Source organism: Amblyomma americanum, chromosome 6, assembly GCF_052857255.1.
Source record: "Amblyomma americanum isolate KBUSLIRL-KWMA chromosome 6, ASM5285725v1, whole genome shotgun sequence".
NCBI classification, from domain to species: Eukaryota; Metazoa; Arthropoda; class Arachnida; order Ixodida; family Ixodidae; genus Amblyomma; species Amblyomma americanum.
Window position 1 is genome coordinate 17,834,017 of NC_135502.1, and position 64,195 is coordinate 17,898,211.

Genomic DNA, 64,195 nt, shown 5'->3' on the forward strand with positions numbered 1-64,195 from the left:
TCAAAACAACTGCCGTCAAATTAATGTGAACAGTTTCTTTTTTTAAACATTATGGGGCGACATGATCTATACCTTCGCAGTTATCTAGTGAACAGTTGTATCCTTAGGCTTTGTTTTGAAAGCTTTCTAGAGGAGAAAAGATAACACTCTTCGAAGAACTTAGAGTTTCATCTTGTCTTCAAGCCGTGAGATCTAGAGAAAATGGCATGAAATGAAGTCTGATATAATATTCTTGTGTCACCATACAGATTTTTTTAATTTATTTATTTGTTCCTCAAAGGTCCACGAGGGACATTACATGAGGGGTGGGCTGAGAAGACAATTAGCATGAATACAGATGATGCTCGAGGGCTGTTTTGAATCTGCTGTTGTCGATGATGGTTGCCACTTCGGATGGAAGGTCATTCCAGTCTCGGGCTGTTTTTAGGAAAAAATACTGGTGATACGTTTCGGTGCGGGCTTTCACAGGGTAGACTGCGTTAGGGTGACAATTACGGGAAATATGGTGAGCACGTGCGATGGGAATAACTTCTTGATTAAAGGTATAGCAAAATTTATGATAGAAGGAAATACGGGCGACCTTGCGATGACAGGCCCGTTTGGAGAGATTAAGCTGAAACTTTAGTGCGGAAACGCTAGTGTGGTATGAAATATTAGAACAAACGCATCTTGAAGCACGATTCTGGACTGATTCGAGCGTGTCAATCAGGCTAGCGAAGTTAGGATCATAGGCGGCGCATGCAAACTCCAATTTCGACCGTACAAATGTTAAGTAAACAGGCAATAGTATTCAAATTAATAACATATCTGCTTTAAGAATTTATCATGAGTAAATAAAATATTTCGCCGTTGAAAACTAGTTCTTAATGGCCGAAGAGCTCGATTTAACGCTAAATTTCGCTTCACTTTCTATACCGAATAAAAATACATTTTTCAAAGTCTCGCTTTTGCAGATGTGAAGCTTCTAGAAGCAGAGAAAAGTTGATCAGCGACCTGAGCTTTCGTCCTCCTTTCTATTGTTGAATGTCTTGCATCAGCTAGCTGTGCAACGTTAAAAAATATACAAGAGAGACTCCGCCTCTGAGCGAAAGGATCTGAGTGAAGCTCACATCTTCAACTTTAAATCCACGTTTCACGACCAATTGAGATATATCGATATCTTCAAGGCTATACCTTTGTCCTGTTTATAGCCTGCTGTGGTAGCTCAGTAGCTAAGAAGCTAAGCAGCTGAATAGGAGTTATAGCGTAAGTTTAATGTTCGGGGTGACTGCATTCAGATGCAGGTGAAATGCTAAAAATTAAGACTGTGATTTACCTTTGGAATCGTGTTGTAGAGCCCAAGGAGGGTAAGACCAATCAAGAACCTTCCAATGTGACGTCAAACTTCAGGTGTGCATTCGATGCCAACGTGCGCTTGATTCTGGTCACATGTCATATTCGTTGCACAAAGAACTCCTACTTGTATCTTGTAACATAAGCGCATCATGGACAAGCCTGACCACCTATAGGTTAGTAATCAATATGCCTACCTCATCAATCTCATGGAAGCCGACTGCTTCTTTGTTGCTGTCTGTTAGGGTCTGCCTGTTATCGAGACACTTTGCACCTCGTGCTGCTCATGTCACAACCGCTACAACCGCTACGACGGTGCCCATAGCAGCCAGGATACGCTTGCTGCTGGACAGAGGCTTCCCTCATTCATCTCCCATTAGTCCTGTTAAGCGCCAGCCACGACTGCCCTATTTCAACTAATTTCGTAATCTTATCTCGAAGAGCGACTCTTTGCGGTCCCTGGCCGTTTTCATTCGTTTAGAATTTCTTCCGATTGTATCTACGAATACACATGTCGTCCCAATCTATGTCTTTCCTTTTATTTCCGTCAGGATATCTTGTACTCTACTTTGCTCTTTAATCTACGCCGCTCAGATGTTGTCTTTAAAAGGAGTACTCGTACACCAAAATTTTGTTCGCGTGTTTTAGTTTTCGGAATGGTGCACAAAATAAGTGATAATTTTATTCTTATAGTCTGGATGAGCGTTAGCTACATGGCTTGGCAAAGGTACTTCCTTAATATTTCCAGTTAATGTTCGTTGTCTACAGTACACTTAAAGTAAAGGTCACCGTGAAATTTCACTTGGCCGAACTTTATAGTGAGGTGCTACATTTTTTTTTGTCTTCCGCACAATTTTCTTGGAAGCGCTTTCGATATGCTAATGAACGTGCCCTTTAACTTTCTGTCTGCATGAAGCAAGTGCGTTTTTCTTCGCACTTTGCGAATTACGCAATTATTAGACCTTCACTTTGCGGATGAGTGTTTCAAAAGAGGTTCGTGCTTTTTATTCCAAGGTTGGCTAGTTCCGACAAGAGAGAAATAGAAATGGCAAAAGCTTTTAACTGAAACGTTTCGTGGCGTGCGTTCGCATACATTTTACTTTGTGGAAGAAGTGGAGGCTAGAGAGGTGGAATATCCCTTTAATATAAACAGGACAAAAATAAGTACAGAAGAAATGACACACTGGTAACCTAGCTTCATTTCCGTTAAAGGTTACATTTTTTTGTTTGGCTGCTACTATCATAAAATGATTAAAATCTATTGATTACGCGAACGTAACCATGAAGCCAGATCCCCCTGCACGATCGCAGAATGCCGCATGAACGGCACCAAAAACGGCAACAAGTAGCCACGATGTATGGGCCTGTGGTGGAGAACTTATGATACTGGGGCACGGTCCAGCTTTGCGTCTAGGGAGAAAAGAAGAGACAAGAAAAACCTCAATGACCTTCCTTCTTCCCAGTTGGTACAAACGCCATTCAGCTAGAGGCACTAATTATCCCAGCGTTTTCCCCCGCCGCGTTTAGCCTCGAAAGAGCGCTAATGCGGGTTCATGGAGTCACGCCTGTAGACGATGGAGGTTCATATTAAGGGATCAAGGCAAAATGAGACAAACGATAGCACGTATAGGCCAAACACTATCCAACCAAATGAACGGATGCACGGTCAACACGACTGCAATTAGCTCCGGGCACCGGCTGGCGAAGCCGCTTTCGTCGTCTTTCGTTTTCGCAATTTCTCCGGCCAACTGGTAACGCTGGCTGGCGCTGCGCCCCCTGCGGCAAACAATGCCTCTATTCATGCAGAACGGCTTTGCAGAGGGGAGATCCAGGGTCACCCCCGGTGATCTCCCAGCACACGTCTTTTGTCGACCGCCTTTTGTCGACAAGAAAAGCGTGCGTCACTAGTGAGGGCAGACTCCCGGGAAAAGGTTACTAACCTTCCGTAGGCCCTTTGCAATCTGGGTTGAAGGAGGGCTAAACATAAAGTAACTGACTGGGTGGACGCCCCCAACGGGGAGCGGGGATCCTACCCCTCCATTTCGCGTCTCGACCGTGCCATGCGAGGCGGGTGCAGTCGCACGTGAAGAGCCCTTCGGCACTCTGAAGGCGTCAGTCTGCGCGCATCGCTTTCAGCATGACAGCAGCACTCACGCCACGCAGGATTATGGGACTGCTGCTGATGTTTTTCGCCTCAGGTGAGTGAAACCTGAACGAATTCGAGCGCTCTGCCCCATGCGGTGCATTTGGATATACCGAGGGAAACGGTACGGCGTAAAGAAGTCTTGTCTGTACTCGTCATATGAGCAAACAAGTTGAGCAATGCTTTCTTTCCTAATTAGTAAGATTGATAGCCACAAAGCATGAAAATATTGAACAGATGCTGCGGAACCTGTGCTGTGAAGGTATTAAAAGAATTTTTTGAGGTGTTTGCTGCCATAACGGCACCGACGAAAACTGGATAGGAATGGCAGCTATCTTTTCATGGATGTGAAGACAAGATTTTGAAGACAACTTATGAATTCAGCAGTCTTTGAGAAGTCTTGATTAACATCAGGTTCGGGATGCAAGCACGTGCTTCAAGTAAACGTAAACTTAATTCATATATTAAATTGCTCCTACGATAATACCTTTATAAATCGAACATCACAAAAGATTACAGAGCTTTAATCTAAGGGCAGTAATTTTGTTATGTTATGATTTCTGATGAAATGATTTAAACACATAAATTCTTATTTTCTTCAATGAGCCTGGGTTATCTTTATGCCAGGAACGAACCTTAAGCAAAATATTGTAGTTTTGTTGAAACATAATGTACCTCGCAGTAAATTCATGTGAACGGTGCGGAACGCGAGCGAGGGGCTCTAGGATGTGACCAATAGAACGCCCTGAACCGTTTGCTGCTAGACCACGCCACTTGTTTCTTCCCTTCCTACGATGCACAATGGTTGAACTGCAACGTCACCAGCGATGTTACGGGTTTGAAGCAGAGTAACGGGAAAAGATCTCCATCTGACAGCAAATTTCAAAATAATAAAATTGTTTTATATACAAAGCAGACGGCAATATAACAACGAAAAGGACTACTTCACTTAGAACAGGAGCCTCAGAGAATTGCCTTCAGCGTCCTTTCCATTTGATTTTGGATGCGGAAAAACTTTCAAAGACAAAACAAAGATTCCTGAGCTCGGTTTCTTGGGACGTAATCGCTGCCTACATACTAACCATGTGCCCACATATACGTTGCCCGAGCGCTGAACGCCAGAGATGTGCCATTAACACTCCTCTATGCGCTTAAATAATTTTGTCTATGATTAATTTATTGAGCCAAATAGAGGACTGCATTGTCTTCGAAATCTCATGCTCGTCTGAGTTAGGGAGTTGACAGAGCTGTCTGCTTGAGTGGTCATGACTGAAAGTGGTTTCCCTGCCGCATATTTTTCAAATGAAAAGTATAAGTGTTTCTGTATGCCACCATCAGCCGACAAGAACGCAGCTGCAGACTGTCCCGACAATTCAGGTGCGGGTAAGATATAGCTGCATCTCACCCCTCGCGGCTATCTGTGCATGCGCTGTTGGCGGCTGGCGGAAGCAGTAAACGCTAGCTGCATATACAGGGTGTTTCACCGAAGAATTTATACAATTTTCAAAAGTAGGCTTTTTGAGTTAGAAGGGCGCTTTTTTCGGAAAAGAATTATCAGAGGTGTAGTTAACGGGATACGGCTAAAACGCGCTAACTAGCAGGCTAGTTAACTAATACTGAATATTAACTTCTAAACTATTACTTTTAGGCTAGTTAGTATAATGCGAGGCGTGTTGCCCACCGTAAGTAATATCGGTACCACTTTTTAGAATTTCGAAAACGCGGTAACCCTCGGCGGTGCGGCAAAGCAAATTTTGGCTACATTGAGCCAAAATACATGCGATTTTGAGGAGCTTGCAGGCAAAAAAACCTTCTCCAGTGCACGCAGCTAATCTAAATAGCCAAAATTTGTTGGAACACAGCGTCGTGGCTAACCGAGTTTTCGGTATTCTAAAACCTGATATTGATATTATTTACGGTGGGCTAGACGAATGTCAATAATGTCAATAATTAACGAGTCTTAGGATAATAGTTAAGAAGTTAACTTTTCAATATTAGTTAAACAGCTTGCTAGTTAGCACGTCTTAGTCGTAATCTGATGTACTACACCGCTGAAAATGCTATGCCGAAAAAAGCGCTCTTTTAACTTAAGAAGCATACTTTTAAAAATTGCGAAAAATAATAGGCGAAACACCCTGCATATGGCGGCACAGTCACAATAACGCTGTGATAGAGCAATATATATACTTTAGTTATGAGGCGCGGAATATACTGCAGCCGGAGCCGCGCCGGCCTCCTCGGAGTGGCGACTGCGTGCAGCTCTGGGAGCCAGGGACCCGGACTCCTGCGCACTCGAGCCCGAGCGCGGGCTGTGCTACGCGGCCTTCACACTCTACTATTTCGACGCGGCGACGGGCACGTGCGAGGAATTCCTGTACGGCGGCTGCGGCGGCAACGACAACCGATTCGGCTCGCTCGCCGAGTGCCTCGCCACGTGCGCTTCGAGCGCCACCAAGACTACGAGCGCCGCGCGCGACAGTTAGGAGGAGCGACTCCTCCGAGCGCCGCCGCCGCCACGCATGCAAATGGCGGAGGCATCGCCGCCTGGCCCGTCATCAAGATCGCGGGCAACGTCAAAGTGCCGCGGCGTAGACCATAAACCATCGAGAAGAATGAACGTCGCACGACGCCCCTTTTATTGCCTCGAGTTTTTTTACGAGAGTAATAGACGCCGACAACCATTACCCCGGTTTGGGCATAGCGTAGTTATGAAAGAGTGATAAACGAGACTACAAAACCAGTGTGATTGTCCAGGAGATTCGCCAAACTCGGAAGAAAATATGGTTTTTGGTTATGAAATAAAATGACGGCCTGAATCACTTCAAGTACGGAGTTTCGCTCGCCGCGAGAACAAGTCTCAGGTAGACGCAATAAACACGCGGAAGATTCCCGGCACGCCTGCTGTCTCTGTAACATTCCCGGAGCCGTGCTTCGCAACAGCATTTTTTCCTGATTCATTGTACCAATGCTATACGGGGAAAACATAGTAGCGGCGCATTGGTAGTTGCAACTTGTGACATTAGGATTAAGTTAAAGAAGCAGCATCATTCGCCGGCTCCGGTATCGGAGGCGGCTGACCGAGAGAATGAATTACGTGCGAACCATCACAAAATACGGCTCCTGATTTATTGCCGGTGGGAATGACTGTGGCAACGAGGATAACATTGCGGGCCGGTACAGGCCGGCAGGTGTAGTAAGAAGGCCGAACAGAGGCGCTTGGAACGCGATGACTTCAAAGGGTGAAGTGACGTCCAGAGGGTGGAGCCTCTTTGTGATCGTAGCATGTCAAGGGGAGGTAAATGCAGCGGAAAGAGCAAAACGAAGGAGGCAAAAACCAGATAAAGACGCGAGTTGACTACTGAAGCATATGTGCTTACTTCATCACTTTTTAATTTGCGCTGCACAAATGTAGCATGCCACTTTAGATAAAAGGCTCTAAAAATAAAATGACTAAAACAATAAACACATCCGCACAATGTGTTAAACCTGGCGAACTTGAGACTATTTTAAATTTGTTGATGAAGAAAGTGAGGGCCTTATTTCCGTGAAAACTACTGTTAACAGGAACAATTGCGCTGGTACCCTCACTGAATTTGGAAATACGGTAATGTTCCAAACGCCATTTACCATTTAGGAGGCTTTTAGTAGTGTTTGTTACGTGGTCGCTTGAAGCCATTACACCATATAAGGAATCAGTTATTCAACAAACCTAAGCGATGCCAGCAATGAGTTGGAAACTATTTTTATGCGTACACAAAGCTGCGTTTAGTGAGCACAGCCTAGGGTATCTAAACTACAACGCCAACCTAAAGCGATAAGTATACGGCCTGCCAGGGCCCGCCTGGATAAACGATCTGAACTACAAATTCGCTTTTTTAACTTTCAAAACTGCTTTTTCCCTGTTGAGATACTGACGGTTAGAACACTTATCAGGCAAGCTACTAAACCGGAGCGAAATGCCTTATCGCGCTGTGTTCTTTGTGCACGTAGTTTGTCGGAGCTCGTAAATATTTTTACGTGTGCGGCACCTGATGAATACTTAAGTGAATTTAGAATAGCCTCGCTTCCTTTTTCTTTGCTTGTAGATGCACGGATTTGCAAAAACTGATCACCGCCCTTTGGTGGAACTGCAGATTAACGTATCATAATTGCGGCATAATTAAGGTTTTGTTCCGGGCCTGAGATTCGGAACCAATGGTTTTCTGCCCCTGTTTGACTAGTCAAGCAAGTAAAGATACTGTAAATTTTGTTTTGCTCTAAGAAGTAGACAAAAGTTGCTACGTTCAGAGAATGTCCAATCGAATGCAGTAAATAAAAACAAAAAAATAGCCACCAGGTATCTGAATACAAAGAACAAAGTGCTGAATGATTACTTATCGAAAAAAAAGCAAGCTTACTTTTAGTGCCACATCCAGCTGCTTATACCAACACTTGCACATTGAAAACAAGAAAAAGAAAAGACTTAAAATTAACGTGAGAAAGAAAACAGCTTCAGAGTCCGCGGTGTGCAAGCAGCGCAGCTTCGTAGAGTCTTCTTCTCAAGGACGCCATGTTTCCATCATTTTGTGGTGCCATGGTGAATAACGAATGGATAGTTGAGGCGTGATTCGCATAAATGGCGCTGAAGCACGCTCACACGCGATACTAGTTTGGGCGCGCGACGTGGAAGCGCCGAGCGATGCGAAGTCGTCGGGAGCGTGTCTCGCATTTTATCCGGCGGCGCGGGATTGTCAATAGGCGCCAGGAACACCGACGCATAGACTGCGCTTCAAATGACCATGTGCCGTCGCGATGTCCGTCGTGCACAGCCGCAGGAGGATCACCGAGGATCACGACACCACGAGCATGAAGGCGACGCGCGTGCTGGGACACCAGATTGCTCTTGTTTGCAGAGTAAACAGCCTCATTCGAGGACTGCGCATCAGAGTGCGGGACAGTAAATAAGGCGTAAAAGCCAATCTCTCCGTGTGGTTCTAATTTTTTTCATACTCTTTCTTTTTACATCACTCACTACGATATCCACTGCGGTGGATGAGTGGTAATGGCATTTGTCGTGCAGTACATGAGGCCGTGTGTTTAAAGATTGCCCGTGGCCGCCGCACATTAGCGTTAGAAAAGTTACATTAGTATTCATGCCAATGCAAATTACAGAAGTCCAGGCGCAGGATAAAAAGGACTCTACATGAACCCCACAAATGCGGGTCGAATCGGCATGCCGGCTCATATACTCGAATTTTCCTCCGGTTGGTGCAAGCGGTACGTATCAGTCGGGTTCAGCCAGCCCTGCTGTTTATGGGGTTTATTTGACTCAGCCCAATCCGATAAGTAAATGTAAACGCTGCCGAGTGGAGGATTGGGTGAACGGGAGGTCACAGAATAAAGAGGAACCAGCTATTGTGCAGGCGCCGTTGTTTCTACGGGATCGCCGAGGAGCGCCGCATCGCGCTGCCACCTTGGCCGGCTCGTAATCCCCATTTCGAAGTTCGCGCCGTCGCTTTGACGTGCGTTATAGACAAGTGCGACAAAAGTAGTGTTTATTTCTTTAAAAGTATGTTATGCGCGTCTACTTCTTCAAAGCGGATCCTATCGCGTCACTTTCCAAGAACTCCAGTGCTGTCATATTCCTCTCGCTGAGACCCTTGTTGCCAACAGTCTTCTTTTGGGACACGATATACTCGTAACTAATCGCGGGTGCAGATCGGCTTCCTTGAAGAGATCCCTGGCGGTCGGAGACTACTAGTACTTTTCATACGATGATTTCGTCAGAGCACGTCTCCACGATGGCGGCGTGCGTGCGTACCAACGAAGTCATCTCAGGTGACATCCGACTAACTCTGCATCGACACAAATCACAAATCACTAATCGAAACCAATCAACGTGCGTCTGATTCCTTGGGTCTCCGACAATGTCATCTGTCGTTAATGATCCCATGCAGCGACGAAGGTAGCGCAGCAAGCGTGTGCACAGAACATATCATCAGTCTGCTCGCTGTATGCTCACGGTAGCACATGAAAGGTGGTCGAAAGGCGACGCACAATCCATGAGCAGCAGTGCCCGCAAAGCGTTCAAACTTCTCAGATCACTGTCATTGGTTTATCCCCGATCATAGGCAGCAACTTCGATTTCACCGCAGCCATTTTCTCGGGCGAACCGCGCTTCTCCTTCAACTGTAGACGCTTTGCACAGCCGTCACACATGCTTACAGTGATTGGCCTTGTACAGGCCATCGGTGTGCGCTTGGCCGGCGGTTATCTAGAGTTACAATGCCGCCTTTTTATTGTCTTTTTGGTCCGCAATGTTCTTTCTGGGATGGTGCAACGGGGGTTTAAGGACGCTATTCGGGCTCTGAGCTTGCTGGACGACTCCGGGTGCGAGCTTACGGCACCTGTTCGTTCGCTATAACCAAGTAATGAAAACAGCGCGACGAACGAGGACAAAAGTAGAGCGCAAACGAAAGGACCAGCGCCACTCGGACTTGAGTACTTTGCATACGCGCCTGACATGTCCTGAAGATTGCTCCAAAATGCCTTTGATAGACTGTGCTTCCAGCGGCACCAGTTTTCTTCTCAAGCGATACGACACCACTCGAGACGGCAATCACGTTAACACACAAAATGGCAGAATCGGTGCGGAAACTTCGATGAACTTTGCTTTGTTAGCCGTTTGTGTCCTGAAAATTCAGTCATTCATGGCGGATCACATCTTAACCAAAAGGCTGAAAAAATAAGGGGGATTTCTTAAGTAGCGGAGCCAGAAGTTATTAGGGGGTAGAAGAAAGTACCACCGAGTGCCTTGGAAAAGCTCCAGCTGGCTGCTAAGTTGCCTAACGTGTTATTGTAATTTCTCCCATTTGCATCGAAGTGGGTGCACGCTGCTCGAAGTGGCGCAAGAAACCCTGAATCATTCATTATCAGTGTGCAAAAAAAAACAATAAAAATAGATTGTGAAGAGGTCCGGATTCCATACAGCTCACCGTCTTCAGGATGAAGCACAGGTTCCCCGAGAAGACTAGGAGAATTACTTTTATGCCGCTGTAAGAAGAACCAGGCATGTGGAGAAGGTTAATACATGTGTGCTGATCGGTAGCGGTTGTTAGAAAACCTGGAAAGTGAGAGTAGCGCAAAACGGGACAAAGGGACAGAGAAAGACAGACACAACACAGGCGCTTTGCGCTACTCTCACTTTCCATGGATCACCGTTACCGACTCGCCCAAGTTTCTACCTTTGTGAGTTAGAAAACCTGTCTGCTTTGGAATGATGAATTGAGGTAGGCTTCTTTTATTTGAAACTTGCTGGAAATCATTGGGTAAAATGGAGTTACTGATTTCCTTGATTGTTGTTCGACTTAGTAGCACCAAAAACGTGCACTGATCTTGCATCCACGGGCTGTCAGGCGTGCAACAGGCTGGCTGATAGAAATCATAAGATTCGACCATGCTCGCAGAATATCGTATACGAGGTATGCATGTCTACCGCGTATGCTTAAAACCAATGAGCCAGCTGGCTTCGTCAGATCGGCACTTTTGTGTATGTGTTCCAGATGTGCACATCTACTTCACTAATTTGCCCTTTAGTAGCTCTGTATGTCGGTATATGAGGTTTGATATCCCGAAGAGACCGCGGTGGAGGACTGCGGAATAATATAAACGCCCTGGGTTTGTTAATGTGCCCTCACATCGCATAGCACAAGGGCGTTTTTGCATGTAGCCTCCATCGAAATGTGGCCGCCGGGGCACTGATTAGAGTCGGCGACCTTGAGATCAGCATCCAAACACCGCAGCGGGTGAGGGCCCTATAATAACTTTGACTGCCAAATGGCGATTTGATGATGTACAGACGACCGAGGATTGAAGGGGTTTGAAGTGCTATTCGAGACCGGAGATCTGTGGATCTTTGCGCGGTGTAATTTTCAGACTAGAGGAGAAAGCCTAACGACAAAGAAAAAGCTGCTTTGAAGAAAAATATTACGTTTCTTTTGCAATATACAGCCAAAATGTGTGACTCATAAAAAGAAAGTATGTGTGCTGCTTCTGAGAGCACACTGTGCACATCGCTTGTTTCGGTCTTTTAGAATATGCGACCAATAACTTTCTTTTTTGACATTTTAGTGCATCTGCCATTCCACCCAACTTAACCTCTCACCCACCGGTTGCGAAGTCACGGAGCAGAAATTTTGCTAAATGTAATTATACATTATAATTACCAATGTTTTATACTTATAATTATAAGCATTTTCTTAATTTCAATGATAAAAAAGATAGATAAAGAGGAGGAGGGAAAGACAGGGATGTTATAATTTCAATGAAAATTGGAATCGGAATGTGGTAAGGACTTCACGTGACTGCGGATAAAGTCGATTCTAGATTTGGCCGGATTCCGCTAAGTTATGCTGAACTTCACTGATATCTGTTTGACTGCGGATCATATACTTCAAAAGCTACTGACAAAGGACGAATAAAATGTTCGTTAGTATTATGAGCAATAAGAAAACACTCGTGTCTGTGCGTATAGCAGCTACAATCCAAGATATCGCCTAAATTTGTGGTAAGCCTTCTTTAACCTTCGCGCTTTTCAACGAAGCCAGTAGATGACAACAAAACAAACGCTACTAAGCGGCCGTTCGACTGAGTGCCAAGGTCGAGGTTTGGATGTCAATGCGCCCGTTCCTTATCAAGGAGACCTCTGCCCTCTCGGGCCTAAGCAAAGACAGCTCACCTTGGCTGCTGCCGCCGAGCTTCCCATTCAAAACAAAACCGAAAGAACGCACCGAGAGAAGAACCTGTTCGGAAACGTCGCAACAGCAGTACGTCGCTGCAGTGGGAAATGAAAAAGAAACAATGTCGAAACACTGCGGTTAGAAAAAAAAATGCAGAGCTTGAGTCGCAACGTCACTAAGGTGCATCGACAGAAACGAAGACGAGCGCGGAAAGTGCGTAGCAGGGACTCGAGGAAGACGCGTCAACCGTGTGTTTACGACGTACATCAAGGATGGGGTACGGTTCAGGTTTGGCCGGAATGAGGCGGCGAGGGCATTGCGCAGAGCTGGCGTGGGCATGCACGTGCCGTCTGGACTTTGTTTGGCTTCCGTCCGCGCGGCTATAAGACGCCCGCGGGTCTGGCGTTTGTTGCACACCAGCGAAAGCCAAAAGGGACGGACAGCCGCTTCGCTGAGGTGAGGATGCTTCTCGCACCAATGCGCATCGAGTTGCCTGTCGGCGCTGTGTTGCTTTAGGCAGCGCGGCAGACAGGAGGCAAGAGAGTTGTGCGGCACTAGGGTATGCTTCCGTCGTGTCGTGGTGTTTGTATAAATTTTTGTTTATTTTTTGCATCAAAGAGGAAAACTGAGGCATTCATGTTGCTCCAAAACCAGAAAACCATGCCTTCACGCATCGTACTTTAACTTGTTAGGCTGCGAGGCTGTTTTCAGTGACAGCCAAGGGAACACAAAGGAAAAGTATATGCGCAGTCTGGCATTGATTATTTTGAAAATCTTTTTAGATAATAAATAAAGCCTAGTATATGTGGTGCATTTTTTGTTGTTGCACTGAAAGGAATTAGGAACTGCTAGACTGTAGAAGGCAGGCATCCCGCTTGCAGAGGTTAACTGCTGTTGAAAATAAAATGAACCAGCCGCTATCAATGCATCTATTACAAGCATACAGTTGTGTACTTGCGAGTTCACGTGCCCTATGCGGACATATTCATTCTTTTTTAATGCCTCTTTTTGCCACAGCGGTAGGTTACCGAAAAAGTGAAGGAGATTTCTTCCAACGCCACGTGTGCTGCTGCAGCTATTTTCGATTTATTGTCGGCCTACTGCATACTAATACTGTCTGTTGACTAGAATAAGCCTAGAATGTTCGTTGGCTGACCTCGCATTCCTTTAAGTTACCGTGTTTTGTGTTGAGAACAAATTAAGTCGAATAGCTGAGCGAGTCCCGTGTGCGATATTGGTATTACTGGGCATATCTTGTAGGGCTGCTTTATTTATTCTCTGTTTGTGGGTGAACTAGAAGGCATTTCCAAAATAATCATTGTGAGACTGCGAATATCGTATTCACTTGCATATGTCGTGCATTTTTTGTTGTTGGATTGAAAGGAATTAGGAACTGTTAGACTATAGAAGGCAGGCATTTCATTTGCACAGGTTAACCGCTGTTGAAAGTAAAATGAAAAAGCCGCTGTCAATGCAACTTTTATACAAGCAGACAATTGTGCACTTGCGAGTTTAGGTGCCCTGTGCGGACAAATTCACTCTTTTCTATCAGCATCAATCGAAACAGCTTTGGGAATAATATGGTCTATTGTTCAGAAAAAAATATCATTCTAGTTAAAAACAATGAATGCGACATTAAAGAGAGGTCTGAACAAGCCATTTTGTTTCAGGAAATGTTTTGCTTTGAACAGTTTTGGCATTAGGACTTAAAAGCGGTAAGAAGAGGCAGTAAGAGTACTTTCTTTGATTAATTTTAGGACAATGAGTACCTAACAAATATCAAGGTTTACTGACTAGTGTGTGCAAACGTCAGCCCTGAAAGCCATGTGCTCGCAGGGGATTGTCATTGGTTGGTCCTATCCATTAGCTTCGATGATGACCAAGAAAAGAGCAATCTTGCTGTGGATTTTGACGCTGCCTTTAGGACAACACCCTAAACTTGCTTGGGCGAAGTGTTTCTGATGCAAGGAGTAACGCAAACGCGCCTTATCACGGTCGATGTAGAGGGCGTGTTGTGCGTGATACGAGCTGCTAATGCAGAAATAACAGTGTGTCTGGTCTTGGACAGAGACAGAGTTAAAAACAACCTCGCTAAATTTTGCGGGCGGGGAAAAAAAAGAAACAAGGGCAGGAACAAAGGCACGTAGTACATTAAGCGTTTCATGCTTCCTTTTTTTGTGCTCTCCCTTTTGTTCTGTAGTTCGTAAAGTCAGCGGAGCTGTTCATGCTTCTCCGCAGTAGTTATTCTGTTCAATTTTCTACTAAAAGGCCAGAGACTGTTTGCGGCTTCCTGGAAGTGACGTAGCAGGCATATATGAAAAGTCCTTTGTATCTGACACTCAGCTAATCTGTAGAGATTTGTGACAGACACATACGGAGTTAATGTACTCTCAATGTCCCCAGCCTGCTGCGCGGACAAAACACATGACCGGGGAAACTATCATTTGGGTTAACTTCACAAAGGAGACCAAGCTTGTGCCGCGAACACATAGGAAGCCACTTTGAACATAAAATCAAATGACCCTGTTGGTTTAGCCTTTGAAAGACCAGCTTCGTTTCTGCTTCGTTTTTAATATTTTCCGGCTTTGTTGTTAATCAGTATTTCGGCATGTGACAACGGCGAGATGGGCAGATATTTTGAAAAGTCACTTTCTTTCTGGTCGACACCAAGGACAATGTTTTGTTTTCTTCTTGTTTTCCCGAGACATCAAAAGCATTAAAAGGAAAGGTTGACAATTTACAATATGCATGGCAGACTGATTGAACAGCTCCAAAAAGCCCTGACTTATCTAATTTGAAGCGCACCCTGAGTAACGTGCTTTCGTTATCTGAAAACAAAATATCCCTAGCAAGAAATATACCTTCAACCATTTGTGAAAAGCGAAAATTTAGGCTAAGCCTTTCGTTAGAAGGAAACGTTAGTCAGGTAGGCGCGGTAGTCACCTGTGAGACACAATATCTGATTCGGCAGGAAATATTTACACGGGGTTCACAACCCACAGTGACAGTAGGCGCCCCCGCGGATATCCTTGGTCAGCGCGATGTATTCAGTGCACATCCCACAGCGGCTGTCGTCTGCGGTGCCGTACTCGTTGTGCACCACCGCCGTTAGTGTTACGCGGTGGCGTACTAACGCCCGCTACTTTTCTCGGCCTGTCTCCCGCAGGAATCACAATGAGGACCGCTCTTCTCTTTGTCTTGGTTGTCCTGGTGGTATCCGCGTGGTAAGTTCTTGCGCCCGCTCATGTTCGCTGCGCCGGCGCTATTCCGCGCACCAGATGTTACGACGACACGGCGTGTTTCTGAGCATTGTCTGCCGTCAGTTCCACGAAAGTGTGCAGTGGTATAGAAGCTGGAGGCTGCGTCAGCTAATCTGCAGTCAAAGTTAGTCATTGTAGCCGTATTGTAGGCTACTTTGACAAGCAAGTGCACGAATTTCGGCTTATCGTAAATGTTCGCTTTGTGTGGGCAGCTTTTTGAAATTAGGCTTTTCCGACTAACGCGCACTGGAGGAGTTTCTTTCCCTTCGTGGTTTAGAATGAGCATGTATGTTCGCACGATGCAGCCAAATTTTGTCGAGCCACAGCTGCGAGGGTAATCACGTTTCGAAATCCTAAAATCTTATATGGCTATTACTAAAAACCGGCTACAAATCTCATATTGCAACTAGGTGCCAAACTCTACTAATTAAAAAACTCATTATTAAAAATTAGTTAACCAGCCTACTCTTTACGGTGATCCACCTGTTTTATTTGTCTGCCAACACTGGTAACACTATGCCACAAAAGCCATATTTTTTAACGCCAAAAAGCCTATTTTTGAAACATTTTGAAAGTGTTCAATATATATATATATATATATATATATATATATATATATATATATATATATATATATATATATATATATATATATATATATATATATATATATATATATATATATATATATATATATATATATATATATATATATATATATATATATATATATATATATATATATATATATATATATATATATATATATATATATATATATATATACCTAAAGTTGAAAGTACAATTTTTTTGCTCCTTTTACTTGAATGATTATTCGAGATAAATTAATTATTTTTTAAACATAGCTTGAAACGTTCAGGCGTCAATAGGAGTGTTGTGGAGCTCCATAAATAATGCCGAACCCAGGCACTTCCAACGAGATAGTCTTAGCGTGGCCGTTTTTATTCGGGAAAAACGAAAGCCCGCGGAGTTCAAAAAATACCACGTGACAGCGCGCTCCGTGCGCCAGAATGTGCCGCGATTACAGCGCTCTCATCCGTGATTTGTAAAAAAAAAAAACATTTCCAGAGCCTTCTCTTCACTTACGACAATCTTTGCTCGGCTGTGACGTTACCGGCGGCGGCTAGCGACGCATTGTGAAATCTGCTAGCGTGAGAGCGCAATTATCGCCCCAGAAACGGGAGCCGCCTTTCTTTCAACTGCCGCCCGAACCCACTGGCGCTTATCTTGGAACCAAGCACAACGCGAAGCTCTGTCGTATGCAGCATGAAAGGCGCGAAGCGAGCGATGTTTTTTACAAAGCACGAATGAGAGCGCTGTAATCGCGGAGCGTTCGAGCGCGCGTAGCGCGCTGACACCTGGCATTTCTTAAACTCTGCGGGCTTTCGTATTTCCCGAATTAAAACGCCCACGCTAAGTCTATCTCGTAGGAAATTTTCGGGTTGGACAATATTTGTGGAGCTCCGCAAACTTTTCTTTGACGCTTGAACGTTTCAAGCTATATTTAAAAAGTTAATTTATGTCGACTAATTATTTACGTAGGACGATAAAAAAATGGATGGTACTATAACTTTAGATAAGCCTTAACATCATATATATATATATATATATATATATATATATATATATATATATATATATATATATATATATATATATATATATATATATATATATATATATATATATATATATATATATATATATATATATATATATATATATGAAACACCGGCCGCTTGAAGCAGTCATAGTTCACTGCTACCACTGGGGGAAGAAAAACTCGGGCGGGAGAGTCTCGAGACAGTTTAAAACCCTAGTCATAAAAGAAAAAAGGGCGAAATTCTTGTTTCTCCGTCCCATCAGACAGCGCGATGCTCGTTTTATTACTCAGATCATGGTGGCCTCAGCGCTCACGTGGAGCCGACTTTGTTCAGAGAGCGAAAGGCGAGAAGGGAAGGTTTCAAGAGCCCTCGGCTTGTGAAGCCAGGCCGTATAATGTAACGTCCCATTTTAACAAAAATATTGATTTAACGCGATTAAAGGTCCCGTTGTGCAGAACTCCGCTGTCGGCATCGGCGTTATGGGCGAAAATCACGGGCTCATGGGAGGACACGAACATTTGAAGTAACTATTATTCACAAATAATATAACAAGTCTTTTAAAGTTGTATTCTGCCAAATAGATTGCATATGCATGTTGACAAAACGTGGTCTTGCACCTTTGCGTTTTTAAAAGGACTAAAGAGCGGGCTTGTTGGTAACACATCTTTTCAGAACAGTGCGGCAGAAACACGGACAAAGAAAGAGTACGATGAAACGTGTACGTGATGAAACGTGAATTGATGAAACGTGTACGCAAACTCGGTGCACCGCGACCCGTTGTTTCTGCAGCGACATGGATCAAAGTGGTTGTAAACCATCACTAGCTTTCCAGGCTACGGTGTACTCTTTCGATCTGTATTCTATTTTGCGTGGAACCGGTGAAAGTAAATTACTGCGTAGAGCCCATAATATTACTTCTATCGCAAGTACGACTACAGCGCCCTCTCATATGTATGGCTTTTTTTTTTCTAGCGTTGACGCCACTAGCCCCCCAAACTGCCAGAATGTGAAGTGTTCCGAAACCAAATGCGGGCCAGTTCAGTGTTCATGCGGAAGTTATAAGGATGCCTGCGGCTGCTGCGACTTTTGCTTCAAGGTAAACTTTGTTTGAATTCCTTAAAACATCGTGGCGGTTGGCTTCGGTGTTAGGCTCCTTAGCGCAAGGTCTCGGGATTTGTGTCCCGGCCGCGGTGGCCACGTTTCGATGGAGGCGCGATGCAAAATTGCTGTGCAGTGTCAAGGCCCACTGAAGAAGCCCAGGTGGTCAAAATTATTCTGTAGTCGTCCACTACGGGATGCCTAGTAGCCCTCGACGTCAGAGATGCTGGTAATTAAAATGTTTTAGTGTGATTACAGTAGTTCGATTCCTTTTCATGGGAATTTGCATTGTAATAAATTAGTTTTAGTCAATAATTTTGGAGGTAAATAAATAATTACACTAAAAATTACATTTTTTAGGGCTGCACCACTGGTCTTTGTGTAGGCAAGGATGTGATCAGTCATTAGCCTAATCTGGCCCCTCGAAATCAGGCGCAACGCACGAAATGCCTGGCATAGCAAACTGGCGAATTTGCGCACACGGGCCAATGGCGATGTGCATGCGGCCTAAGCCATCATTTTACAAGCGGAAAAAGTGAACGCTACATATCTTCTTGTGCTTTGTACGAACAGAGCCATACCGATAGGCGATTTTATGATTTCATATATTACCAAGGCTGAAAAAGTTTTTACTTTTGGACAAGTCGGGGTTGCGCTAAAATCCATCAGTAGAATGGCTTTTAAGCGTGGAAAATGGCAGCTTATCTTCAAAACAGCGAAAACATTTCGACGCTCACTTTAAAGACCAGCTACTCCTGCAATGCAATAAATTTAAAAATCTGAAATTATTGTAGGAGCTGTGTCAAATGTATTCTTTGTACGCGTGAAAATTAAAAAGTAATTTATAAGCAATTGCAATTAATTTATTACTTGTACTGCAACTTAGTGTCATAACTTTTTGTGGAATGTAATCGGTAGTGTAATTTTAATTTCTAATGTTTTTATGAAAGTAATCAGCACGGTTTTTTTTATTAATTTGCAAAAGTAATTTTGGCATGTATGCCCCACATGCATGTTTATGGTAAAATTTATGAAAGAAGTAGGAGGGTTCACACATCGCTCACGAGCTGAGCCACAAAACCGTCGATAAAACGACACAACTCCTCCTAGCTTGTCGAAAACGGCAGTGAAATATAAATAAAAAAAGGAGAAAAAATTATTTCACATGGACGCCATATAACATTTTAGCCTTTATCGGAAGGGCCGTTAATACAGGAGTCACCAGACTTAAATTCCCTCAAAAGCAGACGCTGTATCGTATGTTGTTTGTATGGCTGATTATTGCTGTCATTTGTGCTGCTGGCAGCCATGGTAAATTCCTGTCAGGAATCAGGGGCATGAACAGAGAAGAACACAACGCTTACCCAGTCATGCTTTATTTCAGTGTCCCGGCGACGTTTGCACTCCTTTGTTCCAAGAGCGTTGCTCCGACGGCCACACCTGCCTCTTGGACCAGCCAGGCAGCGTCCACTTCGGAGGAAAGGGAAAGTGCAAGCCACTTCCGTCGAGCTGAAAACCGTCCTTCACAATAAAAACAATTGTGCGTCCCTGAAGGCAAAAATTCGGGTTGTTGTCTCAAGCCGACCAATGACGTTTCTTCGCTCCTAGCTGTCAGCGAGCTCTCAATCAGCGTTTACGTACACATTTAACTCTTATCTCTGAAATGTGGCAGCAAAGTTCGTGTTTGAATACTAGCGCTATGTGCTTATCAGCAGTAGGGTACGCGAGGATAAGCAAGGAATAATCAAAGGACACAATTACCTGACAAGTGGCAGTACAGTCTACCAGAGTACTGGAGGAGGAGCAGGAGGAGGAGGAGGAGGAGGAGGAGGAGAAGGAGGAGGAGGAGGAGGAGGAGGAGAGACTTAGTAAATTGTGAGAGACTTGTGCAGACATAACTTGGTAACTAAAATGCGTCTTTTTTTTTCTATTTGACCGAGATGATTGTCTAGTTCGTAGATATATCTTTGCTGTAAAAAGTAGCTCTAAAGAGCTGCTCATTTGAATGAACAGAGCATATCTGATTTCTCGGTAGAAGCGATATGGATAGAAAAATTTCAGCGTTGTACAAACGACAAGACGCTATCATTAGAACGACTGGTCATTTCCTCTTTAGGAGGAAAGGGAAGAAAGGCTTCCATGGTTGTTCATGCCGGACTTCATTTGGCTAAATATCTGCACGTACAGCACTTCGTCAAAAGTGTCCAGCCCAAGAGGTTTTAATTGGGGGGCCATGTTGTGTGGATTATCTGCATCGCCAGCGTTTGAGATGCCTTGAAAGTGCGAGGATCTCTCGACCTCACCTTTAGGAAACTCAGAAATTTCACGAATGCTACACAGCATTTTATAGAAGCAGATTGCTTGGGGTCTTTTCTTTTGAAGAATGCCGTACATTCTCTATCATGCTTTGAAATTACAAAAAGAGAACTCCCGAGGCTTTGGCTCCAACCTGGCGCACGCTATTTTACTGTTAGTAAACTGCACAAAGACACAAAATCAAAGCGTCTCTTCTCGCGAGGTTTTCGGCACATCCCCTAAAAGACAAGGACCGAAGAATGGAACTTACGAGCACTGTCATTCCGTTCACCTTGTGCTTTAAATGCTACGCAGAAAAGCTAGAAAGGATAATCTAAAGGTTTGCAAACTTGCCGCTCTAACTCAAACAAAACTTCCTTGTAATCTGTTGTCGACATGACAGGAAACATTATAGTGTACAGCACAGCAGGAGGCAAAACACATTTATTAGTAGTTACGTGGAAGGAAGAAAAGAAAAAGGCTTTTGCTACGAAATACAGAAAGATTCTGAGGGATTGAAAAACGGGAAACATTTCTGGCTGCAGGCGTGAAATTGAATACCATGGCGTACTGAGACGAATCAGAGAGAATATCCCTACATTCACTGAAAGTTTGCCAGCCCTTAAGAAAAGGAATGTTGCCTTTTTGATTCCTGCTCTTCCTCTCTGTTCCCGCCGCAAACTTTCTATAGACCTTTAATCTGAGAAAGGGAAGTTAACTTTCTACTGTCTTAGTTAAGACTTACGTTTCTTCTGACAAAAATAAACCAATTTTAGCTCGCTTGAATAATGTCGTTTCTTCTGACAAGAGGAAGCTTGCTTTGAACCTGCTTTGTTCTTACACATTTGAAGGAAATACACGCACCTTATTTTTTTTTTGTCCTTGAGTGAACCGACAGCAAATAAAACGCGTTGTGATACATTTCGTCACAATCATAAGACATTCATTTTCAAGGAGTTTAGAGCAGGCCATTTACAAAATATAAGTTTTTAGTTCGAGGGAGTACGGCGTTGTGCAACTACAGAACAAAGTTAAATGAAGGCAGCTCGTGCCCAGCACTGAATAATAATATTTCGAAAACAAAAGCAACCATTCCAAAGAATGGCGGAAATGCAAGGTACACCAAGGAATAGCACACGACAGTATTAATTGGAGGGTTAAGGAAGAGGCGCTAGTCCTGCGGTGTCTTGGATTGGATTGGATTGGAACTAAAGTCCTAGCCAACGTTTTTGAGACGCTACGACGCAGTCTGTCTCGTCGTGCCGTCACCACCACCCACCACTTGAGCCTATTCCAATTTTCAAGGCGGCGTTTAGTTGTTTCGACCGCCCTGGCCTTGGAAAAGGCTTCTTGCTCATTCACCTCGCTGTCGGTAGCTCCGCCCTCTGTCGGCTGACCTGAGTCGAAACCTAGCGCTTGCAGAAGGGTACATCCATTCGGTTGGCAGGGGTCGAGTGATCTACACAACAGAACAACATGCTCGATAGAATCCTCATCCTGCCCCCACATTGTGCACATGATGTCCGCGTTGACCTGGCCGGCAATCCGGGCTTGCCACTTCTTTGTGCGCAGCACCCCCGCTCGAGCCTCGAAGTCTGTAGCCTGGCTGATGATGATCACCATAGGGAAGTAGACAAACTTACTTGATTTTTTTGAGTGAACACAAAATAAGTAAACCACATTGACATTTTTCTTTTTATGTGTCACGTTCCGCATTCCTACTTGCTCTGTGTATAGTTTTTTTTTCTCATTAAAATAAGCTTCATTTGATAGAGTGTTCGGCATTCCGTGAAAAAAATAAACATCAGCTTAGCTTATGCATCCTCTAGGAAACAGAGAGAAATTTGATTGGCGATGACGTCACCACGCGATGGTGAAAACAGTACACTGCACTTTATTTACAGTAAAGTGAAATATATGCATGAAGACACTCGGACATTGTGATGAGGAACAACATAAGCACAGTTTTCTCTACCGCAAGCTACGTAGCGCGTCAGACAAGCATAAGCACGCTTTCTTCGTCTAACGGGAAAGCGGTCAGAAAGTCAACGTTGTTTTACGTTACTTACTCGTAGATTTTTCACCAGAACTTTTTAATTAACCGCAACTTAAGCAGTTTATTGTCTGGCCCTTTTTTATCGTGAATTATTGGGGGATATTGTCCCGTAGTGGTGAACGCAGTCCTCTAGTCAGTAAGACAGCGAAAGCCTTCCAAAAGAAACTTATTAGCCTGACCTCCCCCCCCCCCCCCTCCTCCTTTTTTTTACAGAAAAAAGATATCAAAGGAAGTTCAAAGGAAGGAAATTCAAATTTCACGGACAAGCAGTGGGTCGGTTTTCGTTAAAGTGGATGGTCAAAGGCCGCTGCCTTTAATTGCCTTTGGGCAGCTAAATTTACGTTGAAAGAACGTTTGCAATTTCATAACGGAGAGCTTTCGTACTGTGAGGTGCGATATTGTGATCAAGAAACTATTGCGAGAATCTCGGTGGATGGTTTGAATGCGTTAGCATACCCGAGGTTGACACATTAACGTTAGTTATATCCGAGATGGTACACTTAGGTTTATTATATCCAAGGTGAACACGTCAAAGCTTTTCATATTCGAGTACGCATACTTTGGTTCGTTATATCCAGGGTAACACACGAAAGTACTTTATATTCGAGGTTAATGCAGGACAGTTCGTTGTATCCCCATTTTGAGACTGACAAAGCAGGCCAACCGGAAGGATGTGTTCGCAGCAAGCGACCCGGGTATAGAGCTATGACATATTTATAGGAAACTTCACTCATATCTACTTCATTACCCTCAATAATTGATGTCCACTGAACTTTTCGCGTAGTTACACCTTGCGAAATTAATGAGAAAAATTGAGGTTAAATACTAGCGGAGTGCTTTGACTGCTGTTATTTCTGAGGTTGGTCAATACTACTCATTATTTCAGCCCGTTTTTCCGTGCACGGCCGACTACACACACAAAAAAAAAAAACTGCAACCGCCGTGACCTAGTGGTAGAGCACCAACCTCGGCTTCAGGAGGTGGTGGGTTCGACTCCCACTGCCGCCGGTTACCCACCGGTCATGCTGTAATGAGTACAAGCCATTCCCTGGCCTGGTGCTCGGCTTTCTAGGGTGCATGGCATCCATGGGAAAGGAGCCCGCGCCTTCAAATCTCAACACTGTGTGAGCCTTGAAAGGGCCACAAATGGGCATCTACCGCACGAGGCGGATTTACGGTTGCTTGGCGGCGAAACATATTAACTATATTTGTTAATTATCATTTTGGCATGTGCCAGCGGCGAGCCCGGTTGGCATTTTGAAAGATCACTTTCTTTTCTGTCGACAGGAAGAACGAAGTTTTGTTTTCTTCTAGTTTTTTGTGTGCTTTATTTGTTCCTCAATGTATGAAGAGCCTGACGAGGCCTGGGAGAGCCTGACGAGGCCTCGGCCCTTTAGCCTTTCCAGAAATATCGAAAGCAGTAAAAAAGGAAGTGATGACTAGTTTCAACAGGTTTTGCAGATTGATGCAACAGCCCCTAAAAGCACCGACTGATCCCCCTCCCCGGGTATCATCGGCGAGCGCGATGTATTCAGTGCACATCCGCACAGCGGCTGTCGTCAGCAGTGCTGCACTCGTTGTGCACCGCCGCCGTTAGTGTTATGCGGTGGCTCTTAAACGGTTACTTTTCTAGGTCCTTCGCCCGCTGGAATCACAATGAGGACTGCTCTTCTCTTTGTCTTGGTGGTCCTGACCGCGTCAGCGTAGTAAGTTCTTGTGTGACGCCGATGGTCGCTGCGCCGGCATTTTTCCGTACACCAGGTGTTTGGGTGACACGGCATGTTTCTGAGCATCGCCTCCCGTCAGTTCCACAGTTCCACGAAAGAGCGTACTCTTGTGGAAGTTGGAGGCTGCGTCAGTTAATTTAAAGCGAAATTTAGAAAGCTGTGTGGATATTAGGTGAGCGAAAAAAGTCAGCAAGCGTTCGGTAAGTCACAGCCTATCGTGCAGACCGCAAGTTCACAAGAAGTGGAGCAGTGCCTTGGCGGCCTTCACCGCCGACGATCGCCGCGGCCAGTGGTCGAGAATCTTCATTTCAGCGCACGGCGGAGAGACTGCCTACTAGCTGAAACCATGTGGAGCTCCCATCATGGAGCTCCCAATATTGTAAAAAAAGCCACCCATGCTCTTGGAAATGAAACCGCGCCTGCTTGAAGCATTCATGGTTTGCTGCTATCATTGGGGTAACAAAAACCGAGATGGGAGAGTCACGTGTCAGAAACTTTTGCTTGTAGGAGGCAGCCTGCATGACGTAATGACCCCTCCTGAGATTGCGTTTACTTCATGACTGTTGCGAATTCACAGGTAATCACTAAATGATACAGACATATAAAGTCACGGCTATTCAAAAATAAGATAGCAAAACATAAACAAATATCTTTTGCCAAACAGCTTCGGTAGGCATGTTGATGAAACGTGGTCTTGCACCTTTGTGCTTTTCAAATAACTTCAACACAATAAAAAGAAAACATCACAATGCTCTGATGCTTAACACAGCATCACCGTCCTGCGCCGTTTCTTCACATATTGTCTGGAAGTTTCTTTGAAAAGCGCAAAGAAACAAGAGAATGCAACCACCCAACTTGTCGACTTTGAAGTGGTATTAATTGATGAAACACGTACTCTAATTCCGCTCACCACGACGTGTTGTGTCTACAGTGACGTGTTTTATGAACCATCTCTATCCTTTCAGGCTACAGCGCATTCTTTCGTTCTGTGTTCTGTTATGTGTTGAGCCGGTAAAAGTAAATCATGGCGTAGAGCCCATAATTTTGTACCCATCGAGAGTATGGCTACGGTGCCCTCTCAAATGTTATGGTATTTTTTTATAGTGTTTATGCCACTAGCTTTGTACCTTTCCTGAATGTGAACTGTACCGAGGCCAAAACCACATGACATTTTAGCTTTTAGCCCAAACTCATCTGATTTTGCCTCAATAATTTCCCTCAAAAGTTAACAAGGTGTCATATGTTGTTTGTATTGTTGGTTATTGCTGCCATTTGTGCTGCTGGCAGCCATGCTAAATTCTTCAATCACGAATCAGGGACTTAAACACAGAATAGCACAACGCTTGCAGAGTCACGCTTTCTTTCAATGTCCCGGCGATGTTTGCACTCCCTCGTACCCAGTACGTTGATCCGACGACCACACCTGCGTCTTAGGACAGCCGGGGGCCCCTCCTCCTTCGGAGGGAAGGAAAAGTGATAGCCACTCCCTTCAAGCTAAAAACCGCCCTTCACAACAATAAAAACAATTGTGTGTCCCTGAAGACATGTGTTTAGATTCTTTTCTTGAGTGTACCAATGACGTTCCATTACGCCTAGCAGTTAACGAGCTCTCAATCGAAATAATGCACAAATTTAACTCTTAATTATTTTTAAAATGAGATAGCAAAGTTCTTTGGATGCTAGCGTAATGTGCTTATCAGCAGTAGATTACGCGGGAGCTAACCACAGAATAATGGTTTATGGTTTATGGCGGTTTAACGTCCCAAAGCGACTCAGACAATGAGAGACGCCGTAGTGAAGGGCTTCGGAAATTTCGACCACCTGGGGTTCTTTTACGTGAACTGACATCGCACAGCACATGGGCTTCTAGAATTTCGCCTCCATCGAAATTCGACCGCCGCGGCCGGGATTGAACCCAAGGAATAATCAAAAGATAGAAGTACCATTGGATATAATTTTGCTTCAATGCGGACGTGATTTCGTACCTAAAATGCCGCGTCTTTTCGGTATTCGATCGAAATAAATGTTCTGTACATAAACGTATTATGCGCTGCAGAAAGTATCTCGAAACAGCGGCTCATTTGAATGGACAGAGCTCATCTGACTTCTCGGTATCAGCGATACGGAAATAAAAATTTCAATGTGGTATAAATAAGGCCCAAACCATAGGACGGGTGGTCATTTTCAAATTCAGTGCAAAGGGAAGGAAGGCTGCTTTGATTGTTCATAATACCGGGCATTACCTGGCTAAATATCCGCACATACGCCCTTCGATAAAAGTGTGCCGCCCAAAATGTTTTAGAGCATCACCAGCGTTGGAAATCCCTTGAAACTGCGAGGAACTCTCGACCTCACCTCAATGAAACTTAGTGCTTCCAGGAATGCTATACAGCACGGCTTTGAAGCAGAATTTTTGGAGTATTTCCTTTTAAAAAATGCTCCAAATTCTCTACTTTGTTCTGAAATTACAAAAAGAGCACTCCAGAAACATTCAGCACAACCTAGCAGACGTTAATTTAGTGCCTGTAACCTGCACATAGGAAGAAAACCAAAACGGTTCTTCTTGCCAGGTTTTCGGCGCTGCCGCTAAAAGACAAGAAGGACCGAATAATGGAACTTAAGGGGTGTGCATCTTGTGCTTTAAATGATGCACAGAAAATCTACAAAGGATCAGCTAAAAGCTTTGCAATCTTACCGCTCTAACTGAAGCAAAAACTTACTTGCAATCTGTTGTTCACATCATAGAAAAGTTTATAGGATACAGCGCAGGAGGAAGAAAAGCTCGTTTATTAATAGTTACTTGGAAGTAAGAAAACAGAAAGGCCTTTGCTATGAAATACAGTGAGTTTCGCAAGGGATTTAAAAACTGCGAAGCCACTCTGGCTGCAGGCTTGAAATTGAATACTACGGCGTACTGGGACGAATCAGGGAGAAATATATCTACATTCACTGAAAGCTTGCCAACCATTAGGAAAAGGAATTCTTCCTTCCTGATTTCTTCTCTGCCTTTCAGCTCCCGCCACAAACTTTCTATAAATATCGCTTTTAATCTGGAAGTTAACTTTCGACTGCCTTGGTTAAGGCTTACCTTCCTTATGAGAAAAGTAAACCAATTTCGAGTTAGCTTCAATAGTGTCGTTTCTTCTGAGAGGAGACAGCTCGCTTTGAAGAGGTTTTGTTCTTACACATTTGAGCAAAATACAAGCCCCTTCTTTTCTTTGTCCTTGAGTAAACTGACAGCAAATAAAATGCGTCCAATTTCGTAAGTATTTCCATCTCCCTTTCTAGTTCCTCGTTCTTTAGCCTGAGTTAGGGTTTCCATTTCTCAAACGAAGAATTTCAGACTTAGTAGACTATGGAGCCTCTCGCAAAACGGTGTATGTCATCATCATCATACGACAATTATTCCTAAAAGACTGAGAACAGTCTACTGAAGAAGAGCTAAAATTTTAGCTTGAGGGAGTATGTGGCCGTATGCAAATGCAAGACAAAAACGAAGTGGAAATAGAGGCAGCTCGCGCAAAGAACTGAATGATAATATTTTGAAAACAAAACAAATATCCTATAGCATGGCGGCAAAGTAAGATACAACAAGGAATAGCACATGACAGTGTTAACTGGCGGGATAAGGGCTAGGCATTTGTCCTGCAATGAACGTAGTTAGGCTGATGATGATGACGAAAAGGAAGTACACATACGCTTCGTTCATTTCTTTCTGAGTAAACACAAAATAAGCAAACAACATGGCTTTTTTTTCCCTTTTTATGCGTTACCTTCTGCATTTCTGCTTGCTCTGTGAATAGGCTTGGTTTGAGTTTATTTGTGTACTAAATGAAGTTCGGTTTCAGTAGTAATAAAAATAATTGGTTTTTTGGGGAAAGGAAATGGCGCAGTATCTGTCTCATATATCGTTGGACACCTGAACCGCCCCGTAAGGGAAGGGATAAGGGAGGGAGTGAAAGAGGAAAGGAAGAAGAGGTGCCGTAGTGGAGGGCTCCGGAATAATTTCGACCACCTGGGGATCTTTAACGTGCACTGACATCGCACAGCACACGGGCGCCTTAGCGTTTTTCCTCCATAAAAACGCAGCCGCCGTGGTCGGGTTCGAACCCGGGAACTCCGGATCAGTAGTCGAGCGCCCTAACCACTGAGCCACCGCGGCGGGTCGGTTTCAGTAGGCTGTTTAGCCTTCCATAAAAAGAAATAACAGCTTCCTTGATGCGTTCTCTAGTGCACAGAGAAGCACATATTTGGTTGATGAAGTTGCCACGCAGAAGTGAATATAGTATCGCGCAGTTTATTGCTGAAGAAGTGAAATATATGCGTGAAGACATTGCAACAATGTGATGAACAACTAAATGGACTCATTTGGCTCGATCCCAGGCTAAGCAACCCGTTTGGCAACGAGCATAAGCACGTTTTTTTCGCGTAACAGGCAAGATATAAGAAGGCCAACGGTGTTTTACGTTATGTACTCCTAGTGTTTCTGTCCCAACTTTTTATTAACCGTAATTTATGCAGTTTTTTCTTGCCGGTAAATTTTTTTTGGGGGACATTCAGGAAGATAGCGAGAGGCTTCCAAAAGCAACTCTTTATTGGGGCTGACTCGTGCTCAGAAATAAAACTCAAAGGACGTTTGAAGGAAGGAAATTCAGATTGGATAGACTGACAGCGGTCAATTTTCTGTTAAAAAGAAGTAAAAAGGCAGCTGTCTCGTACTGCCTTCGGGCAGTTAAATTTGAATTCAAAGGACGTCTGTGTTTTGATAAGAGAGAGTTTTCGGACTGTGAGGTTTATACTGCAATACTGAGATAAAACTATTAGTAGAATCTCAGTGGATGGTTTGAATGCATTAACATCTCGAAGGTTGGCACGCTATTGTTTTATCCGAAGTGGTACATTTAGGTTCATTACATCCGAGGTCAAAACGAGAAAGTTAGTTATGTCGGAGGTAACGCACGAAAGTTCGTTATATTCGAGGTGGCATACTAATGTTCGTTTTGCCATACGGCACGTGCCATGTGTGACGGTGGTCCCAATTTCTGCTTGCGCATACTGTTGTAATGCTAACGCATTATTAAATGTGCGCCATTAAGCCTGATTCTTTACATTAATTTTGCCACCTGACTTTCAGGCAAAATACCATCAGCGCATTTTTTATACACTTAGCTTCAAATGCTGTCGAAGGAAGCTTAACCTTAATGCCATGGGGTAGGGAAGTCTTTAGGTCATGCACTTATGTTTGGAAAGGAAATTTGAATGACCTGCAGCTCACACACAAAAAAGAAAAACTCGATAATTACAGAAAAAATCAAGAATGAAAATTAACCTACGAAAAAAAAATTTCTTGACAATTACGATCCTCGGCAGTACAAATTCTCAGCCTTGCTTATGAGACGATTTGATATTGCGATACGTTGAGATAATGAATATTAAAGAGACGTGCATAATATGTACAGTTATTGGCACTGTTAATGACCTGGGTAGTACGAATTCTAAGTCTTGCTTATGAGACGTCCTGATATTGCGATATATTGAGATAAAGAATTTTAAAGAGACGTGCATATTATGTACAGTTCTTGGCACTGTTCAATGACCTAAAAGAAGCGCCTCAATCCATCAAATATTGCTGCGTTACAGAGGTCCCCGGAGTCAGCCTAGGGAGAACCGCGCTTGTTATAAAATTTCACAATGAACTCGAGCGCCTTTGTCGATGGTGGCTATCTGGTGGGAGGCATGCAGTCTTTTTCTTTAAGTGGCAAGAGAAATAAACGACAGACAATGCAAAACTTGCTCTTTGGCGTCTAAAAGTGAAAGGCGTGAAAACGGAGTGGTAGGATTCCGACGCCCGCTTTTGAGGCAATTTAAGTTCGACGATTTCGAGGATGAAGACTCTTGTACAGTGGTGAATGATAAATCCAGAAGGTCAAGTAAGCAAGATCGAGCTATTTTTAATTTGCAACTCTGCTTTGAAAAAATAAACCTAAACATTTTTTTCACTGACTGTCGCCTGAGTTTCAACCTATAAAGCTGCGTCCTTTCGCGCTTTATGACGATCATAATTTGCATTAACCATGCACTGCTTCAAATATGAATACACAATAAAATCGTGTGTACAGGCGGAAAGCAAGAAGATTACGCGGCACTTTTTTGTGAACAGTATTGTTGGAACGATTAAAAAGGCCTTGTGGTCTTATTTTGTTCATAAGCACGTCAGCACTAAATGGAAGGCATGCAATGAATGCAAGAATGCAAGGCAGTTGTGATAAAATTCTCTTGGTCTGATTCTATGCTATTTTTTCTGTCCGCCAGTTCCTTATTCTAGCAACAGCGAGGGCATGAGGCTATTAAAGTGCAAAAAGAATCGTAATGAAAAAGTTTCCGAATAAAATCGCTATTATCTCATTCCTCCTCCCCTTGTACATAAGAAAGCACCACATCGTCATACACGCAGACGTAATAGTTTACTGTTTTTTGGGATTTAATATTCCAAAGCGACTTAGGCTATGAGAGACGCTGTAGTGAAAGGCTTCCCAGATTTCGACCACCTGAGGTTCTTTAACACGCACTGGCATCGCACAACACACGGGCCTCTAGAATTTCGCCTCCATCGAAATTTGACCTCCACGGCCGGGATCGAACCCTCGGCTTTCGGGTCAGCAGCCGAGCACCTTAACTGAGCGACCGCGGCAGGTAGCGGCCGTAATAGGACCCGCGATCATAGACTAACAGGCGCATTTCAAGCGTGGAAGGTCTTTCGCATAGCTTTCTCTATGATAGCCGTAATAGTAACCGCGTTCATAGAATCAGTCATCAGGCAGCGTTTTCGCGCTTGAAATGCGAATGTTAGTCACGTGTGGTCAGTGATGTTTCATAACAAACAGAGCCACGCACTTACAAAAGCTTTTGCATTTCAGGAGAGAAATAATAATTTTAGAAATACAGGCTGGGTGCCTGATAAAAGCCTTGTAAGGGTCCTGCAAGCGCTCCGCTACAGCGTGGAGACGTTTTAATGCTCTCGTTGGATTTTCCCGCACTACAAAAAATACTCAGTGACGCTCAACCGCTCTTCTCTGGCGTGAGCCTGTAAACATTCATGTAACAGCGCAGTGTAGGACATATGTTTACTGCAGTAATCTGAAAAAAAAAAAAACACTTCAATATGCCTGCGAACCACTGAGGCGGTGGAGCAAACGACGCTGTGCAGCACGGGCCGATCGTTCTCGGAGTGGTACGTGGCGCCGCCGCAGCGTGGCGCAGATTTCATGAAAATTCATAATAGATCACTGGTTTTAATTCGCGCACATACTTGCTCTACGACTGGCACTCCTCTGCAGTCCGCCGCTCTAAGAACATCACGCCGCCACCGGCCCGTATAAGAATGGTCTATAGACTCTCTATAGACTTGTTATAGACACTTTTGCTTTCCTATAGATATTTACTTTTGTCTATTCATACCAAATAGACTGTCTATAGACGAAAGTCTAATAAAATGCGTGGCCATACATCTATAGATTGCCTATAGACTAGTGTATAAGATTTGTCCATAGAGAGTCTATAGACTTTGTAGACAAAAGGCTATGAACAGTCTATGGAGTGTCTAAATTAATTGTTTTAAGGGCGGAGCTTTTAGGACGGCGCGTTGCTCAGCGGCTGCCTCGGACGGAGTGTGCCACAATCATTCGTTCTCGCTATAAACGACCTCCAACACATTGCCCACTCTCGAACATCGGTAACCCCGGTAACCACCCTACTCCCCTGCACTCGCAGTGACAGTTATGTTGATGACACAAACAGAGGAAGATATATAGGTGAGTGGGTGGGGGCTCTTCCTCCCCTAGGCGAGGAATTTTACGCAGGAAAACGAATCTGAACAATTTTTCGGCGAAAAAAGTACAAGAAATACATAGTTCATATCAGACCCCCCCCTGGCCTCTTCCAATAGTGACCCATAAATCCTCTCCTCGTTACACAGACGCTGAAACGAACGTGAGCTTAACAGCTGCTTTGTAAAAAAAATATAAATGACAACGTGTGGCCTCTGGCACAGGACCAAGCTACTCCAAGCGCTCGGCCACCGCGCAATGCGGGTTAACCTTTGACCGCAGTACGTCTGAGGGATGGATATTCCACGAGTTTTATCAACTGCCAGGTTCTTCTCGTTGTGGCCGTCCGTTTGTTACAAAGCGAGCGGCATACTGCAACAAAGTCGTGCGTCCAGCAGCGATTTGTTAAGCAAGCGGCTGAACCTGGTTGCGCGTGCAACGGATACCAAATGAGGAGCGAGGCTATTGATGGAGATGTTCCGCGGGCCGACACGGAACGTACAGCAATATAATAATTCTCAAGATGCTAAAGCGAGCTGTGGCTTGACAGTTCCGGGTTCAGGTGTCATGAATTTTCGTGGACATATGAGCCGGAACTCTATCGGCATGAAAAGTACAGGCTGGTTGTTGCTCCACGAGGTACTGCAGAAGCTAACTTTTACCGCTTTTTAACGCGATAGCGTTAAGAAGTTCGTGTCGCTGAAAACTGTCGCTGCCGCTGCCGCCGTCGGCGATGGCGTCGTTGACCATGATGGAAAAATCTACGAAAAACATCTGCAGTATCAACCTAGGTGGGTCGCCTAGATCACGTGACCTCGTGGCATCATCACAACCTGCCCAACGAATTGTGCACAAACTTCCTACCGTGGCAGGTGGCAGTTAAATTAATGATTGGTCGCAATGCCCGGGAAGAGCACAATGAATCGCACAAGCATCACCGATAGCAGCATATGCCATCGCAGGGCAGTGGCGCATTGGCTAACCGCTGCGCCATTGCGCCAGGAGTGGTATGAGGACTCCAAGGGATCTTTGAATGTAAAGAATGACCAATCCCGCATATATCGGCATTAAACGATTAACGCTCTCGCGTCATACCCTTAAGGTGGAGCCTAAGTGTCCCCTGCAATTTTTTTAATTATAGTATAATAACAAGTGAAAGGAATGTGTGAGGTCGAAACCAGCCATATGGCGTCCATGCGTCGTGTGCCGCACCCTAGCGATGAATCGATTGCGAAGGTCGCCAGCGCTTTCCCTGATTAAGATGCCCAGTGCGTACGAACATATAACGCATGCAAGACGTTGGCAACAAGTTGCCATAACCTACACGACAACAGGATAAGCAGATTTAAGATGCGGAGGAGGCAGCCTCTCCAACGGAGAGGGTTACCACCGTCCCTTTTGGAGAGGCGTTTTACTGCGATGGAAGTAGCAGTAGCCCACCTACACCAAAGCCCACCAACCTCCAGAAGCGTCATCTACAACCTACACCCACCCAAATCCACCCTCCAAGAGGGACACGTACCACCAGCCCTTCTACTTCCGTCCACCTTCAGCCTCGACAAAAATTCTGTCACATGTGTGAAGCCTCGGCTTGGAGTAAAAGCATTCTGTACAATACGCGCATCAAAGTATCCATCGAGGGTAAATCCAAATGCCATTGCTGTTTTCTCGCAGCAGGTTTCATGATCGTCCTATCAATTTTTTGTTGAAAAATAATACTGAGCTCTCCCCCTCTTCCCCCGTTAAATTCCGGGACAATTAATTTCACACATAAAAGAAAACAAGGGCTGGGAATAAAGCTAATCAGCTTGCATTGCGCATGTGATATTTCATTACTCATAAGTAAGTCTCTAATCTCCGAAGGAGAGGCGGGATGAATTGTGCTTGGTATCTGATAAATAGACACTAGATTACTGGTTCTGTTCATCCTTTATTGTGGGTTATGTGGAAGCCCATGTACTTCCATCTATACCGCTCCTAGTCCAGTCGCTTCCGAGAAAAATGCGAAGTCCGGCATTTGTTCCTATTAAGTGACCTGCATTTAGCTTGCATTTAACTTTGATGAACTTATAAACTATTCCTTCTCCAAATAGGCTTCAAATATGCAAGAGGTAGAAAATACAGTGAGGCGTTCCTAATTCACAAATTTTAAACTTCCCAACCAACGGCGAAAAACGCCTCAAAAGGCAACTGAGAATCACTTAGGTATAGTCTGTCACTCATGTAATGTAATCCTTTAAATAGATCTTGCATCCAGTCAGGATAAAAATAACACCACAAGCGAAAATCACGCTACACCTGCCTTCCCAGTACCCCATTTCCCGTTTGTCTTTTAATCGTTTTTCCCCTCTTTTCTAATTTCTTGGTCTTTCTTTATTCTTATTTACTTGACCCATGGCTCCCGGACTCGCTGATCGGCTCTTTTCTCCTTCTGGCATTCTTTCACACGAAAAAGGCATTTCTATGCTGACAAGTCTCTGCTTCCATTTGTCGTGTTTCCTCTTTTCTTCAGTTCTTCATGTTTAGTTCTGCCGTGCGGTTTAATCTTATCGTAATTTTTTCAGGTCAACCCGGTTTCCGCTTATCGTGCCACCTGTCTTGGCCCCGGCTTTCCACCCTTCCTATTTCCCCGGATCTCATGCCACCTGTCGCAGCAGGCCTGCTTCTTTATGGCAGTCTTTTTTTTTTCAGGTAAATTACCCTAATACTCTTTATAATGTCACTTGTCGCAGATCTCATGCCTGGACAACTGTTTCTTCAAATTCGAATTCCATTTGTCACCACCCTTCTCATATCACACCCTCCTCCCTCTCACCGGTACACAGGTCTCTAGAATTTAGCCTCCATATAAATTCGGCCGCCGCGGCAAGGATCGAACCCGCGTCTTTCGGGTCAGCAGCCGAGGACCATAACCAGTAAGCCACCGCGGCGGCCTATATCAAGAAACCGTAAGGGGAAAAAGAGTGATGCTGATGGTAGATGCCATGGCCGGTATACAGTTTTATTAAGCAGAACGCAGTAAGCTTGCACTCGTAACTCTTACGGCGTTGCGAACGCTTTAAGGCTGTAAACAGCGCAGCTACGGCACTTTTACTTTGCCGTGCAGCTGCGTCACTTATACTAAAAATTGATCGCTTCTCCACACAATGACGCCATATGGAGACAGTAGCTTGAAGTGCTAGAAATTTGGGCTGAAGAAGGGTTTTCTTTCTTAAATTTTTGATGACAATTGTCAGGACATTACCAGCCTTTATTTTATCAGAGAAGAAAACTATCAAAGTAGAAACAATGTGAAAGTTGGCACAAAGTTGAGGAACTGCTGTCGTTGCAATGTTGACAATGTGCAAGGCATATAGTTAGACTTCACAGCCCGAAAATTACCCGATTATATGAAAAACATGGACTAGTTGTCACTTATACTTTGACATGCTAGTGAAAAAATGCGAATTAAAAGCGAATTCCACTGTTTAAAGCCAGATATGCCGAAAATTGCGACGGCGATGCTGCATTTGGTAAGAAGCGGGTGAGCAGCGCACCGTCACGCCCATTTGCGAGCGAACGCTAACTCTCAACAACGCTAAACGAGATCCCCTAAGTGCTTTCGCCTCGGTAATGACCACGCATGCGCAGATGTCCCTAGCCGAGCCCGGTAAACCTTAACGTAAACAAGGTAACGATGGGCTATTAGTTCCCAGACACAAGCCGACGAGGACCTCGCCACCGACACTACCCCTGAACAGGTACTTGAAAACGTAATACCCAGGAGGTTCACCTAAATGACTATAAACTGCTAGCACTAACCGTCCTGAGGCCAAAAGGCTAGTTCTCCTGGTCTCCAGAAAACTAACCTCGTAACAAACTGATTACGGATTCCATATACAGATTTACATATCCTATTAGGAGCATGTAACGATATTTAAATGATTTAAAGTTGAAGTGGTGCTCCCTTGGTGCGCTTCGGCCTAACTGCCCACTTGATGGCAGAAGGTTTCAGATGATGTGCCCCTACCATTCGTAGTCTTTTAAAAATAATATTGTCTAGGGCAGCTAAATTCTTTCAAAGACCAACCCAATAAGAAAGCATTAAATATGGACCAACGACAGGCACTGTAGCCGATTTTGTGGCAAGGAAGGAACGTAAGCTTCACGGTAAACAACAGCGTAAACATATTCTAGATAAGCTTCTGCTCGAAGAAGAGACATCCAGAAAGCTAAATAACTGTACTTTCATTTCAATACAACCAGAAGATACACCGTTAACAGAGCAGGAACATGATAGCAATGCATTTGCTATCTTGAAATGCGTAATTCATAGGCACAAACAGATTATGAAGCATGGCCCACATTTTGCCCAACTAACATCAGCAATGAATACAAATTTCTTCTAGATCTCACTGATCTGCGCGAAAAATGCGTATTAAGGAGTACTTCATTGAAAAAAAAAACACGAAAAACTCGTGTCCTGTTGTGTCGTGTCTCACAACCTCTGACACGTGGTCGATACGAGTTCATTACACGCAAGCGTCAAGCCTTAATCCTATCCCTCTCAGAGCTCTCAGCACATAGCCACCGGGCGTGGGACAAATACGAAAACTAGACAGGTATATTATATCTATTTTAAAAGAAATGATAGAGAAAACAAAGCAAGCCAGACAGCGAAGAAATCATTCTTCGGGAGAACAGGCTACTTTAAATGAGTTGGCTTATAGAACCGGCATAGTCATTAAGCCAGCAGACAAAGGTGGTAGCGTAGTCATCCTTCAAGCCGAAAACTACAAATAAGAGGCCTGCCGACCAGCTCAACAATCCTTGATACTATATGAAATTAGATACAGATTTTACGCACGAGTACTGCCAACTTGAGTAAATTTTAGACCTATTATTCAGCGAACTACTCCTATAATCAGATTACAACCGAAGCCCGTGAAATAAACAAGCAGGACGCTTTTACTTCCTAAAATCTACAAGGCTTCCACAGGAGACTCATGTACAGCAGGCATCCCGTGCCGGCCTATTGTTCCGACAATAATACACTTAGAGAAAGCTTTTCAATCTTTCTGGATCACCAACTTGCAGACATTCCGACCTTCCTTCCTTCCTTCGTCCAGGACACATGGCGCTTTCTTTAAGTATTAATAAAATTCCTTATTTATACACCCCTTAATTCAGTGGATATCCAACTGGACACACTTGATTTTGCTGCTTTGTCCACAAATATTCCCATAAATGAAGGGGTCGACGCTCTCTCCAACGGTCGAATTCAAAAGGTACGCTCTCATGAGAATGAAATGCATCTTTCACTAGTTCCGTAAATCCTAATAGTAAACAATTTCGAGTTTGATTCTGCTCATTACCACCAAGTATTTAAAACAAGTATGGGTCCTCTTTTTACACCGACCTATGCAAACAAAATTTATGGGGTTGATGAAATCTAAAGTTCTAAATTCTTTCTCAGAAAAATCACCGATATACCTTCGTTACGCAGACATTTTCATAATATGGGAACACGGATCTGAGACTTTAAACAGGTTTTTCTCGGACCTTAATTCATTTCACTCTAGCATTAGATTTACCTGCCATTTTTCTAGAATGTAAGCAAATTTCCTCGACACTACTCTTCGTTTCCTTAGGAAACCGACAGCCACGCGCTATACAGTAAACCCACCGACCACCAGCAATACTTAGATTTCACTAGCCATCATCCGAGACACTGCTGGCAAGGCATGTTTGTAGGACAGGCAACCATTCTTACAAAGATATGTGGCCTTGATGAAGTATATCACACATCTAAACTAATTAAAGACCCCCTGACTGAAACAATCACCCCCCAAACTGCTTAAATAAGGGTTTCCAGCAAGCAACTAGACTAAACGAGGCGACATACTTTGAAGGCGACCAACAGCTAACATTGAATGGCCCGCTGAATTTATAACGAGATACTGAAACGCCCTTGCTGACATAAGCGATATTTTTGTGAATATAAGACCCTATACAAACTAGTAACGGCCGTCTGAAGAAACTGTTTCCGGAGGCAGCAAGGGCGACAAACAGAACAAACACAAAAAAGAGATATCTTAGTACACGCTAGGCTCGATAAGAAACCCCCGTCGGCAGTAAGCCCGTACTCTCGACCCAGGTGTAAGACCAGCAAACGCTTACAAAGCGACACCGCGATTAGAAGCACGGCAAGTGGCTTCACTTTCGACACAAAAGACTAGCTTGAACTGCACGTCGTCTAATGTTATTTACGTGCTGCTTCAACGCTACTCCGAAGAAATATCCAAGAGAGGACAATAATTGAGCGCGAGACTTAATAGCCGCTGTGCTAACACAAGAAAGAACCTCCCAAAGGGAGTTTCGGAAAATTTTAATTAACTTCCATGAACTTACACTATTCATTTTCCAATCCGGCTTCAAGTATGCAAGATATAAATATACAGTTGCGCATTCCAAATCCACAAATTTATATCGTTACAACCTACAGCAATAAATGTCTCAAAATGCAACTTAGAATCTCTCGGGAATATTCTGCCACCAATGAAATAATGAAATTAGGTTTTGCACCTGGTAGAGAAAAATAACATCACACACACACGCACAAAAAAAAACACGCTAGACCTGTCTTCCAGTAATTCATAACGCCCATTATAGTTCCTGCCATCGTTTTACTTTCTTTTTCCCTTCCCTTCTTCTTTTATTCTCTCTTTCTAGTTTTTTCTAATTTTAGCGGCTGATTTGCAGCTCCTGCTGTTATTTCTCAGTTATCCCTGGCTTCCACACTCCCTCCCCCTCCCCCTTCCTTTCTGCTTTTTTTCCTTTATCCTTATCGTATTAACTGATATGAAAAGGGCTTTCCTATCCCACTGCATCTCCTCTACTTTTGTGTCGTTTTCTCGCTTTCTGTTTTTTTTTATTCCCCTTACTCGGTTCTGCTGTGCTGCTCTATCTCTTTATCATAGTTTCTTCACGTCGGGCCGACTTCATCTTATCATGCCACATGTGGCTGCCCACATGCCTATACAAACAGCCTTTTAAAGTACGTGTTCGCGTTATCTCCATCCTCCCCACTTCCTCGGATTTCGTCTTGCTGAGCGGGCCTGTTTATCGCAATTTTTTCAGATCATTCGCACGAATACACTTGAGAATGCCATCTGTCATAGCTCCAATGCCTGGATAACAATCCTTTCAAGTTCAAGTACCCTATCTCACCACCCTTCCTCCTAACCCTCACCGGAGCTCCCGTTCCGGGAGGAAAGCCCTATTTAATCACTGGGAATGAAGACATTGCCCGGACGAACAAGTCCTCTTGGCTAAGCGTTGGCTAGGGGACTGAGGTGGCTCCCCCTCAACTTTTGCTCGCGTTGTTTTGTGTTGTCAAGGATGCGATCTTCACTCTTCTCTGCACCGTGCATTTCGTGATTACTATCAAGAGAACACTGATGGATATTTGTAGAACCTTCACTCGGTGATCAAAACAATTTTACCAGAGGAGTGAAAGGTTAATGAATTGGCTGTTGGAAAATCAGACTTTTGGTAACCCGTAAAGAACGATATTTCCTTGAATAAACGAAAAGGTGGGATAAATACGCAACGGGAATGGATGCTAGGAGAAACACTTCCCACTCGTATCGGTGTGTGCTCCAGTAAAAAGTGAGATGAATAATTTGTCAAGAGAATGCAAGAAAACATGCCTTATTAATTTAATTAGATTGTACAGATGCTTTGATTAGGCGTTCTTGCGGAATTGGGCCGAATAACCACCACTGCCTCATATGATAATAACTTTGCCTCAGTTCTGGTGGCAGGCTTTGCCTTTGAAGAATCCTGAACAGTATGTTACTGACCACAGCGTTTTCTTGGCAATGGGTTTGACAATGATAATGAGCAGTGTGTCATAAGGCACAAGCAATCTAGCAAGTAACAGTACTTAAGGAGAGGAAATCAGTTCGCTAAAGTGGTTTAATAATAAATTCTGATGTTTTAATTCCACAATGCCGTGTCAAAAGTGTAGCCGCGATGGATGCTTGAAAGCCGTACTTGACTGGCAGGCCACCGGAGTTGGTATCTTCAACATTCCGCTGCTAACTCTTTTAATATCTTTGAGCAACTTTCTGTGACCTGACTGCCAGTCAAGCCCTCTGATGCTTTGACAGCCCTACCATCTATATATTGTTTTCTTTAACACACACACACACACACACACACACACACACACACACACACACACACACACACACACACACACACACACACACACACACACACACACACACACACACACACACACACACACACACACACACACACACACACACACACACACACACACACACACACACACACACACACACACACACACACACACACACACACACACACACACACACACACACACACACACACACACACACACACACACACACACACACACACACACACACACACACACACACACACACACACACACACACACACACACACACACACACACACACACACACACACACACACACACGCACGCACACACACACACACACACACACACGCGCGCGCGCGCGCGTGAAAAAGGAGTGCAACTCTGCAATCTTGTTATAAAACAAAGTGAACTCATTGCGTTGCCTCTACTCTCGCAATTCCAACCTCAGTGATAAATGCACCGTCAACAACAACTATGGCACGAATTTTTTCAACTCACTAAAATATGAAGTCCTGGAATATCCTGCGCCTACAAGCATATGCACGCAAATAAAAATTGGTAATGATCAGTGGCTGGCATTTTGGCTTGGCTTACCGGGACGCGATTCTTGGAATACCCTGGACAGAGGCAGCCCCATTCGTGCCTGTAAGCTAACATAACGCGTAATCCCGTTATTCAGTCTGGTCACGAGCTCTAAGCGACACCGTTGAGTCAGCCGATGAACAAATGCGCATCTCCACCATTCCCGCCACGTATCATTGCGCTCAATTTATTGCACGTGCGAGGCCCCTAGCGTTCCGCTTTCTTTCTTTAACTTCTGGGAAGCAAAGAGAAGGAGTGTAGCAGCGCAGAGCACTGTAACCCGCGGGATTTCGAAGCGGACTGCGATGATCCCCAGATAGCAACCCTGGAGCAGGGCGGGTGGGAGCTTTTTGTTTTGTTAATACTCTCGCGTTCAGAACCCGTTCGATCAGAGCCCAGCGCATTAATGAAGCGGAGCTTCTATGAGCGGTGCCACGTCGAGCCGACGTTCAAGGTTTCTTGAAGAGGAGGAGGATTCTGTGGGCTGGACTTCGCCGCAGGCTTGAGCGGTGGAAAGAGCGGCAGGTCTATAAAACCCACCCAGTTTTCCGAAGCAGTGTCTTCGTTTCAACCGTCTCTGCACTAGTGCCCCTACAACCAAGGTGAGCTAGGGAGCGCCGGGTGACCACTTTACTTTGTGAAGATTGCGGATACCAGAACGACCGGCTTTTGCAAGAGGCTATCTCTATCGTGGTAGCATCGCTAATACGTGGTCCAGACTTTATCTCTCCTTCGTTCTGCAAGCCGCCGTGCAAATCGACCCCTCTGCGTAACACAGTACACGTCCTCCTGAGCACTGCTGAGGAGACTGCGATCGATAATGTGAACACATGTGTTGAGCGGGTGCCATTTACTTCTCCTTCTTGCTGAGGGACATATGCTGGCATAAACTTGTGTTGAACGTCAGGTTAGCTGTTAGAAATCGCAGCTTTGATTTTTGCTGGAGTCGAAATGAGGAGATGCAAATGAGATAAAGTAAGAACTGATGAAAACCTGATACATTTTTCTGTGCATATGTCCATTTTTTCTGCGCATATTGCATATTTATGTGCACACACCTTGTATTGTAAGATGTCAGAGAGCTTAGGAGTTAGCTTGTACAATAACAGTTATTTCAGGCGAGATTAACTTTTACACGTAAGCTGTAAGCAACAGCTGCACGCATGTTTCGCTACAAACATCTTCGTATCCGCGAAGTGTGGCAAGCACATCCAGAGTATGGAATTGGGTTTTGGCAGTAGACAAAAAAAAAACGGAATTTTCGCGCTTGTTACAAGTAGGTTACATACCAGGTGTTCCAGCTAAAGGTAACATAGCTTTTAAAAAAGGCAGAGTGTTGTAGCTCCAGTGAAACAAACTGAGGGGTGTTGAGAGTAGCGTGGACTGGTCTGCAGTATTTGCTTCGTTCTCTGATGTGTAAATTCAGAAGTTGTAGATGACCTTGAAGAACAGCTGGCTGAAATGCTTGAATCAAGGTACCATTTTGCGCGTCTTAAACAATAACTGGCAAAATAGAAAAGTTTCTGCGTGACAGCGGTGCTTTTTCAGCATCACAAGATGCGTCGCAGAGAATACCGTCCACATTTCTGTGCAGCGCTGTCTCCGACGGGGCTTTATTTGTGGACTGGGCGAGAGATATGCGCCAATTAACAGCTGTCACGAGGTCGCGTTCTCTTACGGCCGGTAAATAAAGCCGCCTAAATGGTGCCTTGGTGCCAACATTTGAACAAGCTGCTTTTGTAGACGATCCAAACCTCCTGAATTAAACTTTTATTCCAGAGGCCAATGTTTAAAAGTTGATTTATCCGTATTTACTACTTAAATTAAATTTGGAGTGCGAAAAATATACTCAGTCTAGGCCAGGCGATTGTGAACAGCGTCTTTTTTAAAACCTTGGTTGCGTTTTGCGTGGACACCTGGTATATTTTGTACCGTGCACATTGCCTTAAGAAGTTGGTTCCACAGTAACAGTTCATTCTTGGAATGCCACGAAAATGCTTGGATAAGAATGTCGGGATTTTAGTCTGCACAAAGAAGCTCTGAACATAATCACTGCTTTCTGCAAAACATAAGTGATATCACAAACTTTGTACTAATTAATCCTGGAAAAAGAAATGCGGTAGAAAAGGTGAAGCTATTCCAGTGCAAAACAAACAAAGAAACGTCATGTCTGTAACGCATTTGCTTTCACCTTCCGCTAAACAACTTATCTAATAAAAATAGTTAAATGCATAGAAAGATCAAGCGTAAATTTAAAAACGTAGTCTGCTGACTGTCGTAGTCCACATTTTCTTAGCGACAATCGAAATCTTCTCACACAAAACAAGTCTTGCGAAGTGTGAGATAGAGAAAGGTGGCATGATAATTTAAAAGGTAATTCTTGAAAGTTACTTCCCCGTAGTAGTCAACGCTTGCGAACCGTGACATTGCAGATACGACGATGACTGCCGCCGCTGAGGCAATAATGGTCGTGTCATTAACTCGGACGAACAGCTGTTCTTAAAGCATAAAAGTGGTTTAAAAGCTATCCAGATAATCAGACAGAGTATCTATCCCACAAATGTGCAAACGTTTTTTGCCGTTAGCAGCACTACCCATTGCAGCGCTACTGTCAGCATGGTGGCAGTCTGCTTCCTCAAATCACTTCAAGAGAGTGAAAAGCAGGGCTAAATCTTTCAAGAATAGGCGCCCAGTTCCAAAAAAAAAAAATTAGGGCGCCTGAAATTTCTTCAAACAAAAATGAGCTTTACTGCGCTCAGTATTATTCATAAAATGCAGTACATCCTCTTCAGGTGACGCAGCCCGACTGCTAACACGGCGACGAAGTTTGAACTCAACACAGCGCCACACTTTGCCGCAATGCTTTCTTTTCCAATTTAGAATATAAATTCCTTTCAAAACCACCAGCTCTGCACTCGTTATTGTCAAGAGGGGAGATATGTGCAAGAGTATGCCAAATATTTTTGTACTCGTTTCCGGCACTACGGTGTTCCTTTAAAAGACATCTCGCTACGCTGTTAGCTACTTACAACGCAAACATCATAATGTGGTCAACGTGGTTTTCCGCGTGGAGTAACTTCAGTTTCCCTGCCTTGACACGAGTATGGCACGTTAGCCTTTGAGTAACACCTTCGCTATTGGATTAGCCTTGCATACTGCTCTTTGACATCAATTCTGAAGCATAATATACAGCGGTTTAATTAGCGGAATATTTTAATATATATGTGAAATTGAGGTTTCACGTCACGATACTGCTGTTAAGATTGTAGCTGCTAAGAGTACCACATTTGGCTGGTACGCTTAGTACAGAGAACAATGGTTACAGTGTGTACCCGATGCATTGCGCTCTGTTCCACATGATAGCTGCTTCAGGTTACATGCTAACCTTCCAATGGCACGCAGTCTTGTTTATTACCTCTTTTCACTCATATTCATCTAGGAAACTGGATGAGCACTAGGACCACCCGTTATTTAAGTTTATATTATTCGACGACTCAGTTAGTGTTCAGCTCAGGCTCACATACAGGAGGCAGCAAATAGAAATTCAAAGGAGTAAACTAAATATATATTTGCCCTGATAGCAGAACAAGCTCCCTCCAATACTTGTACCGGGATGAAAACGCGATGCGCATAACGGTCTGTCTCCCTTCATCTATGAACGGTTATGATAATATATGTATAAGCTTGAATGATAATATATTGTCGGCGTCGTAAATGCTGCTGTCTTTTCTTGCCTAATTTTGAAGTTGTACGAATAACAAGGCTCTCGATGAGTTTTATGCGCTAGAACTTCGCTACATCACCTCCGAACTATATAGATATTCGGAACATTATTCTCAGGTTTAACAGTGCATTAGGTGGTTCAGGACCTTATGCGGCGTGTCCTACTTTTCGAGTGGTTCGTACTCGCCAGTCCCCCTAAGCAAGCGCAAATTTCCGTCTGTGCGCTGGTCAAGGAACTTTAGAATTGAAAGATTGAAAGGCGTAAAAAATTGCAGCAAGTAGCACCATAAACTGCCTCTCGAGAACAGCATTCAAAAACATAACACGACATGCACGGGTTGTGAACATGCTTTCAAGGCGTCCAAATAAGTTTACGCTCGCTGTCTCAGGACCTAGAAAGGATATCGGCGAATACGTGTGTATAAAGCCTATGCCAAAAGTAAAGAGTCCAAAGAGGCTTGCTTCTAAGCCGTGTTTTGAGGCTCTTGCAGCATCCGTGAAAGCCTTAGCTTTCGGAGGGGTGAGGACCACAATTGCTCTCGCCTTCAAGAGATTTGGAATGCGGCCGATGCATAGCGAGCCACACTGTTTGGTACAGAAGCAAACCCCTCGGGATCTACACTCTTGACAAAGGCTGTGCCAACTCATATTTGTAGGTAATGCTGTGTGCAAAACGGTAGTGAGAGCGACCAAAACACGCCAGATCCTTTCAAGCTCGAGTTCCAAAGAACGGGGAACGCAGTGAAGGCCAACTACAGTGCTTGCTACAAGCGAGGAAGATTTTCGAATAAGCATCACATGTGATTTACCGGGTAAATTCGGGACTCGCAGCTAAGTGTGCATGTCGTCTGGGACGCCGCACTTTGAACGCATTTGGATAAGAATCTACATGCTTGAGGGCCCTACCACTTTGCCGCGAAAACTTTCTTGACATACTCTGCGTTACAACAGGCAGTCTAGCTAAATCAACCCAGTCGAAAGAAACCAGAGGTCCGTCTCAAAAATACAAAATGTTTGGTCGTTTTGTCGTAATGATCGACTTTTCTTTGTTTTTGAAGTACTTTTCTGAAGTATCGCAGTTTTTTCCTGTAGTACTTTTCCGTAGTCTGTAGTTATGTTACGCTTTTCTCTGGTAACTACACAAAATTTAGTTGTGCTTAAAAATTAATCTTGTTAATACAAGTTTATAAGCACAAACATTATAGAAAATCTGTTGTAACGACGGAAAATTTTCTATTGTGTATTTCGACTGGGCTGATTTAGCTAGACTGCCTGTTGTAACGCAGAGTATGTCAAGAAAGTTTTCGCGATACTGCGATACTTCAGAAAAGTACTTCAAAAACAAAGAAAAGTCGATCATTACGACAAAACGACCAAACAATTTGTGTTTTTGAGACGGACCTCTGGTTTCTTTCGACTGGGAAGATTTCGTTGAAGTGGTCCTTGAAGACACACAAGGAGCGGAAAGGGATATCGAGAAGTTAAGATCGTGAAGCCGAAATCCTCAGTGTATTCATATCGGCCTTGTCTCATTCCAGAAACGAAGATGAAGGCTGCTCTTCTTCTCCTGGTCGTCCTTGCCGTCGCCGTCATCGGGTGAGGGTGTTTTTTAGCACTAGATTTAAGTCGTCGTTCCTTATGGAATGATCTTACAAAAAGCTCTTTGTTAGAAGTACAACACATGCTGCCCTGCAAATCTGAATTTATCAATTATTGCATTCACCATGAACTGCGAGGGTAATACGATTGAGGAATTGGATAGGTACGCGCTCGCAAAGCGGTGAACATTTGCATTCAAGCGAAAGGTATGCAGTGTCCGTAATGCGGTTTAACTCGCTTTTAAGGCGAAAGCCTTTATAGGCTCATGACTCGAAAGCGGGGATGTTCGCAGAAAAGTGTCGCACTGTAGCTGTCAAAGTGATGACGTCATCAGAGGTGTAGTATGTCGTAGTTATATATATATATATATATATATATATATATATATATATATATATATATATATATATATATATATATATATATATATATATATATATATATATATATATATATATATATAGTGCACTAACCTTTGTCAATTAGTGATTAGTTAATTCGTAATTAGCTACTAGGTGATTATAAATTAGTAGTTCGAAATTAGTAAATAACTATTCTCTAATTGTAAATTGTTTAATTAGTGAATTAGTAATTGTGTAGTCTTTAATCAATATCATCGCCACACATCAGCGACACTGTGTTAAAGGCTTTCGCCTCACCGCAGTTTAGGTCAACAAAGTAGCCCCCTGAATTTTTAGCTCACACATTTGAGGGTTAAGTTCATTTTGTTGCACTCTTCTATTCGAATCCGCAGCACCCTGGCCACGTCTGCGCCAAACTGTGACGCCGGCTGCGACAAGAGCAAGTGCCCGAACGTAGCCAGCTGCAAGTGCGGTACTTTCAAGGACGCTTGCAACTGCTGTGACGTCTGCTACAAGGTACGCGCATCCATTGCCGACGAAGAGGAGAGAAACTATGTTGCGTGATGGGGCACAGCCCACAGTTTCTTCCGATAGTGACGGGGCCACCTTTAGGGTTACCGGAACACTCGCAATGCCCTGTGGCGAGGTCGCAGTTTGTAGTTTGAGGTGTCAACAAGCGTTGTAGTTTGAGGTTTCAACACCGCTCTAGACACCTCAAACCACAAGGACAACTCCTCCAACTTTCTTGAGTACGAAGAGCACCAGGAGTGCGCACGACTAAACTGGGCGAATGTTTTCGTGAACGGCGGAGGTAGCTTAAGAAGGATACTGTGCAATTAAATGGCGCTCAAATCAATTATTTGGGCCATGTCTGCTGCTTCTAAACGACTGGCCAGAAATTGAAAAAATAGCACCACCTGGTTTGTTGGATTATATGAGCGAGAAAAAGGCATTCCAGACATCCGGATGCTCTTAAACGTATATACATTTTAGTTTCATAAACAGGAGGCAACGTTAATCATAAATTGATGCCGGGCTGACGGTGTGTTGTTATTCAGGCCAGCCAAACCACGTTCCTTCTTAAGCACCATCTCATGCAGAATGCAGCTTATCTCAACGTGCCGGAAATTCAGGTGGCTCATTTTTTGGCATTCATTTTAGTACACTAAAGCGCTGTTCACTCGGTCTCAGAATGACATGGCACAATGTGCTGAAGGTCGAATTGATGATAACGACCAATAATGTGTTAATTACTTTGCTAAAACCAAAAATTATGCTCCTCCTTCCTTAGCAATAATGATTAGTGGATAGAACTCATTAGGATCAGGAGTAAAGCACCGATTAAAAGTAGCCTTCTTTTTAACCTGAAGTAGTAATGATCCCTTTCATTTAGACGTTACATTAATGCGACGAAAGAAAAGCAGCAACTAGAAGAGCCAACGGCGAACCGCAGACACAGCCGCCGCTATCCAGTATCGCGGCGCTGCATCCGTCCAATCCAGCTGGGCCGCACGCACCACGGTGAGCCAATTCGTCGTACAAACAATGCCCGGTTTCTTTGCAGAGACTGAATCAGCGGCGACGAAATTCTTCAGGCGTGTGAACGCCTTGTGGGCGTCGGCCAGTGCGACATGGGCTCGAGACACACGTTTAGGCAAGCGGGTGGCATATCATAGGCACGTGTCTGTTAAGATCAGGGGGGAGTCTGCTCTATGGCGCTTGCGGCAATGGGAGCAGTGATCAACGACAGAGGACCAAGTGGAAAGGAAAAGAAATGGACCGTGACCGAATACGGCCTGTGTTTTACTAAGCGCGTCGTATTAATCTAGGGCATACTCTTCTCAACTTGTGTTCTTATTAGACTTTTGCGTTCATCGAAACACCAGCATCCGTTTTCAGGAATGCGCAGTCCATTTCCCGGTCAAGTAGACGTTTCCTGTGTTCCTGTGACAATAAATGTTACGGCATAAAGTTGCCACGTAGCTTAACTGCGCACTGATATCACTGATATCGCTACTGACGGGGACTAGTTCATTGAGAGCTCGGTAACGGTAGTGGCAAAGATAGTGCGGAAGTGGTAAGCAAATGTCCCATTTCTTGCGGACGCCCAGTACCAGTGCATAGCCGCCGGACGCTAGCGGTGACAGGGGGCGCTATACGGTAACACTAAGCTGCCTAATACGTTCGCTTTTCTGCTCGCGTTCTATTTGCACTGCAACTTCAATGTATTGCCTGCCTCTCATGCTGTCCAATTCCTACGCTCCGCAGTGTCCCGGCGAGTCTTGTGTGCCAGTCTTCCAGGACAAGTGCTCCGGAAAGAACACCTGCCGGCTGGAGCCCGGTGCAGCCATCCTCACTGGTGCCACCGGCATCTGCGCTGAGAAGGAATACGTGTTCAACAGCGAGAAGCACCACGGTTGAACCTATCGCCCTCAACGTCTTTCTGCCGCTGTGATGGGGGCTCCCAGTAAAGTGTGATATATATGAGCATTCCTGCCATTTATGTGTTGGGCCGCCGGCATTGTTGTCGGCAGTCATAATGTAAAATAAAGTTCTTTATCTGCTTCCACTTGGGGTGATTACTGCCATCTGAAGACGTCGCGCCAACAACAGCTACTTTTCTCTACGTTTCAGCTATACAAGTTTGTGACCAATAAACTATGCCGATATAGAAGCCACTTTGAAAATCTCTGAGCGTGATGGCAAAAATCAATTTAACCTAGCACTGCAGCCAAGTCATCTAATTCTTTTTATTGATCACTTCGAATGTCCGGATTATCCTAAGCAGGCCTGAAGTTGTTGTGAAATCAATTTTTATCGGAGAAGACAACTTGACAATAACCAAATAATGACTAACAGAAGAAGAAAACTGCCTTCTTCTCAAGTCAACTGACACCACAGAACGACGTTTAGGAGCTACATAATAAAGCTATCAGTTTCGCACCTCTCTTATCAGGGTAAGCATTCTTTTATTTTGGCGTTAGGACATAAACAACAACAACAATAACGACAAAAAAACATTGACAGGCGATCAGCGCGTCTGGCGCAGAGGGGAATGCGTTAGCATGTGCGCACCGATATCTTCAGCGCGCGGACTCGCGACACAATCTTCGTGCAGTGTCGCGAACTAGTGCGTGCGCAACGATATTTGCGGTGGACTCAAGCTGCGCAGACTAGTGCCACAGCGCGGCTGGCTGTTTAATACACGGGGAGAAAGGCTGCTTGGCATGTTTCCAATTTTTTGAAGTCATTTAGGATTTTGTCTGATTGGTTCAAATAAGACGTCTAGTTTGATCGAGCTTTTGATCAAGAGGCATCAAGCATAGGCATCAAACAGGCCACGCGTTCGATCCTTGGCGCGCACTTCGCAGTTCCGCATGCTCTTGCGTTCGAAAAACTGTTCAAGCGCGAGGCTTTGTCGCGCACGGTTGAAAGTTAATGGAGGCAATAATTTCAAAATCGCAGCGCGAGAAGCTGGCAGTTTAACTCTTTTAGACGTCATCTCTTGTTTCTATATAAAAAGATACATTTTTCCTTCTATAGTGTATTCATGCCTTAACAAACACGATTTGTTAGTTTTCCAGCGCAAAATACTAGCAGCAAAGTTTTTTCTAAGATGTGCAATATTGCGTACCAAGTGTCAAAATTGATAGAAATAGCAAAATCGAAATGCCGTAGCTTATGAAGTAAAAACGCGAAGGATCGTGGAAATATATTTTATTTTGAATGAGCACATACATTAAGCTTGAAATCGCAAAAAAAAGTGTTATGCTACTGATGGAAAAATGTGTGTGCACAACAATGATGGAGTTGGCCCAAAGTTCAAGGAAATCCTTCAAGGCGGAGTAGATTTGTAATAAGAGAGTAAACACTCATCGACATCCGCTAAAGCGCAGCCATACGGTTGCAAAGGAGAATTATGCAGCTTTCTCAGAAACTGCAGCTATGAAGTTTCGTGGCAGCTGTATAATTTTTCTCTGTAGCTATATGGATGCGCTTGGGTTTTGCGAAATATTCCTTTATTGCGTTAGCTATATGGCATAAAAAAACACCTTATTTTTGGCACGAAGGATGCGAAATTCACACGAAAGAAGGAAATCACCGCCAGGTGCAGCACACTCTCGGAAAGAGCTGCGAGTTCGTTTTGTACAAAATTGCGTACATAGCGTGTGAAAGGGTTAACTCGAACGAACAAGGGCTGCGGCGGTGGCGAAGCATACTCATGCCTCAAATAACTGGGGCTGCATAAAACGAGCCCGTCATTGCCCCGCTTTTCGCCGCCACCACAAACATCAATATTCTGGGAGACATACACATGCCTCTTGACAGGGTAGCCATTTTTAGCAGCTTTCCCATGCAATAAGGAAAAGAAGGGTGATAGCCAAATGTTTAAAGCAGCAGCAAGCGCAGCTAATCTGTTCGCACTGTCGCGGGTTCGAATCTCGCTCGAGGACATTAGTATGGTAAGTTTTGTAGTGATAGCTACATTACGGTAGCATTTTGAGCCTTCAGCGTGGCTGCGCCACCACGCTGTCATGTGGCTGGTCACGTGGTGCGGAGCAGCTGCCGGCGGCGTGGCGGCGTGGCGCCGTGGCTGATCACGGGGTTCATCACGTGGTTGGTCACGTGACCAAGTTCCACTCGGCCAGCTGTAGCTATTGCGTCACTCCAGGTTTAACCAGAGCTGAACCACTGTCATTTTTTTTTCTTCTTTCAAGAAGGCTGGTAACCGACCGACAGACAACAGGTTTTCGTACGCATGGCCGTTCTAAGGCTTGCGCATTAAAAGAATTGTCCTTAATCCTGTCTTGCTCTTCTCAAAGCGCCTCTTTGCTCGCCAATCTATACGGGGGATACTTTTTTCTCAGGAGGCATCCACTTCCTGCAAGTGATCTACTCCTTGTAGTCCCATTGACATAGTCGGCATCGTCTCTTGTTTTGGTCACGTTAGGACATACCCTGCGAGTCCTATTTCCCCGACTCTTTCCACAGACTATATTTAATGAAAACCAGTTAACGTCGGTTACGACAGTGTAATCGCCATTGGCTTCCACGGGCGTAGCCAAAGGCCATACAAATGGGAACTGAAGGAGCAGACACGGTTTTTAGATTTTTCCTTCGAAGAAACATTAAGCAAGTTATTTCTGCCTGTCCCTCTTACATAAGTGAACACTGGAACATAGCAATGGGACATTGTTGACTTGTGCGGGGCGTCATGGATTTGAAATGAAGAGCCTACTGCACTTTATTCTCAAAAGGCGCGCACAACTCCCCTAACTTTTTTCACAAGGACAGGATGTGCTGAATTCAGCATCGACCTCATTGCAGGCATATTTTTTGAAGTGAGAGAGAGCGTTGTTGGGTGATTCGGTCAGGCATTTAAGCAAAGGGTTGTTGTGTTAATCTTTTCGTCCTTGTCTGTATGTCCGCAGTACCCTATGTTGATCTTTTTTGAAGCATATACACAGATCACGAAAACAGAACAGAGAGCATAATAACATCTCGTTAATAGAGGTCGTGCGTAACAGGAGCGGTGTTATAGAAGGTTCTTTTTTTTTTAAAACACCGTCACGGCACATTGATGCGAAACTTCGGCTACGATGAGAGGAAGAGAGAACTACTTCAAGTACGGCATGCGCTCATTAGGTTATGTCCAATGCAGCTGCGTAGAGGCTCATAAAATTGTGACAAACAAGGAGTTTTAAAAATCACTCGTGGCTGTCACTTAAATATCGGGAACTCCTCCGATGAGCTGAAATGGCATCTTCCCGATAGCCTATTTTTGCTGAGCACTAAGTGTAAATTTTCTGTAACTATAGATAGCGCTGGCTATTGTGTTTGCGAATACCGTTTACAAATCCTAATAGGCATAATAAAGGCTTACTATGCCTATTACCAAAGCCTCTAGATGTGCGCTGCTCAAAAAATATCGCGCTGCTTTAAGATCAATCCGCAAGATGTCCTGCTCAATGCTTCATTGTTGATTGAATAGGCTTCATTAAGTTGCAAGTTGCGTTTTACGCCGCACCTGAGCAGCTCACCTTGAGAAGCCGGACAGGTTGCGTTCGAGGGCGTGCTTGTTGTGGTTTCCCGGTCGGCCCATCAGACGACTTCCCGGATGCAGCTGACGACGTCAGCGAGGCACCGCGATTTAATTGGCTCGCCATAGTGGGTCTGCGATGGCACAGTTGAAAGCTGGTCGACCGCTTAAGACAGCAGGAGGAGGCGGCGTCGCACGGTGACCAAGACCAAGGTTGTTGTTGTTGTTGTTGTTGTTGTTGCCTTGGTGACATGGCACATACCCACGAAGGTATGAAGGGACCAAGGTAGACGGCATCCCGCCTGGTTCGAATCTTCTTCATTGGCACGTGCCCGTTTTTTTCAACGATGATGGTTGTTTCTGTCACGAGAACAGATGACAGGTTTATTCCTGCCTTTGATGACATACTTGTTTTTAGCAGGAAAGCTGATGATTATGATCCTCTGTTGAATATATCCGCGCGCTATCTTTTGCAGCTTTAGTTTTTATGTGAAAAAGTGCTGTGATCGCATCTCTAGTTACGCGGGCAGAAATGACGTCACTCACTGGCCACTCGAAGAAGACGAAGGGAAGAACGGCTTCGGCACTGCCGCATGAGAGCCTACTACGCACTGGTCTTTTTTTAGCGTTTTATAGCGTATTTTACAGCGTCATTCTAGACCTTTTTACACGACGGTACTCTCGCTCTCTCTTCACTAGGCAGCGTTCTGAAACATTCCAGCGCTTTCACTTGTCGTACTGTGGCACGACAATGCGGAGAGATGAGTCGATGGAAGTAGGCACGTTTAGAAGAAGCACGAGGTCGTTTCAGTGAACGTGATCGTGGACGCAAGAGATTGCGGCATGGAGACCCGGAGATCCGCTCCAGAGAAGCGGAAACAGCAATACGTAAAAAAAAGGCCGAGAAAAAAAAAGAGCTTAAGACAGTCCAGACAGTGACCGTGAGCGTGTGAGACAACAGCCTCAAAACTCTGTCGCAGACGCTCGCGAGGCCGCTATAAAGTTAACGCTGAAAAGCGCATCATCATTAGACTAATTGTTTTTGAAATTTTTTTTATGCTACGAAGCAAACTGTAACAATAAAAAAAATGAATATCTGTAAAAATATGGGTTCATCTCCTCAGGAATGGATGCCCATTAGAAGACAAGGATGATGTTATATGGTATAGAACATCATAAAACGTCATCCTTGTCGTCTAGTGGGCACCCAGTAGCGTGAAAAATAAAGGTGGCTTATTGTGACGTCACAGGCAATGATGCAGCTTCTAGTGTTGAGTACGCAGTTTTTCAGGATGAGGGGCATTCCTGCGCGTGCGTTTCTCTGAGACAAAGTCTGCATATTTTGACCTTACATGCTGGTGGAGCAAGCTATTTTGCTGTCATCGTATAATTTCGATGCTCAAGTTGTAAAGTCACTCAAAGTTGCACGTTCAGCAGTCTTAGGCGACTAAACTACATGAAAATGAATCCTTTCACAAATAAATTAATACGTTTACATTACATCCCCATCATCATCATTTATTTACCCTTAAAGGCACTTGGGTTAGGGTATTACATAAGGGGGAGGTAAGCAGCCGAGACCTAATACATTGGTCAATCATAACAAACAGGAATACAAGTTATCGGGTTCATGTTACAACTATTCTACAAACATAGAACGTTAACATAAAGCACCAACGTAGAAGACACAACGGCTGAAGAAAAATCCGGGCAAAAAGAAACAACACATACACACAGCGAGAAACTTGAAAAAAATAACTGAATAATTGAAATGCGCTGTTAATAACTGCCTGAATTGATTTGGTTCTCTTTCAGCGATATTTGCTTTCTTTGGAATTTCCAAATATGCAGCTTACCAGTGAACTTTCTAAAGCTCTATTTACGCAAACCAGCTATCGAAATACTTTCTCGTCAAGAAGCTGATGGTTAGGTAAGCGAAGCAAATTTAGGTACTGGTCCTGTTCAGACCTGCGACGACACTAGAAATAGATCCCGTCGAGAAAGCTCTGACATGGAAGATAGACAATATGACCTTCATTATTGTACCTCTAAGGTGTAAGGGTAATAGTTCACCTTGTATCTTTTTGGTTTACTGACTAAAATATTGTCAAGTGGTGGTGACAACGCCGCTGACAACAGAAGAGCAGATAGGCGTGCTACTGAAGTGAACTCATTATTTAAGCTGACTTGCGCAGAGAAAAGAATAGACTTGGCAACGGTGGTGGCAACCGCCAACACGCTCACCGACCGTCGAAGAAAATCCCTTTCGCTCTTCACCGCTGTCAGTTTTACGAAGAATTTTCGAGAGACGATGCGACAGGCAGCCGCAACAATCTCGAGCAATGAAGCAGTTGCACGTGTCTGCGACCATTCTGCGTCACAAAGTCATAAAGCCTCGCGCAGGTGCCTTCAATCATAAACTAACAGTACACAACTTCGCGGCGATATGATCTGAAAATTTGCCATTATCAGCAGCAGTCTGAAGTGTACTGCAATGCAAAGTCGTTGTCAGCGGCATCTAACTACCCCAATCTTAATCTTAATGAATTTACTACGCAACGTTTGTGCCTTCTGCGAAGATTTCCTTTCCCTTATTTAGTTTGCACGCGAGGCGGATATTCTACCTCCACGCCATCGCTGCCGCAAAAAGACCGCGGTTCGAATCCCAGTGCCTCCCAATTCTCCAGCGGGTTTGAAAAAAAACTTCGCGTGTCGATGGAATTGCATAACCAGGCCTGGGGTGCGGACTGATCTCGGTGACCAGAACCGAGAACGCACTCCCTTGCCAGAACAGGATTTGGCTACCCTGGTGTAGTACCTGGCCACAACCTTCTACGAACAAACCAATTAACCCTCGGACTTCAGTCCCCAGTGGATGCAGAGCAGCTGACCAAAGCCGTGGTCATATCCGTGACGCAGCGGAGGGTACTAAGAACCTGTGCCTCCGGACAGGTGGCTATTGGAATCTGAACCTGGCAACGTTTAACTCTAGAATCTTATCCAGTGAGGCTAGCATAGCAGTGCTGTTCGAGGAACTAGCGGATATTAAATGGGATGCCATAGGGCTTAGTGAGGTTAAGAGGACGGATGAGGCGCATACAGTACTAGAGGACGGACATGCCACCATTTGGTGCATGGCTTTGAATATTAAAAAGCAGTGCGTTGAAGCCATACGTGACGTGAAAAAGAAGAATGACCGAGCGGCTGCAGAACAGAGCGTAATACACCGCTAGGCTTAACGTCACTGGCTCGGCGCTGTGCCGATATCCTGGTAATGATACTGACGCAGCAATGATGGCTGGCGCTTCAATGAAGGTAAAGGTCCTTTCCTAATGGTTGAATTAGCATAGTTGTCTATTAAAAATTGTTCTGAGTCTGTCCGTACATTTTTCAGATGGAAAATCAGCTCTGGATAAGATAAAAAGTTCGGAAATAAATTTCTCGGAAATAAATGTCTTGTAGCGCTACCTTTTATTGCAGAAATACAGGGTGTTTCACCAAGGAATTAGCCCAATCTTTAACTATAGGTTTCTGAGTCAGAACAGCGCTTTTTCCGGCATAGCATTGTCAGCTGTGCAATAACTCAGAATACAGCGAATACGTGCTAACTAGCATTCTGGTAACTAATTTTGAATAGTTAACTTTTTAACTATTACTGTTAGGCTCCTTAAATATATTGAGGGCGTGTAGCCCACGGTAAGTTGTATCCATATCAGTTTTTAGATTTTAGAAAACGTGGTTACACTAGGCGCTGTGGCCCAACAAATTTTGGCTATTTCGACGATTTACGAGCACTGGACTGGTTGCTTTGCCTGCAAGCTTCTCGATTGCACACGTATTTTGGCGCGAAGTAGCCAAAATTTCTTGGGCCAAATAGCCGAGGGTAACCGCATTTTCGAAATTCTAAAAAGGGGATATAGATATTACTTAAATTGGGCTACACGCCTGTAAATAACGGAGGAGCCTAACGGTATTAGGTAAAAAAAAAACTCTTCAGCATTATTTATCCCTTCTGCTAGTTACCACCTCTTAGCTGTATTCTAATGTACTACACCGCTGACAACTTTATGCCGAAAAAGCACTCTTCTAACTCAAAAAGCCGATTAACAAAAATAAATCACGTAAAGTCTCAAGTTATACACCTCATAGAATAAAGCTACTCCATAGACTATCGCTCACTATAGAATATCGCCAAAATTTCTCCATCACAGCAATTGTGTGTGCTATCGAAGTTATAAATAGTGCAGTTATTTGAATAGGGCAATAGACGTGTTATAAGCTGGTAATTTCACAGCAGCCAAGCTACATAGTAGCCCTAAAGTCATTACGCGCTTTCGTCCACGGATTGTGAGCTCTTAATGGTATTGCTTTATGAGGATTCTTTTTTACAGATAACATGGCCAAGCTCACTATTGAACTCAGGGAAAAGAAATGCGCTCTTGAAATTCATCGCACTGGTAGGAATGCAGCAAAAGAAAAAAAAAACCTGCCTTGTTTTGTTATTTTTACTTTACAGCCAGTGTTCTCCAGTGCCTTAATCACTGCAATATAATTGTAGATGTATGCAAATTGAATCGCACAGGCCAAAATAATCTTCTTTGTATTTAATCTGCTGTACGGATTTAAGAATGAATGGTACAGCCGTAAAATTGCGCCACATTTTCTGCTTCTGGATGAGCATTTAGGGACAATGATCGGCGGTTTACTGTGGGACACAAAGAATTGAGGATTAGCATAAATATGCATTCGGGGTCGATTTCGAAACGCTTCTGGGGAAATTTTTATCCTTCAAAAGTAGAAACGAGAACGTCGACTTGGGCTGAACAAAGGAGCGCGGGGAAATCAAAATCATTTTACCACTCTTTTAAATCTTTGGCCTGCGAGGGTCACGAACGCTGATCTGTGAAATATTGTGGGGCTTCTAGCGCTCGCCATACTGCATTAGGAAGCGGCTATGAAGATAACGCTCTGAACAACACATGGGAAGTGTAGGGCCGTGGCATTGGCTTTGTTTTTTGCCATGCTTTTGAGCCGCTTCCTCAGACGATTCTGTTTTAGCGCTTGTGGGAATGCAGAAGGTGCCTGTAATTTGAGCTTGAGAAAAAATATCCTTTCCGACATTAAAATTGTATAGACAGGACTTGGAAGACTTTAACTTGCACGCGATACAGAGGGCATTGATTTAGAGTTATAGACAATACCAACAAGAATCAGCGCTAAGAAAACTAAAAGAACAATTTAAAGTTGATTGTCGAATAAATAACAAACACGCATTTTTGAAACTTCGATTAAGTTACCTGACGAATAAAAAAATTCAGAAAAGAGGGCATTGCCTACCAGAGTTAAAAGGAAATTTTAGGAGCAGTATGCATCGCCGTGCTCGAATCACTTACAGGGCCCGACGTGTCGCAGTCTTTTTTCTTTTCGTCCTTGGAATTTTTCAGATATGCTTAATGCTGACCAGTCAAGAGGGTGAAATTCTCTGTTATGCCACTATTTTTGAAGGTATACTGAACTGGTAGATAAAACCCTTTGCGTAGCTGCATAATGCAGCAATTCCTTATGAGTTGTACACACAATGTTCTAGAGATTCTGGATGAGCGCATTTTCTATCTGGGAGTTGTTTATGAACGCAATATTTTGTATATCGTAAAAATTAACCACAGCAGTCAATATAACCGCAGATCCAGAATGGGTACACTTGCAGTATTCTGATGCTTTTTCTCAAAAACGCGCCCCTGGTTTTCTATGGCAGTCTTAACTACTCGGCGGGAGCGCAGGACAAACTTTAAAAGCAAGATTTTGTTACGCATCGGAAGATTAGACCATTCTCATCAATATGTTTCTGATCGTACCTTTCAATAGTCCCTAGTTGCCTCACCATTAAAAGTGGTGTACAAGAAGAAAGCTGGACTTGGGCGAGTGTGTGGCAAGAGAAAACACAAAGCAAGGGTACTGACAGCAATGTGACTGTTGAAATCTAGTGTTGCAAAAAGTTTCTAAAACATGCAGGACGGGTTGAATTCAGCACGCATTTTCACCTTGATATCTTAATAATGACTTCCAGGTTAACACTTAACACGACATATACTGACTACTTCAATATCCGGTAAATACTAGCGCTTATGTATTTCATGCTGCTCTTCGCCAGAGTAGCTTACGACTGCATCGTGTTTCATTCTTAACGAACTATGGTCACGACATCAGTAATGTGCCTAATGCGCATGCCTGGTATTCTTATCGGCAGCACAGCTTAAGGTAAAGCAATGAAATAAAAGCCGCAACGCTGCACCTCTCTTGCTTCTACATGTATATTGGCTGCATTGTTTTAGTGGCAGGGCACAAGCCCCTCCAGCCTCGTGCCTGCCGACCGAGATTGAAAGCAACGTGTTTTGTGTTAGGGGTAGCGGTGCACCGCTGCGAGGGCTAAGGTGATTGAATGCGATTTCATCCTGCCTGAAAACTCACTGCCTATTTTTATTTATAAGCGTCTTGTGAAGAGATTGTAAAGCGAATTTATTTTTGGCACAGCGTTATAAACCATTTGTAAAACGCTTCATACAGCGGAGGTCCCAAAGGATCTTCAAGAGCTTCGGTCAGTATTTTAGAGTGCTCCCAAGTTCAGCAGCAGTGTAGGTGGAATGTTTGCGAAGGCATGTCGATATCGCCATGAAGTTGCTTAGAATTGGTTTTTGGTTTATGAGAGTTCAACGCCCCAAAGCGACTCAGGCCATGAGGGAATCTGTAGTGAAGGGCTCCGGAAATTTCGACGAGATTTCCAGAAATTTTGACAGTACACGGGCCTCTAGAATTTCGCCTCCATCGAATTTCGACCGCCGTGGCCGTAATCGAACCCGCGTCTTTGGGGCCAGCAGCTGAGCGCAATAACCCCTCAGCGCCATAACCTTAGCGTTTCGCCTCCATCGAAACGAAGCCGCCGCGGTCGGGTTCGAACCCGGGAACTCCAGATCAGTAGCCGAGCGCCCTACCCACAGAACCACCGCGGCGGTTTGGAACACTAGCGAACAACCGTGGAATGGCGCAGCTGGTTGCCATGCTAACGGCACATGCACAGTTCCGGCTACGGCTGACCATGCGAAACGTGGCTATGACTATAGCGTAGTGTAGCTCTCGCTACAAAACAGTCGCTTCTCCCACCCACCACCTCGCCATTCAAAATACAGTGTGGCCCGGCGGCAACTGCAAATAAAACATATCTTCTTCATCGCTACCACCCGACCTTGACCCTCCCAATCTCCTCAACATGTAGGGCGGCCAAGGCCACCCTCACGCGCTACCTGTGGCAGTTCCCAACCCATCCCCCTCCTCATTCGAGGTCACTGCGAGCTGTTCAGTCAGCTGGTCAAACTTGGCTAGTGGACAGAGCTCTCCGTGAGGCCCAGGCCCGTGGACTCTTAGCCGACGCTTAAATACCTTTCGTTCTTTTCTTAAAATAAAGTTGTTGCTCCTCCACCTCTACATGAGCATCCCAGGTGGAGGTTTTCTGTTCCACTGTTGTTTTGGTCTTGCAATCCTTATGCTTTTTTATAATGGTTAAGGAAACAAACTTCCGGCCTCCGGAAAATATAAAGATTGCGCTGGTTTAATCTTCACCAAATATTTAAAAACCACAGAAATGGTGCTCCTGTGCAAATGTTTCCAGAGCATGAACAGTAAGTCATTTAGATTAAATGAAAAATGTTTTGTTACCGTGATCTTCGAGAACGCAATCGTAAACAGCACGCTCAGCGTCAGTTCTCCTGCCTGCTATTATTTAGTGCTGAAGTTACTCAATTTGTAGACATTATATGCTCTGCCTCACTATCTGATGCCTCTCATGTGTACTAAACTGAGAACCAACCCTAAATCAAGGACCAGATTCTAAAAAAATGCAAGTTCCAGCGGTGTGCAATATGACGACTCACTTCTGTTATTGCATGCTGGCCTGTCATGCCTGCTTAAGTGAAGAGTGCAGCCGTTTGTAAGTCACTCCTACGCGCTAGAAGCTTTTCTAGTATGAATTCTCATTGTCAGCCTCAGCCTCTAACAGAGCATGTCTGCAGTACTCTATCAAAACGAGGTCATGGAACTAAGAACACCTTCATCGTTGAAATAGATTAAAAGCTCTGAAATACTGGTAGCAGCAAACCGCCTTGCTTCCTTGCTGCAGAAGAGAGTCGCTCTTTGGCCGACATGTTGATACGTTTCCTCCGGAAAGAATTCGTGTACACAACCAATTTGCTTACGCATTACACAAATATGAGCCCCGCATTACGGCGCACTGAAAAAAATGAAAGGAAGAAATGGGCTCGGGCAGGGCATGTAATGCGAAAGCAAGATAGCCGCTGGTCCTTAAGGGTAACAGAGTGGATTCCAAGAGAAGACAAGCGTAACAGGGGGCGGCAGAAACTTAGGTGGACGGATGAGATGAAGAAGTTTGCGAGCATGCGGTGAGTGCAGTCCGCAAAGGACAGGGTTAATTGCAGAGACATGGAAGAGCTCTTCTCCCTGCAATGGGCGAAGTCGGGCAGATGATGGTGATGATGATGACAGGTTTTAGCTGAGGCTGTGAAAGAAGCAATAACTTAACAGCTGTTTTAATACTGGGTATAGCCTCTACACTATTGTTCGTAAGGGCTTCAGTATAAATGCTCAAATAATTGAATTCAAAGCGTGCACATTTCGGCGCCCCAAAATGCCCATGTCGCAAAATTGTTGTAAACGCCGCTCAACTGAGTCTTTAGACGCGCAAGAAGTTCATTCTACTTTGAGTTCCGCTAAGTATATGCCGTGAAAGAATTTAATTTCGAGCTGCTGCTTAAAAGCCCACTTAAAAAAAAAAGGCAACATTTCGGAGCAACATTGTGCTCTGCCATCTGCTCCCTCCCGGCGCGTGCTTAGCACGCGTAGTTGTTAACCCATGTCTCACAAATATACTGCTTAAAGGGGCTATGCCATATATTAATTGAGATTACGTAAAGCAGACGAGAGATAGGCATTTCAACACTCGTCACCCCAACGCAAGAATTTTTAAGCTGGCATCAATAACACCGAATATATAGACGATTAAAAATTACGCTCCTCCTCTCCCCCCTCAACTCGTACACGCGGGGCACCAAACAAAAATAAAGAAAACAGCTCTGGGACTGGGCCCCGCCCATGACTACGTCATCCGCTGACGTTCCTTTTGCAACTTCCGGTTGTCGCTCCTAGCACCCCAGCAGCAGCGTCGGCGGCGTGATTGCGGCGCGCGTCGGGTTTCTTTGCTTGTCGTCTGTTGTAGTCAGCAGTAATGAACCCGGACCTCGAGGCGCGACTGCTCGCTCTTACGGCCGCGATGGGCATCGAGCCCTATGCGTTCACACCGTACCGGCTGATCGCCAGCGACGACTCTAGCGACTCTGGCTCGAGTGGCTCCGGAACTCCCGACAGAAGGAGGGGGCAGAGGAAAATTGAAAGCATATGCGCGAAGGCAATGCCCTGGCTCGCGCTTGCCCTAGAGGGTCGCGCGGCGGCACAAGCAGATGATTTTCACGGCTACCGGAAGTGTGCCCGTGACGTCGTTGATGCCGTGGCTCCAGCGAATGAGAGCGTGTGGTGGCCTGGCGATGTCATGGGTACAGTGACGTCTTTTTTCACGATTTTAGTTTCGAAATCCGTCACTACGAGCACACCAATTGGCCCGCGAATTAAAAAAAAACACGGTTTCTAAAAATTCATAATAAATTACCGGCTCAGTTCCGAAGACTCATACTTGCTGTGAATGCTTCTTAGCATCATTTCTAAGCATATAAAACATTTACAAGCGACTTTTTATTCATTGCATAGTCACTTTGTCTCTTTAGGTTAGCACTATCTGCATTTTTATTTTTCCGTGTGCGAAGAACATTTGTTCGAAATCTTAAGGCCCCGAAAACTTTGAAACGCGTAAACACAAGAGTTAAAAACGCTTTATAAATGGGTTCATAGTACGATAGAACTCCACAGGGGAAATGGGAACTAATAATGGCTTTAGAACATGATAAAAAAGTGTCGAAAAGCTGGGTGAGAAATCCTGTCCCGTCGCTGATTCCAATTTTCATTTGCCCCCATTTTCCGGTGGAGCTTAAGTGAGGAGCCACACGCACAGTCAGCGTCAAGACCTCCAAACTACTCAGGAGAAAAAGCTGCACTTTTTAGTTGCACTCATGGGTGACCCGTGAGGACAGTCGAACGCTTCGGAAAAGTAGTTGTTGTGTCTGACTGGCACGTTGCATTCGTGTCTGGTCGCGGCACCTTTCCTGGAGCACAGCGCAAAACAGTAAGTGATGAAGAACACCTGCTCCTCAGAGTAACGCTCCAGTTCACTAAGCCTGAGGGTTAGAACGCTTCCCTCGAGCGCTCCCAGTTCGGCGACCGCCATCTTGTATGCGGTGAAGGATGCCTCGAGTGCCGGTATGGCTGGGAACACATCCATGGGAGTTTGGCCCATCTTGCCCAGGTCGCAGCCGGTGTGGCGGCCGTACTCGGCGGAGTGCGATTTGCCCCACCAGATGACATTTTCGCCGCGGTCGTCTATCAGCACACCTCGTGGGTCGATGCTCTTGGAGATCTCCTTCGCAAGCAGGGACCCTGCCGACGCGTAGTTCACGGCGAATGGCGCATCAGTGTACAAGAGCGGCGGGTCGAGCGACGCCAAGGGCGTCTCGACTTCGTTGAGCAGGTACGTGTAAGAATACGCCGTGTGCCGAAAAGTTCTTCTCTTACTGTAAACATCCTTGAAGTGTCTGCTAGATTGCAGCTTTTGGTAGATTTCCGAACTATTGAGCCAGTTAAGGAAGAAGCCATGTGCGTCGACGTTGGGAAAAGAACTGTAAAGAGCGGCTCGCTGCAGCGGTGCAAAGAACGGTTCTCCTGGCAGGATGTTGATTGCCATGGTGCTTATCTTCCGCTGCGCTGTCTCCCGACTTTGCCTATCGATCCAAGCGGCATTTTTGACCAGCGATATAAACGCTTTTTTCAGGCTGAGTAAGAAGTCCGTGAAGCCTTGGCGAACTTCCGGCGTCGAGAAGCGTGTTGTTACATGCTGGACAGAGCTCAGAAGCCCGAGGCGCATGTTTACGTACTCGAGGCAAGCGCGACGCCTCTTGTCTTCGATGTTGTCGCGAAACATGAGCTCTGGTTTCCCGGCGACCGCCCACAGGTGAGACTGGAGAAGCATCCAGGCGATGCCAATCAGGAGTTTATCTTTACTGTGCGCCCCAAATAGCTTGTCGACGTTTTCTAAGATTTTGGAGTCTTCGAGCACTACCCATTCGTTGGATGTCAATTTGAAGCCGAGAATCGCGAAACTGTAAGTGCAAAATTTGAGCCAGAGTCCCTTTCCGATAGATGGCGTCTTGCTATCTAGCGTACTCATGGTGAACCATGACTGCTGGCTGTGCGCTGTCGGTATGTTGGCTTCCAGGAACTGCCTTTCAATCTCCTGCAGCTCTGCAGGTTTGCTCTTAACCGAGGTAACGTTTAGGGTGCTTAGGTGCTCGTTCACGATTCTCGCGTACTCGAGCTGGCTAAGCGGCCTCTCGATGCGATCTCTCCATACGGCTCCGCTACGGCCCCTGCGAACGATAAGAA

General features: G+C 44.5%; 4 protein-coding genes across 4 annotated transcripts in view; 3 read left to right on the plus strand and 1 right to left on the minus strand.

Annotated features, from left to right (window-relative positions):
* Positions 1-3,225: 3,225 nt before the first annotated feature.
* LOC144094580 (PI-actitoxin-Axm2b-like) lies at positions 3,226-6,551 on the plus strand. Its single transcript, XM_077628500.1, has 2 exons — positions 3,226-3,530; positions 5,693-6,551. The coding sequence occupies exons 1-2, from the start codon at positions 3,470-3,472 to the stop codon at positions 5,956-5,958; spliced, it is 327 nt and encodes a 108-aa protein (XP_077484626.1). The 5' UTR covers positions 3,226-3,469; the 3' UTR covers positions 5,959-6,551.
* A 5,959-nt stretch (positions 6,552-12,510) lies between these two features.
* LOC144094581 (8.6 kDa transglutaminase substrate-like) lies at positions 12,511-19,749 on the plus strand. Its single transcript, XM_077628501.1, has 4 exons — positions 12,511-12,648; positions 15,359-15,416; positions 18,050-18,173; positions 19,560-19,749. The coding sequence occupies exons 2-4, from the start codon at positions 15,367-15,369 to the stop codon at positions 19,686-19,688; spliced, it is 303 nt and encodes a 100-aa protein (XP_077484627.1). The 5' UTR covers positions 12,511-12,648; positions 15,359-15,366; the 3' UTR covers positions 19,689-19,749.
* Positions 19,750-41,329: 21,580 nt separating this feature from the next.
* Positions 41,330-49,111, plus strand: LOC144136396 (8.6 kDa transglutaminase substrate-like). The gene is made up of 4 exons (XM_077668681.1): positions 41,330-41,460; positions 46,120-46,177; positions 46,935-47,058; positions 48,811-49,111. The coding sequence occupies exons 2-4, from the start codon at positions 46,128-46,130 to the stop codon at positions 48,961-48,963; spliced, it is 327 nt and encodes a 108-aa protein (XP_077524807.1). The 5' UTR covers positions 41,330-41,460; positions 46,120-46,127; the 3' UTR covers positions 48,964-49,111.
* Positions 49,112-62,735: 13,624 nt separating this feature from the next.
* The window catches only part of LOC144094485 (endothelin-converting enzyme 1-like), a 2,007-nt gene continuing 547 nt past the window's right edge, over positions 62,736-64,195 (minus strand). Inside the window, exon 1 of the mRNA XM_077628412.1 lies at positions 62,736-64,195. This exon is cut by the window's right edge and continues 547 nt beyond it. Coding sequence (XP_077484538.1) covers positions 62,736-64,195 — 1,460 coding nt within the window.

What these genes read in the sequence shown, in the direction of transcription:
- LOC144094580 (XM_077628500.1), top strand. Translation starts at nt 3,470, where the DNA reads ATGACAGCAGCACTCACGCCACGCAGGATTATGGGACTGCTGCTGATG. An exon ending in GCTGATGTTTTTCGCCTCAG is followed by an intron (nt 3,531 to 5,692) that starts GTGAGTGAAACC and finishes AATATACTGCAG; the next exon opens with CCGGAGCCGCGCCGGCCTCC.
- LOC144094581 (XM_077628501.1), top strand. Translation starts at nt 15,367, where the DNA reads ATGAGGACCGCTCTTCTCTTTGTCTTGGTTGTCCTGGTGGTATCCGCG. An exon ending in GTCCTGGTGGTATCCGCGTG is followed by an intron (nt 15,417 to 18,049) that starts GTAAGTTCTTGC and finishes TTTTTTTTCTAG; the next exon opens with CGTTGACGCCACTAGCCCCC. An exon ending in GCTGCGACTTTTGCTTCAAG is followed by an intron (nt 18,174 to 19,559) that starts GTAAACTTTGTT and finishes GCTTTATTTCAG; the next exon opens with TGTCCCGGCGACGTTTGCAC.
- LOC144136396 (XM_077668681.1), top strand. Translation starts at nt 46,128, where the DNA reads ATGAAGGCTGCTCTTCTTCTCCTGGTCGTCCTTGCCGTCGCCGTCATC. An exon ending in CTTGCCGTCGCCGTCATCGG is followed by an intron (nt 46,178 to 46,934) that starts GTGAGGGTGTTT and finishes TCGAATCCGCAG; the next exon opens with CACCCTGGCCACGTCTGCGC. An exon ending in GCTGTGACGTCTGCTACAAG is followed by an intron (nt 47,059 to 48,810) that starts GTACGCGCATCC and finishes TACGCTCCGCAG; the next exon opens with TGTCCCGGCGAGTCTTGTGT.